Source organism: Rhamphochromis longiceps, linkage group LG12, assembly GCF_057381845.1.
Source record: "Rhamphochromis longiceps isolate RC_006_pf linkage group LG12, R_longiceps_female_GT1.1, whole genome shotgun sequence".
Lineage (NCBI taxonomy): Eukaryota > Metazoa > Chordata > Actinopteri > Cichliformes > Cichlidae > Rhamphochromis > Rhamphochromis longiceps.
The window spans coordinates 25,202,990-25,275,078 of NC_140568.1; the positions used below are offsets into that span (position 1 = coordinate 25,202,990).

Genomic DNA, 72,089 nt, shown 5'->3' on the forward strand with positions numbered 1-72,089 from the left:
ATTCAATTGAACCATTCTAACGGAAAATAAACGAGACTTTAAAAATATTTTAATACCATATATCGACGGAGGATATATTGCTCTTAGCTTAACGTGAAATAATTTAGTCATATTTACACAAAGACATGCATGACTTGATGTAATTGCTGAAGTTTTTTTAAACCCTCTTTCTCTCTCTAAGAAAGCTGAAAAACGAACACAGATCAATACTGAAGCATCACAGGGAAACTAATTGGTTGCAGGCTTTTACAGTTCGAGCGCAGTTCAGGGATGTCCCTTGCTATGAAGCACAATCGTCCGCTTTAAGTACAGTTATTGATTCAAAACCTCACTTTTGGCAATAGCAACACTTTATGCGACGGTTCTTCTTCTCAGGAACACCTGTTGCTTCTGGACACTCCACAGAAATTATGACATGGGTGGCATGGTCACTCCAATTTCTAACAACTGACTGCGGAGTAATCTCCAGTCCACAGACTCGTTTTTCTGAATTGTTTGTCTTACTCGTCAAGAAACATCTGCACATCGGTGCAGGTTATCTGAGGACAACATCGTGGCGCGTGTGTTTGTCTTAAACGACTTGTGTTCTTAAAAGTTGCATTCATTTGATTTAATATTTGTTTAATGTTATAGCAAAATACACATTGAAAAAGCAACAAACCAACAATAGGAAATCAGTTATTTTGCAAAGAATTGTCTCAATTCTTCCTTAATTCAAAGATAACTATCCAAACAGAAATAAACTTACCTTTAAATGATTTTTATTCCATAAAATGTACAAAAATAGATTTACGTCCTTATACGGAATTAGTCCCGGTCCGCAACATGCGTGCGTAAAAAAGTGCCTAAATAGGTCTGTTCCACATTGGAAGCAGCACTTATCTTCCCCTTGATGCTCCGCAGTTGTAGTGTCCTGCTCTGGAATGATGGGCACACAGCGACTGAGACCGTGAAATGCTGGCACGGAACAGCTTCAATTTTACCTAAATCACGCGGTTATTTCGTCAGTGTCAAGAGGTGGGGCCCATAAAAAAAGTGAATGAGACAGAGTGGAGGAGGGAAAAAAAACTCTAATTTGACCGTGTGCCTTAGAGGTGTACCCTCTGCTTCTTTATCAAGGATCTTTTTGGCTGGTAACAAGAGTCCCATATGAGCGTCAGATAGCATAAAAGTAATCAAAACTAAGAGAATAGCAAATTAAAAGATATGTCATAGCTTTTTCATCTAAATATCAAGAAACAGATAAATCATCTACTGTAGGGAGCGCACCAATCAAGGCTGGGCGATGGAAACGGGGCGGTCCACACATGGATGGTTGAGTTTGAGTCACAGAAGATACTTCAGTCAACACTGTGAGGGAGTTTTCCCATCCATCCCGCAGTCTCATCCGTCATGCGAGCATTTGGTGTGCTAGTATGAATGCAGTTTTTAAGGTGCTAAGACAAAAGTTCATGTGATCATCAAGAGAAACTGATGAGGTTGAATAAAAACGTGTCATTTCTGATCACTGTGCAAAACCGCCTAACTAAGAGTGAAACAATGGCGGTTAACCGAAGGCTTTGGTCTTGCTATTTTACATAAAGAGAGGGGGCAAGGCTTATAAAGTTGCCTGATGATCATCATTATTGGCTACTACAAAGCACACAGCAAAATCTCCAGTGTTAAATTAACACTAGAGAGTGTCTATATGGGTCCACACCTCTGAGTGTTAAATACAACACTGTTGAGTGTTAAATTAACACTTTTGACAGTGTTATATGTTTAAAAGTAACCGAGTCAGTTTTGAAGATTAAAATTTTCAAATTCAAATTCAAATTTTATTTGTCACATACACAGTCATACACAGTACGATATGCAGTGAAATGCTTAGACAACTGCTCGTGACCTAAAGAAAAAAAAAAGGAAAAAGCTATGAATAAGATAGGAAATAAATATGAAAAATTAAAAAATGTAAATTTAACTAGGAAGGAATAAAATATAAAAAAATTAAGGTTAAAAATGAAATAACTGTACAACACAAATTAGAATGAAGGGTAAATTTAACTGGGAAAGAATAAGATAAAATATACAAATTAAAGTTGAAAATAAAATAACTGTACAACAAAATACACAATACACAGTATAGAACTATATAAGAATGTATGAAGAAATATAAATAAATAAATATATATATATGCACAATAACAGCAGCTGTACAAGTATTAACTGGAAATGAAGAATATAGTGACCAGTGTTGTACAATCCACATTATGTCTTGTGCAGTGCAAATATGCTTAAAGTGATTTAAGTGATGAAGTGAAAACAATGTCCAGAATGTCCAGTGTGTGTGTAAGAACTATATGTGTGGGTCAGTACTGTGTGGTGGTGTGATTGAGAGATTGTATCGCCTGCGGGAAGAAGCTCCTCCTCAGTCTCTCTGAGCAGTGCTGATTTTCTAACACTGGAAAATAACTCAAAATGTTAGAAATATTCCAGTGTTAGAAAATCAGCACTGCTCAGTGTTAGCCATTGTTAATCTTCAAAACTGACTAGGTTACTTTTAAACATATAACACTGTCAAAAGTGTTAATTTAACACTCAACAGTGTTGTATTTAACACTCAGAGGTGTGGACCCATATAGACACTCTCTAGTGTTAATTTAACACTGGGGCAAAAGTGTGTTATGGATTCAAATATTGGGGATGGATACAAGAGGAAAAACCACAATAACAACACTGGTCCGGCCGGGTTGAGTCAAACGATGATTTTAATGATCACACGCGTGGGAGATGGACACCGTACGCAGACAGCATCAGATCTCAAAATGGTGGAGCATTGATCAAACTCTTATAGCCTCTAGTGGCCCCCACCTTATCATAAAAGCCTGAACATTCACATGCTTTCTCTCACTCAGCGCCTAAGCTACGACCTTGGCTCCCTGTTTATCTGCTCCTGCTGAGATGGGGCAGAAAACTCCAGTATGTTCTGTTCTCTTCTAATCAGACAAATAAGGCGATGACTTTCTGCGAACAGTATTTCTTATAACTCAGCAGTATAATGCATCATAAAACAATATCATTCATTCAAAATAAATCAGCAGTCTAATGTAATGCAAATCAGTTTAACAAAGGCAATAGTTATCACCTTCTAATTCAGGAGAATAATGCAAACTAAAACTACATAATAATTCACAATCTTTAATTAGGGGTCTAACATGGCATAAAATAATATTATAATCCAACACTCCCCCTGATGAGCTCTTTAGAATAAAGAGCTCACCTACACCCTGTAATCCAGTGTGGCCGGGTTCATTTCTTCTCACTCCTGAGGCCCTTTGTCCCCCTGTTGGGCGAACCATATGTGAGATGACCTCTGTGTTTGCGCAGTTCAGATGCAAGAAAAACTATTATTACAACAATAGCAGGTACAGATGACACTCCCCAGTTCTTCCACAGCTTTATTTTGGTGCTACCTTATACCCTTCAGACGTACTCAGACTAGAACCTCTGTCCGAGGAGCTTTTAGCCTTTATTTTATTGCTGCAGCCACCAGTGTCTTCCAGTTGGGTGATCCTCTGCTCTCCTTTCTTCAACCTCAGGGGTTAGACAACCCTTCAGCCGTGACACAGATCAGGGGATTATTCTGCCCCGATTTCCAACAACGATCTGTGTATCCTCGGGTCCTGTGTGTCCTGTGTATCCTCCAGAAAAAGGAACAGGAACGTGTCCCCCTTTTGCCCAAGAGCCTCTCGAACCTCGTTGGTCTGGTGTTCCTGGATTTCCGCCAACCCCTTCATGGTTATTGCTGTGTTTATGGGATCCATCCTTTTGAGGTGACTAATCAGAGCCCAAACGCCATGACACTTGAACCCAGTTGGTGTCTCGGCAGTCACTGTGTCTGTCTCTGCTGCGAAGGATCCTCGTATATCTGTGACCTCGTCTGGTGCCTGTTCCTTTCTCTGTAAGAGACAGAAAACCAAAACACCTCTCTTCCTAGCCCTAATAATCTAATGTTGTTATCTACTGATCTTCTGGTGATTCAGAATTGGTTTAGACTATTCAGAATGTCCCAGGGACTTATTCTAATCATATCCTATGTGTGTGTAAGCGTGTTTGCATTTAGCCCTCTGCACTCAAGGCATTTCCTACACTTTATCAGTCTGGACCATCACGCCGAACGAAGCTTATGACCTTCAAAAGACCGAGCGCCAACTCATTATAAGCACATTTGCAAGGTGTGTCTGGAAATTATTAAAACCACTCATTTTAACAAAAGACATCAAAAACAAATTAGCCATTTTTAATCCTAACATTTGCCCCCCCAAAAATCATGTGTTTGCTTCCGCCTACTGTCCCACGGTTTCCTCTCCAGTGTGGTACTCAGCTTCTCATGAACACAGGCATTTTATCTTCTAAACGCTATTCAGTTCACTTCAATGACTAATGCTTAAACATGGAAATAATGATTTATGCTTCTCACTGATTCTCTAAAAAAGTCCGGAAACCTCTTGGGTCACTATTAGCTTAAGCAACTAACCACTCTTATTGGATTGTATAGTGTCATCTCAATGAGAACAAATTGAGTTGTTGGATTTTGTACAGATCTTTAAAGCCTGAGGCAATTGTGTTAAATACACGCGAGATGCTTACGTAAACCCAAGGGCTGGCCCCTTTTTTCTTTTTTTTCTTTTTTCAGTGTGTTCCTCCTTCAATTAAATCTCAATCACAAAAATGTGGCGCTCCGAAATAAGGCTCACACCGTTAATTCATCATTTTCACTCTGTGCCACTGCTCCTTATCAGGCTATGTGAAGCACAGTAAACAATTCAGTGGAGGCCTTAAGCCATAAACAGGCATCACGCACAGACATTGTTTTCATAACCAAACTGCCTTAGACCTTGTCCCCTAAATCTACACAAATGCCCTCTGGGTGACATGAAATGCATTTAACCAATAAACAATCAATGGGTTCTTGTTGTTGTAACAGATTCTGGATTTGGATGTTTGTGTGCAGCATTTGTTAGTAAAGCGTTCTTCATTGCATCAGCGTGTGTGTGTATCACTCTTCATTGCACAAGCGTGTGCATGTGTGTGTGTGTTCATCACTTCTCAGTGAATTGAATCACCATTTCGATTTGTGTGCATGTGTGTGTCTCATTTCTCAGTGAATTGACTCAGCGTGTGTGTGTGTGTGTCAGTTCTCACTCAATCAACGAGTGCATATGTGTTCATATGTGTGTTTCTCTTCATTCTGAGTCAGTGTATGTAGATGTGTGTGTTTGTGTGTGTTTGTGTTCATTACTTTCCTGTTCTGGTGTTCTGGGTCCAACCGAAGAAAGTCCAACTTTTTTGTAATCAATTAACCAGTATCAGCCTCTAACTGTATCTGGCCTAATCTCTAAAGTCCCTAACTCAATTTAACAGTGTCCAAAAAAGCGCAGATACCGTTTAACACGGTAAGGAGCCTCTAACTCCTAGCTTATTCCAGGATTCCCTGTACCCCACAGTTAAGCCAAACTGAACTAACCCTGATCGTCGACAGGTCAAGGTCGCGCGTCCACGGCCAGGAGGGAGCGTAACCTCTGGGCTATGCGCTTCTTAGCAGCCTCTAACTGCCGTCCTATAATAATTTATAACACTTTGAAACAGCAGTCAACTCCTCGAAACAAGAGTATGACTGAGGCAGGTGCAACTTAGTGATCAATGGAGCCTCTAACTCACAAAATGACCAATTCCCTACCAAACTACTTGAGCCTCTAACTGCATTAATTTCTTAGCAGCCTCTAACTGCATTAACTCATGAGATTTTTTCATCAAAATCAAAACAGACATCTACCAGTAATTTCAGTGAGTAGACTTTAATTTTATCATGTCCAATTTGGCACACTTTGGAAATAGATTCAACAGGTAGTGCCTTACCTTTGTATAAGCTTGTGCCCACGCACGTCACACCACTGGCTCGTGCCTGTCCGTTCGACAACCTCGGACCGTCCAAACCTCCAACTTCCACCCCAATACCACAGGACGAGCCCCCAAACTGGAAGACACTGGTAGCTGCAGCAATAAAATAAAGGCTAAAAGCTCCTTGGACAGAGGTTCTAGTCTGAGTACGTCTGAAGGGTATAAGGTAGCACCAAAATAAAGCTGTGGGAGAATTGGGTAGTGTCATCTGTACCTGCTATTGTTGTAATAATAGTTTTTCTTGCATCTGAACTGCGCAAACACAGAGGTCATCTCACATATGGTTCGCTCAACAGGGGGACAAAGGGCCTCAGGAGTGAGAAGAAATGAACCCGGCCACACTGGATTACAGGGTGTAGGTGAGCTCTTTATTCTAAAGAGCTCATCAGGGGGAGTGTGAGATTATAATATTATTTTATGCCATGTTAGACCCCTAATTAAAGATTGTGAATTATTATGTAGTTTTAGTTTGCATTATTCTCCTGAATTAGAAGGTGATAACTATTGCCTTTGTTAAACTGATTTGCATTACATTAGACTGCTGATTTATTGTGAATGAATGATATTGTTTTATGATGCATTATACTGCTGAGTTATAAGAAATACTGTTCGCAGAAAGTCATCGCCTTATTTGTCTGATTAGAAGAGAACAGAACATACTGGAGTTTTCTGCCCCATCTCAGCAGGAGCAGATAAACAGGGAGCCAAGGTCGTAGCTTAGGCGCCGTGTGAGAGAAAGCATGTGAATGTTCAGGCTTTTATGATTAGGTGGGGGCCACTAGAGGCTATAAGAGTTTGATCAATGCTCCACCATTTTGAGATCTGATGCTGTCTGCGTACGGTGTCCATCTCCCACGCGTGTGATCATTAAAATCATCGTTTGACTCAACCCGGCCGGACCAGTGTTGTTATTGTGGTTTTTCCTCTTGTATCCATCCCCAATATTTGAATCCGTAACACAACACAACATCATTTTCCTGTTTGTCTGTTTTTGTTTTGTTTTTGTTTTGTTTTGTTTTTTCTCTTTATGCTTGATTACAGGCTGCTTTGTCGGCCCTGAAAGCCGAGGCTGACCTGGACTCCTGCTCGCCCCTCTACCATCTTTGCTCACTCCTCTACCATCTTTGATGTGACCCTGACCAAATGCTACAGCAGCTGGACCCACAACAACAACCTACAAATGTCAACAGTGCTGCAGGAAAATGATCTCATGCAGCAGAGATGGAGAGCGTTAAATCCAAGGCCCGTTTCACTACACGGGGGAGATTTCCAGACAGCTTCAGCTGACAGAGCTGTGACGAGACGGCCATTAAGCCCGGATGAAAAGTGAGGCAGAGCAAAAGAATGCTGACCTTAACAACTCTGCATTAAAACTGTGCAGGACAGTGACGGACCAACACGGATGATCGGGCAGCAAAAAGGGCGTGCCAGAGACAGGAGGAGTAACTGAGGTCAGGAGGCACCTCAGAATGGACAAAAGCACAAGAAGAAAATAAGCTGAAGGCACAGGTGTCGGGGCTCGGCCAGGAGCTGACCTCTGAGAAGAGCCGAACAGCAGAGCCGCAGAAGGCCGTGGAGCAAAGCAAGGAAAACATCAACAAACTTCAATCTGACATGTACAGAAAAGACTCTGAGGTTTCTGCCCTCAGTAAGAGCTCAAGGCATCAGAGCAGAAGCTGAGCATGGCTCAGGAGGAGCTGGCTGATAATCGAACCCATCAGTCAGGCTTGGAGTCACAGACACAGGACTTGAAATCAGGCCGGAGCTTGCTGGAGCAGGAGGTCGCCAAACCTGACGAAAAAGCTCCAACAGCAGGAGCAAGCCCTGAAGGAGCTACAGAAGCAAAAGGGTCAAGTTAAGGAGGAGCTGGACAAGGAGAAGATGCAGGACACTGGAGAAAAGGACTGCCTCAATTGGGGCCACAACCAGTATGGACAGAACTTTGAGCAGCAGCACCAATGGATGCAAACAGGCTGAAATGGAGGAGGGCAGGACCCCAGGGCACGCTTCAGGCCGTGGTTTACCCAGAACACCAGAACAGGAAAGTGATGAACACAAACACACACAAACGCACACATCTACATACACTGATTCAGAATGAAGAGAAACACACATATGAACACATATGCACTCGTTGATTGAGTGAGAACTGACACACACACACGCGCTGAGTCAATTCACTGAGAAATGACACACACATGCACACGCTTGTGCAATGAAGAGTGATCCACACACACACACACATGCACACGCTTGTGCAATGAAGAGTGATACACACACATGCACATGCACACGCTTGTGCAATGAAGAGTGATACACACACACGCTGATGCAATGAAGAACGCTTTACTAACAAATGCCGCACACAAACATCCAAATACAGAATCTGTTACAACAGCAAGAACCCATTGATTGTTTATTGGTTAAATGCATTTCATGTCACCCAGAGGGCATTTGTGTAGATTTAGGGGACAAGGTCTAAGGCAGTTTGGTTATGAAAACAATGTCTGTGTGTGATGCCTGTTTATGGCTTAAGGCCTCCACTGAATTGTTTACTGTGCTTCACACAGCCTGATAAGGAGCAGTGGTACAGAGTGAAAATGATGAATTAACGGTGTGAGCCTTATTTCGGAGCGCCACATTTTTGTGATCGAGATTTAATTGAAGGAGGAACACACTGAAAAAAGAAAAAAAAGAAAAAAGGGGCCAGCCCTTGGGTTTACGTAAGCATCTCGCGTGTATTTAACACAATTGCCTCAGGCTTTAAAGATCTGTACGAAATCCAACAACTCAATTTGTTCTCATTGAGATGACACTATACAATCCAATAAGAGTGGTTAGTTGCTGAACTCACGGAATTCACAACACCGCATAAGATTTCAAACTACAGGAAAATCACTGGAGTTATAAGAGGCAGACAACGACACACACACCCCATGCATGCTATTGCTATTTATTGTGGATTAACCTGTCAAGGGCAAGAATAAAAGAATTCTGCCTCAAATACAGGAAATCATAGCTTTTCTGTATTTCCTACATTGTTGGCATGCTGGTTAGTGCTGTTGCTTGACAGTAAGAAGCTCCTGGGTGCAAGTCCACAGTCTGGCTAGTTTGCAGTGGTTTCTCTTTGGGTATTCTGGTTTCCTGCCACAGTGAAAAGTCATGCAGTTATTAGAGCTAGGTTAATTGATGATTCTAAATTATCCATGAATGTAAGTGTAAACGGCTGTTTCTTTCTATCTGATAGACCGGTCAGCTGTCCGGGGTGTACCCTGCCTGGCAACCTATCACTTCAGGGTTATTTCCCAGCCCTGGTGCAACCAGGATAAAGATAGGAGGATGGTAGTTGTTGTAGACCCCTTCAATTTTTATGGTAACCAGAATCTAGACTTTGTTGAACCGCATGTAATATGAAGACAACATGTAGTATTTAAGTGACCAAGTAGTATTCGGATAAAAGTTATTGAATAGTGTTGAAATAAACTGACAGAATTGAAGGATTAAAATACTCCAGGAGCTCAACTTTCTCCATCTGAACATGTTTCAATCGTGTTTTATGAACACAAAATGCACAGGTTTACTGAATATGAAAAGGTTGTGTTGATTTAACTCAGTTGTTTAAGTTTCTGCCAAAGCAAAACATTTGTGTGCAACCAGTGTCCACTATTGAATTAAGTAAATCCAACATGTTTTTTGTCAGTGCAAAAAGGAGTTACAGTACCTGTATTCCTACACAATATTGTCCCAGGAGGGGGGAAAACTTTCTTGTGAAGTTTTGGTTGATTTTTGGGTTTTGCTTGACACTAGGTTGATTTTATCAGTGAGGTTTGGATTGTTTTCTTTCTCTAAGAGAGAGAAAGATGGTTTTATGCTTGGACATGTTTGCAATGGGCCTCAGTATTTGTTATTATATGAGTATTTTATTGGTTACGTTTGTTTTTGCTTTTGTTACAGTGCACTGAGATAAGAAAATCTGAGAGGTGTGATCCACCGGTGGTGATGTTTTGGTATTTTGTGAGTTCCTGATTTAACAAATCAGCTCTTTAATCCAGGCCTGAGAGATTGAACTTTAAAGCGCTATAAAATATTCTTACTGGAAACAGTTGCAAAGTATTTTTCTCCATGATTATAATGGGCTTGGGAGAAATTCACTTATATGGGACATTGATCACATGAGAAGTCCTGAGCCTAAAAGGATTGCAGCGAGTCAATCCAGTCCAAAAAACAAGGAACTGTTTTCCTTTAAAATGATGACGTCATCTTTTTAAAGGAAAACAGTTCCTTTTATATTATAAATATAATGTGCCAAACCACATGCGGATGGAGAGTTGGAATCGATAAGATGGTGAAATAACACGCAGTAAAATGTTGATCATGTTGATTATGTTTATTCCAGTGTGCAGAGCAAGGTTATTATTATTAACGAAAACAAATGAAATAACGAAAACTAGAAGTGAAAAAACATTTTCATAACAAGTGTCAATGTGTAACAGCTGTTAAAATGAACATGGAGTGCTCTGTGATAACATGAATGCTGTTTAAACATGCTAATTATCACTTTATTTATTGAGAAATTGGATATAAGCATCCTCTAACACCCAGAGATCACAGTCTGTAGAGTCAGTGTCCTTTCCGGAGAATTTTCTCTGAACCACTCAAACATTATCTGCCTTAAAACAAAATTATTAAAACTGCATTTAGGTGCCATCAGTACTGTAGTAATAGCATTCCTTGACATGATCCGAAAGAGAGAACTATATAAGGTGAGTTGATCTAGAGTGCGTTTGCTGAAGCTAGAGAGGTTCATTCATTGTTCAAAATGATGGTGATGTGTGTCTGAAACCAGCTGAAGAGAGAGCTAAGGTGAAAAACCTCTTGTGAAAAGTCAGCCCCTGAGGGACCTTGTAAAAAGCTGTAAAAAAGGTGTATGTTCCATACCTGAGTGGACTGGTATTATCTCAGGGGCATTCAAACAGTTCCCCATAGAACAAATCTCTCCTGCAAAGTAGCAAAAGAAGAACTGAGCGAGTTGTCGAAGGAAAGTTGGCGGTAATGTGTTTCAATTTTAACTGATTTCTCTATCACACATCGACAACCGTCTGTGGAATTCTAAACATGGGAAGTCTGATGTTTAAACAGACCTGTAAAATTAACAGTCTGATAGCATGAAGAGCAAACCAAAGCGAAATTGATATTCTGACAAAGACAAACTGAAATAACTTTGATAACTTTTTATAAACTTTGTTTAAAGAAAAACACTGAACAAAGGGGGGGGGGGGAAATGCAACTTTATCTAAGCAGAATTAACATCTACTCAGTTGTAGCTGCAGGATTCATTTTACAGCTGAGTCAATGCTAAACTAAAATCTGCAAGTCACATAACATTCAACATTTCTCCTGCATGAGGTGCAGCTTTTCACTGTGTAAAAACCAGCGGGTTAAAGAGGCAATCAAAGAGTGTTTGATCCTGGTGATCTGTAGTGCAGGCTTCTGGGTGACCCACGTATCACATTGCCCGTAAAGGCAGTCGCCATCTGGCCCCATGCCACCTCAGACCGCATAAAAGCAGCTCCAGCCTAAAGAGATCTGTCTTACCTGAACTCAGAAATATGAAGGTTATAGTGACTTCATTTAATGTATATTTAATACTGTTTTCCATTTAAGTGTGTCTGTGTGTCACCAGAAAATGTGATTCCAGAGACATTTATAGAAGGAGGAATCACTACAAAGGCAATTTTGAGGACAAATCCTTTAGTTTTTAACTATGAAAGATGCAGTCGCAAAGCTTGTGAGTTTAATTACGATATAAATAAAAAGGCTCAGTTTGGAAATGGGTGTGAGCTGACCTATTAGTACTGAGTAAAGATCACCATTAGTGTCAGTCCTCATGTCCCATTTAGGGTGGACCCAGGCTCCATCCCATTTTACACTCCTGTCATACATTAATTGGGATTTTTAATGCAGTATGTAACTCCCTTTGTCAAGAGTGATTTCATATGCAAACACACACTATTGCAGTTGATGTGGTCTCTAGGATTGATCTCTTTCAATAGAGTAGCTATTTTTTTTCTGTTTCTGTGGATTTGACAAAAATCGTTCAGTATGTACACGCGTAAGCCGATAACAGAAAATCTGCATTTCTGCATGTTCTCCCTGTGAGTGTGCCTCCCACACAAGTACAGGGAGAACATGCGCTCTGTCTTAGCCCTGTGTTGGACAGGCCTGGGTGTACACATGTCCTGTGATAGCTTGTATTGGCTCCACAGTGTGACCGTAACTTGGATAAGAAAATAGATGGATGGACGACTTCAACTGGCACACACAAAGGCAACCACATTATTCAAGAAAGCAAAAAAAAAAGAATAAAAAATGGCATGAAACTGGTTGTAATTTAGGTGTCAGATAAAAGTTAAACCTGTGACCAGGAGTGGAAAATGACAGAGTGTTGGTTTTTTGGTTGTGAACCCACTATTTAATGCAGAATGTGGGGTAAATGGAGTTGGCTCTGGACAAAAGTGAACCTTGATCCCTTGAAGTCCAGACAACCAAACCTTATCCCCACAGCTTTAGAGGCCATGTGATGTAAGTGGCAGTGCAAACATTGATTACAATGGCATTTCTTCAAATCAAAATAGTGTGAATGTAAAACAAAGTGTAAGAAGTAAGAAGAAAGTAAAGAAATAGGCTTCATTTCTTCTCTTGGATATCATTTGTAATAATATATGATATATAACTTCAAATATACGATATATTTGTAGTTCGATACTTCCCATCCTCTTTCAGCTCCACCTTCACCTTCCTGGTCTTGAACTGGTGCATTCAAGTCCAGGATGGTGAAGGTGGTGAAAGCGCACCAGCTTTCACATGTGTTAACCACCACAATATTCATGCTAAAAGCGGTTTTGTGTAATAAGCTTAACTTTTGCAAAAACTTTGTTGTGGTCACCTATCTTTTCATACTGCTAAACCAGAAGTGTAATAATATATTGTCTGATCCGGCTCAGAAGAAAGAAAATAGTTCCTGTGGTGATGCAGTGTTTAGCTCTGTTGCATCACAGCCTAATGGTTTGGACCTGTTGGCTGGCTGTGGCCTGTCTGCTTGGGGGTTGTATGTTCTCGCTGTGCCTGTATGAGTTGTCCCTGGGTGCTCCAGCTTCCTACCGCAGCCCAAATACATGCATGTTAGGTTAAGTAGTAATTCTAAATATGTTGTTGTAGGTGTGAATATGAGCATGAATAACAGTCGGTCGCGCTGCGTTAGCCCTGTTGGACTAGCAACTACTTGTTGTGTGACAGCTGGGATAGGTTCCAGCTCTGCATGGTCCTGTAACCGAGTAGGTATGTAAAAGGAATAATGTTCCCTGCTAACCACAAGTACTTCTTTCTATGACTTCTTAACATCTTTAAAAAATATAAAGGCAAAAAAATAAATAAAAGAAAGAGCTGCACAGTAACAGTGAGAATGCCCGAATAATGACAGTTGTTTGGAGTAATCTGTTGTCACTCAGCAAGTAGGGTGTCAGTCACGTTGGGACAGCTGACCAGCTGTCAGTCACTCAGAGAGAAAACACAGATTTCCTCTTCTGTGTAACATTTGTTGCCTCTGGGGAAAACCACTGATCTACACTGAGTTTTGTGTTTTTTTGTCTTGGCTCCAGCTTCTAAAAGAATGTCTTTACCTCAAGTCTTTACATAAAGTTCTTGTGGTGATATTTTAAGAAGCCCAGCAGACTGGAACTTTATGAATGGCTGCATCTGGCACGCTTTTTCTTACACTGAATGGATGGCAGTGGAACAAAGACATAAGAAGCGAGTTAAAACCAGAGAGGGGGATGATAATCGAACACAAACCATCCCCGCATCACAGATATTTGCCAATTGCAGTTCACATAATGCAGCAATCTGGAAACCTTTTAATCCCCCAACCCCATTCTTTCCCAGCCTATGCATGACCTCTGGGCACTTGAGATTGCAGTGTTTCAAAAAAATGTTGGTGTCATGCTGGACAACTCAGATCCTAAGTGTTTTAAAACTGTGTGATCCTAAATATTTTCACTAACTGTGTGAACAGTCATTGACTCCTTATGGTAAACTTCCAAGTAGAGTTATGTTTCTTACTCTTACTTTAGCCACTACACAGATGGGCGTGTGAGACAGTCGGTTATTAAGCCAGGCAGAAATTAAGCCTACACAAGAGAAGGCAGTATGGGCAGCTCAGCAATTCTTTGGTCTCTGACCAAGAGGAAGTTAAGATAATAACATAATGCATTCCCTGTCATGAGAGAAAATCAAGTCAACTGTAGAAAGTCATTTTGGTTTCCTTGGTTCCAATTACCGTTTTAAAGAATGGTTTGGTAAAACTGGAAAACAAATCTTTTTTGGCCGCCCATTAAAATGTTTGGGTGGTATAGATGACTTTTAAGATCGCTTGGCAGTCACTGTATACTTCTAAGTAGAATCAGGTCAGGCGAGAACATGAAGAAACTACAAGACAGTGATAGAAAACACTTGCAAACATTATAAAACATTTGAAATGAAACAAATCTTTAAGTTTGCATATGAAATTGTGTTGAAACATCACTGTTGCTGCTTTCTCATCTGATTTTACCTATGCATGAGTAACAGCAAAAAAAGAAAAAGAAAATATATTTAGAGGACCTTATATGGCACCTTTTGAGCAAAGTTTAAATATCTACTGCACAACGTGGGGAAAAGAAAAAAGGCTTCCCCAAAGCACACTCTGCAGCAGGTAGCCATTATCACACTTAATGTTCAACCACAGTCCTCTTCAAACCTGAAGAACATTTGGTTTAATTCAAATAATGAGGCCAATCAGTTCACACCAGCATCTCAAAGAGAAGGCCCTCATTATTCGTGATTATCAAAAAGCTGTTTTAATGACTGTTGAAACAAAGCGAGTACTCTTTGCCACTGGCTATACTGCTCTACTGCCGAAAAAACATCACGAATGAGAGACAACTCAACTCTAAATGTTGTATGGAAATTTGTATTTCAATAAAGTTAATTAAGCAATAAAGTAAAATAAAATAAAATAAAAATTTAACATTCATGGGAATAACACAAGCAAACATGTAAGTAACTGCCAGGGTAAAATTGTACTGTGTATTTCTATTATAATGGTGAGAAAATGAGAAGGAGAAGACCAGCACTGCAAAGCATCTTACACGTGTGAAAGATTTGGTGGAACTTCTGCAAATGCAGGGCAAAACTTTCCAAACAACACTGTGTGTTCAGCTGCTGAATGATTTTAAAGTTTAAGCTTAGATTGAATATACCGTTTGTTTTTCATATTTATGCTTTTTTTTAAAGATTTACTTTCTATGTTTATTTTAGATGACACTGAGACATGTCACTATGTACATTTCAGTTATTACCTGGAAAAGTAGGTGTTCAAAAATGCTGGTAGTCTGCGTAAGTCTGTCTTAAGCCATCAAAGGTGCAACTGCCCTCAACACAGTGTTCACATATTTCAATCAAACTCTAGAAAACGGTCGCATGAGATGACAGTGTCGGTGCGTTTAGATCAGGACATCGCCTGATGTGATGTTGCCTTTTCTCACGATGCGTTACTTTCATTCGCAGTCCTGGAAATATTCTATTAAGTCAATGCAAAGGGGTTGCCTGGGAACACGCAGGAGCCCAGACACATGATGCCCCCTCACTATGAACTCACCCGTCAACTTCCTTTTCTTATTCTCACATTGACCCAAATCGGCACAACTGGACACACGCAGACAGCAGGTAAACTGCTTAATGTCGACTGTGTTGGACGTGTGGACCTCCTTCAGAGGGGTGGGGGGCAGGGCTGCAAGTTTAGGGCTGCAGTGCATGTGTGAAAGCAGGCTTTCAAAGAGCATGGCCTCTGCTTTACTTTCATATGCCCCACCCCCACAGAAACATCAGCACTTCCCGCTGTGAGCAAAAACAGCAGCAGGTAATTGAGTCTGACGTGTCTCCCCCAATAAAGCTGACTACACTTTTTATTCAGGAAAAAAGGGGGAAAAAACAGGAGAAATTATTTATTGCACTAGCAATTTAATTCACTGTAAAAAGTATATAGAAATTTATATTACAGCCCCCCCCCCCCCCCCCCCCCCAAAAAAAAAATACACTGTGTAAAATGCAAATAAAAAACAGAATGAAACGTCAGAAACTCATATTTATTCACAATAGAACACAAAAAACAAATCAAGGTCACTTAGAGTTTGATGGCTGCAACATGTCCCAATAAAGTTGGTACAGGACCATGTTTATCAATCTGTAGCATACTGTCTTCTTTAAACAGCAGTCTGTAAACATCTGGCAACTGAGGAAACCAGCTGCTACACTTCTGGGAGAGGAGCGTTATCCCAATATCGTCTAATATAGCATTCTAGCTGCACAACACTCCCGGGTCGTCTTTATTTAAGTTTTTCCATTTTATGATACTCCAAATGTTTCCAGTTGGTGAAAGAGTTCTTCTATTATGAAGTCATGTTGTTAGAGTAGATGCATGCAGCTCTAAAATCTTTGTACATCTTTTAGCATTGATGGTACGTTTCAATAGGCACTAACAGAGATGCAACTTTTTGCACTGAGCGCTGAAAACAAGTTGGATGGTCCCTCTTTAGCCTGGAGACTAAGAGGGCACTGTTTCTGGATTGTGTTCACACATGGCCCCATTTTTTGTTTAATAGAGCATCATCATCTTACATTTGTGTATATCACAGTGAACTGTGTTCACGATTACATCTGGATGTGTTTCTGAGCCCATCCAATGATTTCCATGACAGAATCCTGCCCGTTTTCAAAATTAGTAAATATTTTTCATGAAAAAATAAAATGCCTCAGTTTAAACATGTGATATGTTTTCTGTGATCTATTGTAAATAAAATGTGGGTTTATAGGGTTTACACATTGTTACATTTTTACACAGCATCCTTGCCTTTTCAGAAATGGGGTTGTGCAAGAATCAGCTGGTGCAGCATGTCTGTATCATAAATAAAGTGTAAGCATTATTTTTTTTAGTTTATTCAGGGATAACGTTTTGCAAATTAGATATAATAGTAAGTTTATGCTTATGTAGTGTGAAGTTGTTTCATATATTATAGTGTAGGATGGTGAATAGTGAGAGCCCAGCACAGGCAGATGACGGACAAAGACCACTCTGTCTCCCTGAAGCTTTGTGGCGGGAAACCAGGAAGACTCCTGTCACTTCCCTGGATAATGGGAACTCTACAGGTGCACTCTAAGTGAATAACGATGATAAGCAAGTGACTAAAGACATCATTTCAGACTTGCATGGCCATCGTTTCTATCTCACAAACAGTGTTAACCCTTTTAACACCAGTCCACTGATGTACATAGTGAGAATCTCGTGAAGTTGAAACAATTTAATTCAAAAGTTATTCCTTCAGTAACACAAAACCATGCATTGAACAAGAAGTCGGTTGATCTCAGCAAGCCCTAAAAATAATATTAAAGATAAAAGGTTCCTTAATAATATTTTGTTTTTCAAAATTGAATTGAAGAAATTAGCAAGTTAGCCTGCAGTAAAGCCTGCAGTAATCGTATGGTTGGTTATTCTATGAAAACTGATTGGTTTGTGAATCCATCTAAATTATTTGTTAAATATGAACTTCTGTTACACACTGAAGTTGATGTGTTTATGTGTTTACCACTGTTTAGCAACATCATAGATCAACCTTTTTGCTCTCATAATTAAACTAGTTTTAATGTCCCTGCTATATATGTGAGTTATACATATATACATGTACCACTACTACCACATGTATGACGTGTATTCTAATAGAGTTCTTCATTTTTCATTAGTGATTGTACATCACTTTTTCCATGTTTTTTTTTTATCTTTTCCCTGCCAACTTATTCAAGACCTCCCAGAATATTTTTGTTCTATGAATATATATACATGACCAACGACCAGGAAGTTATGTTTTCAACACTACCGCATGATGTGAAAACACTGATTGCTGGAAAAGTTCGTCACTGGCGGGGATAATGTTAAGCAGAAATTTTCTGTTTTGACTTGCCAGATTAAATTACAAGGAAAAAGCTGATAACATGTAATACTATGCATTTGCTAATGACTGTTGTCATTTTGAAGAAAAGGTTTCATTACTAATCAGTCAGGCGTCATTCTGAGGGTGTTAAATGCTGCCTTTTTTTTTTAAAGTTTGTGTCATCTGTGTGATTTGAACAAAGTGTCATGATACCAGTCCTCACACCTAACACTGTGACAAATCACTTCTCATCAGACTTAAACACGCCAGGTAAACTTAAGCATATTTTTTTCTATGTAAAGTGTCCAAACCACAATCTTTACTTAACCAAGTAATTTGTGTCAGATGCCTTAATCAAATAAAAGTGCTTTAAGTGTCTAAACTGACCCATTGGTGGTGACTAAACCTAATCAGGTAGTTTTAGATGCCTAAATCTAAGAAAATCGTCTTCAGTACCTCAAACTAACCTGTTGGTGAAATGATGATTTAGACCACAGACACACCAGTGCAGACAACCCACCTGCCTGCTTATCCTCTCTTTAAACAAATAATACAATCATCAGTTTTAACTTTATAATAGCCTTATAGACCAAACCAAACCTATTATGAAACCAGCTAATGATAAATAACAAGCAGCATTTATTATTCTATTTGAATTATATCAATTTATTAAAGAAAGTTATAAAGCGGGAATGTGCAAATAATTTTCCCAAGGGGCAACATGAGAAGCTGGTCCGCGTTTTTGTTTCTCTCCCTTGTCTCCTGGCTCCTCCCCGCCTGGGCATTACTTGGTTCCAGGTTTCGACCTTGGCCAACACGCCTGGTTGCAAATTGACTCACCAGCTGCCCATCATCCTTGATTAACCTGCTACTACTTAAGGCGGCGCCTGGGTGATGTTCTTCGCTGGATCGTTTTACTTCAGTTAGTGTAGTCCCGGCTCTCTTTGTGGTTCCTGTTTTCTCTGAATGTGTTTCCCTGGTTTCCTAACGTGTGTTTGCTGTCTGTGTACAGACCTTCCTGGACCCCTTCCTGTTTTCCTTCGGACCCTGTCGAGAAACTGTGAGTGAGAGTCGACCACAGCGAGTTGTGAGCTTCGGATGAGTGAATCACTGATCGTGTGAAGAGGAGTGTTGGATGTGTTTCCCTTCGCCTGGACTTCCCTGGAGCCCCTCTAACTCTCTTCACTGTATATATGTATATATCTGACCTGGTGTCGACATGTAAATAAACTTCCCTTTCATTGTACGATTCAGTTCTGCACTTGGGTCCTGCCTGTTTGACCGTGACACTGGGACTGTTGTGGAGGGCTCAATTCACAACAACAGTCCCAGTTATTCATGTGGCTCACTGGGAAAATAAACTGTCTAACCCTGTTATAAAGTATTAACCACACAATCAAATAAAACATGCTTATTTGTGTCCTATTCAATGATATATAAGTCAGAAAATACAAAAAGACAATCACGTTGAAATGCAAAATTTTTAATAATGATGTTAACATACATTTTCTTCAGAGGTATTTTACATACATTTTTAACATTTGAAAAATAAATCTCCTTTATGTGTTTAAATTACAGTAAATATTTAAAATCAAATAAAAAAAACCACATATTTAGACATTAAATGTGCACATTTACAGCAGGTTTTACCAAATTAAAAACGAATTATCAGCTTTTATTCCAAAAACAGAACGAGATCTTGCTTTGGAGCATTTTGAATCAAACAACTACCGGTACGCATTGTAATAAAGGAAATCCCTTAAATATTCAGCACTGTCTCCTTTTCAGCGTAAGCTCATTGTCCATCGCACGTTGTCATGCATTCATCTGTAAATTAACCTTTGATACTCTTCTTTGTTTTGCTTTCAGAATACTTTATTGATGAGATGTAAACAGACAGTGTGACATTCCAGTGGGGATTACTAAAACCACCAAGAACATATAGCGGGATAATCCCGGTGGCCACCTGTGGTTTTCAACAGACATAAAGGTATCATCAAAAGCAGCAGCAAGAAGGTCCAGGATTCAGATGTAAAGGGTCAAATAATCCAAAGCTTCATTACTGTCTCATTGAAAACACACGGCGATGAACTAAGAACCTAAAGCTGATAGCAGATGTTAAGGACAATGCGGGCAAGTGAAGAAGCTTAAAGACAACATAACCTCATTAACCTGAAAATCAACCCTCAGGTAGTTTGGGCCACATAATATCTACACCATAGGTGTCAAACTCTGGCCCGCGGGCCAAATTTGGCCCGCAGCCTAATTACATTTGGCCCGCGAAGCCATACCAAATTATTATTAGAGCTGGCCTACTGGTATTATACAGCTAATATATATATTGTTTAGTATTAAGCTTTGCTCGTTCCATATTCAGTTTTTCAGCAAAACTTGTTTGAGTCCATAAGAAGAGATTCATTCTTAAATCTGGAGGAAGATTTTTTTTCAATAAATATTAATGTTAGCCCGCGACCTTGTTCCAGTTTTGAATTTTGGCCCACTGTGTATTTGAGTTTGACACCCCTGATCTACACAATAAAAGGCTGCGTGAAAAAGAGGGAAAAAAAGATTAAGGGCCAAATTATCTTTTGCAAAATGCTAGTTTTGAAAGTTAAAATGAAAGAGACGGTTTCGAGTTTGTTTTCATAATAGAAAGAGGGAGGAAAACATCAGCAGGACATTAAGCATTAAGAAAGCAGTTATAGTTCCCTGGTTGTGACACCCTTTTTTTCTGGGTGTAGCATGTTGACCCCCTTTTTCTTCACTCTCACACTGAGCTGAGATCTGACTACAGCTGGAGTCAAATTCAAGCTAAGGGAAAAGTGAGACTCTTCGTAAATTGCTTCCGTAGTCGTGCTCCAGATTCTCTACCGAGTTCTTCAGCTTATTAGCAGAAACACTTTTAGTTCCTGACATAGTCCCAGACAGTGTTAAGTGGCTGTTATCGCATGGCCACTGACACATCTGGGAAAAATCTTTACAGCAACACAGAATGGAGAGAATTTGGGAAATGATTGTATCAGTAACTGCTTTTCACCCCTTTACTGTAAAGCAACTAGTCTCTTAGGAGATGTGGTAGGTAATTGTCACAGTTAAAGCAATCCAGATGCTGTGATGTGCTCTGGCTTTCTGAATTCACTTTCACAATCTAGGAGAGACCCTTGCATCATAATCTGGAGACACTTCCAGGACACTGCTGCCCGGCTGTCGCTGTTTTGGTCGTGTGTGGCTGGAACTAGCCTGCCACATAGCAAGATAGCAAGCAGAGAAAACCTGCTCATTAAAATGTTCGTGAATAGTCCCGGGCGCCATCTATTTCTTGAAAAGGAGGCTGAGAACAAGAGATGGAGAAAAAGAAGCAAATATTGTTTGAACCAGTAAAACATGCATCACATTTATATTTTATAGCTTTCCGTGTAATATTTAGCTGTACTAGAGAAATACAGTTCGATATAGTGTGATGACGCAGAATGAAATACATTAACTTTATATTCAACCCAACAAGTGAGAGGAGGAGGAGTGAAGCATGAAGCTCAAATGCTAGCCAACACACAAATATAAGCAGTTGTCAGATACTATTAATGTTTGTAGAGTTAAAGAAGTGCTGCTACCACAGAGGCATCATATATTAAATTAACTATATTTTATGATTTATAAAAACACAGAGAAGTTGATGTTATTATGACAACGCAATCCAAAACACCAACAGTAATCAGGTGACATTTTATTTCACTTATCTGCACCTCTTCTCACTGTGGACAAAGTCTGGAGAAGGTTGCTTTTCTCACTGCTGTTTTACATTAGTAGCATACAGGATGTAATATAAATCTGAGCCTCTTTATAGGCAGCAGTCCAACAACCTCAGCTCTTTCTACTGCAGCACATCAGCCAGAGAAACCACAAAAGATATGCTAGATTTCACTTTTTCAAATGTTTAGAGACAATGTTAAAAACCATTAAAAATCATTTTCCACAACTGATGAGTGCAAATAAAATGATGCCTCTTAATTAATCCTATTTATTAGGTGGAGACAGCAGCTACTCTATAGCATGTGTGGCCCAGGGCCACTTCTAAGACCGCTGCTGTCAGTGGCTGGACTCCTTTATACCTCTGTGGATTAATATAACCAGCAATATAAGAATACATATTTCATCTAAAAAATGTTCAGGCCTCAGTAGACAGACAGTTAGATGCTGGGAATTACACATAAGTGTTTTTTTTTTTTTTAAAACAGATGATGACGACAAGACGATGATTTAATCCTCCTTAATTGGGTGAAATGGAAATAACGGGGAATAAAAAAAAATCAGTAGATCGACCCACATCTGTCACTGTAGTGGTTTTACAGAACCTACAAATGGGGGGAAAAAACTGCTGAATAAAACTTGAGGCTAAGAGGTTTCAAAGTGCAATAAAACTTTAATCCTGAAATGATTTCCATGCATCGATGTTAAACTTTGATTTGGGGTCACATGAAACAACTTATTTATTAACCGACACAGGACCGGAGACATTGTGTGTCATGTTGGCACCATCTTTACATGGTACTACTTGAAAATCTGCAACATATAACTGCACATTTTCTTAAAATTTAAGATCCAAATTCTTACAATTACACTTTTTTTCCCCTTTTACTACAACTATATGTAAAGAGCGGTTCCACACAAAATTAACTTTAAGCAACTATGATATAAAATATGCTGCTCCATTAACTGCATTATTTCTCTGACAAACCTACAATTTAAAGTTGTTCAGAAGATCGTGGGCTCGAGGTGTGAAGCAACCTACGCTTCCATTTTGGTTGCTCATCTTCATCATCATCAGAAAAAGTCCGGTCAACGGGGATCCCTTCCCAGACCAGATTACGTCCTGCAAAGAGCACAAACTGTTGATACTTCACGTACAGAGAAACATACAGGCTATTAGAGTCTAATTTCATTTCTTTTTAGAATTACATGGGTGGCTACATTGCAAAAGCCTAAATTCTTCAGCTTTATGGCTTACACTCATACTCTGTCAGTGTCACTTTTGGTGCATTTTTGGCAGTTCCAGGGCAAATTACCCCAGATTACCACTGTTAACCCCAGAGGACTCCACACCTTCAGAGGTGTGATCTTTATCGGTAATTAAGATCTGGCATTCCTAACAATCTTGGTCACGCTACAATAGTTTATATACAGAAGGAAAAACACACCTGTTTGCCCTTCAACACTGCTGCTAGCCCATTCAAACGCAAAGATCGACAGATTGAGGCACCACGTAAGAACAAAGACATACTTGGGCTGAACTGATTAAGAGCTAAAACTCAGTACTGTAATGGTAATGTTACTGCAGATTCAGTATTTACAGTTACCTTAATGAAGGAGGTGTGGAGGCTGGTATTAGAGACCCATTATTCCTTTCCCTCACAGGAGTCACATGTGTGCCCCTCAGGTGACATGCTTTTCTTTAACGTCCCTTTATTCTCCCACTGTCTCTATCGCTCTTATCTTCAAGTTATCTCATTGTGAGCGATTCTTCCTATGGTGTCAGATGCTAAAACTCGAGGTCAAAGAGAGCCTCCAGCTCTGCTCAACATGGAAACACAGCCTGAGGCACAGAGGTCAACAGGGGAAATGTTTGATCTGATGCCACGTGTGTGTGGACTCACCTGGAGTAATATCAGTGAGGTGTTTCATTATGTGTATGTTTCATGTTCATGGATCGGCGTAAAGGTGTCTATGAATTAATCGGTTGTTGTGGTTACGAATCTAATGCTAGCAGAGAGTGACACGAGCATACGGCTTTTTTCCACCACTGTGCTTTCGGCCAAGAAAAAAAACGCCCAAAGACTTTGGAAACACACCCATAATGTTAAAATGCTGAGAATAGAGACAGATTCATATGTAGGTAAAAGCCTGGAGATGTCACTGACAAGCTGAAAATACAAGAAAGCATTATAAGACTCTTTTGGGCCGCAAACAACCGACTGTGTGAGCCAAGCCCCACACGGGCTAATCTACCTCCTCCATCCATCTTCACTGAAGCCAAGACGGGACACAGAGCACAGAGCAGAGGGTGCATGTGCATGTGTTTGCGATTGAGAGCACAGAAAATAAGAGCCAAGCAACACAATCTGCTGAACGACATCAATGTGTTTTTCAACTGTATTCTCTCGGGGTGGTTTGAGTTTGGCTGCAACCACAAACAAAACCATTGATACAGTGATCTAGGTTTTCTCAGTAGATTGCAGCACTACAGTACAGGGGGGTATGACTCAGATGTGACGTTACTCCAGCACTGCGAGACGCAGGAAGGTGAAGACCACCTAATGGCCAGCAGTGCTGAAGCAATCTCAACAGACTTGTGTGGGTTTATGACTCAAGTGTTTCCCAGAACCCTTCGACCAGAGGGTATGCGCTCTGCTTATGTGTGCTTTTAAGTTTATGTTCAACCCCTCACCCCCTTGCTTACGTACTCACTTACATTCAACTGTCAACTTTATTGGACAGTAAAATCGGCGAGAGGAAAGCGAAAACTCAAGGGCTTCACTTTGGTCCGCATCATTAGAAAATAAGAGCGTGACCTATTACGTCAGAATACTGGGAAAGGGTGTAAATTTGCCATGTTCAATACTTGCACAACCTGCTCCAAGACATGCTGCATGTGTTTTTGAGCAGCTACTGGAACACAAGGTTGTTTTGAGAAAAGCTGAAACAGCTTGTTTATACTTGTTGGAATACTGAAAAACCATTGCATTGGGCAAGATGGATTTGGGCTATGGATCATTCCCCCATGTTGTTACATACCCCATTAACCTCCCTGTGAGTAGGAAAGGTTGGTGGTTGTCTGGTGACTGTATTACATTTTTATGCATTCTGTGTCAGTAGTTGTGGCGAATAACTGGTCACTCAGAGGTTGAGCGTACAGCAGTCTCATCCTCGGGGAAACCACTTTTGATTGGGACTGTTGTTCCCTCTGACACAAGCAAACACACCCATAAACACAGACACACACACCTGTAATGAGGATAGTTGGCTCCAGAGAGGGTTGGATGCTCTGACTGGTCTCCTCTCCTCTGTCTGGACTGCCTTCACCTTGAGTTGTGAGATTGTCACTGAAAGAATTTACAGAAGACGAAGTGTTTCCTGTAACGCCCACAAACTGAATCCTGAGTCAGACAAGTGGATATGCTTTAGAAACTACAGCAGAGTATCTCATTTTACTCTGCTTTTGAGTACTCGTCTTTCACTGTTAAATATTACTGACCACAAAGGACAGTGTGAGCAGAAACTATGAGTAAAATCTTCCATGCTCTGCACCCTGTAGTGGCCTGTAATGATGAAAGCTATTTAACAAGCCTGACTAAAAACAAGTCAGCCAAAGCCAGAGGTGTGGCAAGCACACATGTGGCTCTGACAGCATTTTGTTGAGTTTCTTAGAAAACAAAACTTGCAATGTGGATGTAAAACAAAAGACAGGAACGTTTTGATTGATTCTATGTTTGGCCAAAATCTAAATACATAATTCCACGTATTTACAACCAGTGTTGGTCAAGTTACTTGAAAAAAGTAATCAGTAACTAATTACTGATTACTCCCCCCAAAAAGTAATCCCGTTACTTTACTGATTACTTATTTTCAAAAGTAATTAATTACTTAGTTACTTAGTTACTTAGTTACTTTTTAAAAACACGATTTACAACCTGAAGAGGTGATAAAGTGATAGATCTTTCAGCCCAATTCTACTTTTTCTACATAATCCATCATACAAAATGTAATCAAATGGAAAAGTCTCTTTTTTTAACTTGTTTTATCAGTTTTAATCTTTTAACTTTATGCATCAAGCAAAACATTTAATTATATGCAACATTCTCTGACTTGAATAAATTAGTTTAACATTTAAACCTATTTTCTACACATTCCAGCACATAAAATAAAATATTTTTTGTGTTTTCACTCACTCTTTCAAACAGATGCAAGTAAAACACAGCAGAAAATAAATAAAATCAAAGACTCAGCGGTCCTTTTGCTCTATTTTCACCTGTAAAGCAGGAGCAGGGTATGCGGAGGGTTACCCTGGTGTAGGTGTGCTGCGGTCAGTTGAAGAATCCGCGCGAGTGTCTCTGTGAGTTTCCCATCACGTCGTAGCTACTCGGTGCTTGCTCGGAAGTTTAGGGGTTTTTTTCGCTGTAAAAAGAAGTTTTCTTCCCACGCACGATGGACGCTAATGTGTTTGTCACTTTTTATGGAATCAAACTCAAAGTAAGGTCAGTACTTCCACACTTTAAACGCTGCACGCTCATACTCTCTCCCGCACTCGATATATTATCCATTGTTGATCTGCAGACAGCTGCTGTCACCAACGTTGCACTTGCTTACGTCACTGTCATGAGACATTCTCGCAAAAAAAATCACGGTTTTAGTAACGCAGTAACGCAGCGTTCCTACGGGAAAGTAACGGTAATCTAATTACCGATTTTGCAATAGTAATCCCTTACTTTACTCGTTACTTGAAAAAAGTAATCAGATTACAGTAACGCGTTACAAGTAACGCGTTACTGCCCATCTCTGTTTACAACACAGCGCACAGGGAGAGTACCCCTTTCAGGTGAAGGCTGCTCCACTGAAAATCAAAGGGTGAAATCATTTTAAACTGACTGAAAACTTTACTGGACATTACCAGACTAGGACCTACTTGTTACTGGTTAACGTGTAACTACAGAAATTGACTGAATGTACAAAAACCTGTCAATCAATAGAAAATTAACATTTTGTTTTAGAATGAATGATTATTATTTTAAACAATCACCTGATGATACTGGTTTCTGAAATTTAAAAAAGGATGTCTGTTTTTGTCCATCTTAGATTAAAAGTTAAATGAACTGTGGCTTATTCAAAACCAATCGTCAAAATTCTACGAATAGCTTTTTAGTTGCCTCTATTCAAATGTGCATTTTAGGACATTAGTTGATACACAGGTAAAACCCTTCTATGGACATAACATACAACATTCAGTTGTTTCTGTCCTTAAATTGGACTTTTAAGGCAGATAACACTATAACAGCACTCGAAGCAGACCTTTGTACACCCTCCTCGTCGCTCGGATGGTCGTCCGAGTTTCGAAGCCTTTTGACAGCCTCCTGCAGACCTCTGATCTTGGCCTTCTTCTCGTTCAGCACCATGACAAAACGTGAGTACATTTCCCTCTCTAACGCTTCCTTTTTCTGAACCTGATGCTTGAGCCTGGTGAGAAAAACACATTCATATGACAACAATATTCTGCGTGGAGGTTTCATGCTCTTGTCGGCTATCTGATAGTAATTTGCAAAGGTGAATGACGCTAATCCCAAAAGTTCTGTGTGAACCTCATGCTGTACTCTGGAGAGAAATCAACAAGCGAATAAACAACAGCACATTTTATTTTAATTTTACATGCCAGGCATTAATAAAATTGAAGACATGTGAATCACTTGAAGTAATTTCCGAGAAATTACAAACCCAGCTCGCAATAATGGGTGGATCCCACAATATTCTCAGATGGGCGACCAGTGATGATGTCATACTGGGTGATTTTTGTGGATATAAACAAGCTGGCAACTTAAAGAGAAAAAGGAGTGTGCATGCAGACGAAGCAATCAACAATAAATACCAGCCCAGAACATCTTAAGAAAATTATGAGATTCTGTTGAATTATTTCTCTCATTATCCTTACTGTCCGAGTATTCGCTGGTGATCCTGCTTCAATTTACAGTTTTGCTCCAACAATCGCGAGTTTTCTGTCTCCAGATCTGTGCTGCGCTTTAGGGACTGTCCAATCATCTCACAGGTCAGCTCCAGAGGGTCTGGAGATGGCTGGAGCTCCACAGAGCCCAAGTGCACCTGAAACAAGGAGGAAAAGAAGCTCAGCGACAGAAAGTGAAATGAGACAGCAAGACAAAGTTTGGTTTGCAAGGCATTGGAGAAGATAGACTCAGTCTTTCTTCCTCTGCACTGAGAAGTAACTTCCACTTGCCTCCCTTTGAGGGCAACCAACAAACAGGACAGGTTTACAACTACCTCTGAAGTACCTGGGGATCCTCTGCTAGAAGTTAGGAGTGACCTGAGAAAGTCGCATCTGGCATCAAAATCATGACTACGAAAATGATCCATCACTAGCTTCCAGAATCAGTTCACTGTGAAAAATGAGTAAGCTTCACACTTCTATCATTACAATGAGTCTACAGTACAACGTACCACAAATATTACATAAGATTTTCTCTGAAGCAGGAGAGTTTTTTTCAGGTGATGAGGAGTGTCCTTCTGTCTGGGAGAAACAGAAGATGAATTCACTGGTCACCTGCAAAGTATGCGAGGGGAGAGCAAAGTTTCCTCTCTGTTGGTTTTTGTCGGTGAGTCTTTGGAATCGCAGGCAGGCTTCATATGTAATAAAACATTCTTCATTTGGATTGCATCTTGGCTCTTAGTCACAGGCCAGGGCTGAGGCAAAAAGCAGTGAGCAAAGAAATCGAGAAATTCTAACTTTTAGGTGATGTGTCGTTTTTTTAAAGAGGAAAATGTTATCCTAATTAACAATAGAAACCATGTTTAATACGGTTCATATCATATAGCTGTATTATCTTTGCTTGTTACCTTGGAGATGTTTCCATTTACACACCAACACATAAGTACTCCTCATAAAGAACTGAAAAACCAGAAGGTAATGAGGTGTTAAATCTTCACTTAGCTGCGTGAGGTCGCAGACCCACTGCAATAAAGCCACCATCTTCAAAAGCTCTCATAAAATACTTGTCATTTTTGTCCTGGGCTGATTCTGTCCTGGCAGGCTACACACCTGTTTTCTCCTTTTCTGTTGAACCTGAACATGTGTTACTGAGCAGACAGTGGCTTCATATTGCCCCCAGTTTTATATCCTAAGCACTACTGTGCCCTGGTGCCTTTCGTTCAGTTTCAAAACTTTCCGTCTTCTCTTTTCTCTTCTTCCATGGAAGTATTTCACACTCCCATCAGCACCAGCTGTACTCTGTGTTCAGTAGTGGTTGAATGTGGTCTCTTAGGGCCTTGAACACTAACTGTTAATGGCTGTTACAAAACTCTGACAATAACAAAGACATTTTATAGGAACAGGGCAAACTAGGCGTGTTCTACAAAGCATGTTCGGCTAGCTTGAGAAAACCTAAGATCCCAGTCAGAAGAAAGTGCCATCAAGATGGTAGTTATCAGCTTTCTTTGCTAACCTGGAGTTTCTTTGTTAGGCTCCATGTGCACTCACATTAATTATAACGCATTGTTTGACTGGTGCTGCAAATAAGGCGAGCAACCAGGCCTAATGCGGCAGAAAAACATTGATTTATAATAATAATAATAAACGCTTAATAGCACGCAGTGTGATGAGCTTTGACTCTGTCCCATTGTTACATGTTCCAAGAACACGTAGGAATTGCTTTAGTTTGTTGCCAAACCAAAGTGAAATGAATTCTGTTGCTTGATTTAATTCTGGGTGGTAAATTGCTTACAAATGAAACTGATCAGTTTTCCGATCCGTGACCTAGTAGCTGTAATTCCAGCAGTGTAAAAAAAAAACTGCAGCTGTTTATGACTAACCACTAAAACTCTTACATTTTCTGCTTGACCATCTGAACATGAATGCATGCAAACAAGAGTGTACTCAACTTTCCTCGCTGACCCATCTCACTTTGTAGTCAAACCCTCTGGACTACTTTTTAAAGCAGGAAGTACAACATCAAAGCAGAGGCCCTTTCATAAAATGACCAAAACACAGACGTTATACATTAAACATGACAGGAACATCAGTGAGTACACCCCAGTGAAATATCACTTAAATATAAATCGGCTCCAGCGTGTATCGCCTATCAATAACAACAGTAGAATATTTCCTTATTCAAAGACAAACAGAACATCATTTAATGTTATGCAAAATTATGCTTCATATAGTCTAACATAACACTGACATAAAATGGCCCCAAAACACTACATTTTTCTCAGTTTTGGGCCTTGGACTTGGAAGGGTGTTTGTCTCTGTACATCCATATCAAGGCTCCATCAGTGTGCAAAACTTCACAAATATGGAAAAGACTACAGGGAGATTGATGACTACCAAAAAATCCGTGGCAGCAGTAATCAAGCCATGTAAGCCAGCTGAGTGTAGGCATGGAGTTCCATTTACCCCGCCTGCGTCTTATTTGGTAATTTGTTCGGATTGTTATAAGCTTTGCCAGTTTACACTTGGCACACTGCTCTCCTCTGGTGTCTGCATGGTCTGGTAGATGCTGATTTCCAGACCATGTTAACGCACAGCTGTTTTCTGCCTGCGATGGCCTGACGACAGTTCTCCAGGGTGGACCCTCCCTCTTGTGCTGCGATGGCTGGCATAAACTCAAGCACTGTCAAACCATCTGGTTCTGTGACTGCACTATTAAATTAAAGCATTATTAAATGATTAGATTTCAAAATCTTGTTCAACTTTACACTTGTATTCTGTATTACTGGTGACTGTCACACACAAGGAGCTCTTTTAATATCATTTGGCAATACATTTATTATACAGTGATAATTATTTAACTTGCACAAGTTTTGGGAGTGAAACTGTAATGCTTAAGTTCAGCTTCGTCAGCGTCCATGTCGACAGTGCTCAGGCTGATCACAACAAATGGAATCAGGACTCAGAGAAGACCACCCGGATACTATTCCCAAGAACTCATAAAAAAGTGGAGCAACACCGGTGATCCAGTGCAGCCTCTTCTAGCAGGGGGAACTTGTGTGAGCATTAGAATTTATCAACAAGTTGACATAGCTGTGATTCAGTTATTGTGCAAGTTAAAGTCCACTGTTAAGATCAAACAGTGAGATGTGTGTAGATAGAGTAAGAATGGGAATTTTTCTGCAAAATGTGAATGTTAACAGAGGGAAGTGATAAAGAGCCACTGTGACGATGTACCAACTTGTATAGTATGACAAGGTACATGCAGACGTGGTCAAAATTTTACACTAATGGGCATCATGGGAATAAATGTCATGGTAATTTGGGGCTTTTCATGATTTATTGGTTCCTTTTTCAGGGTAGAATGAATGTACAGGATACATTTTCAATGCTTTTGGTAGCCATCAACAAGTTTCTGGCATAATTCTGGCTGGATGTTTGATCACTATTCTTGGCAGAATTAGTAAACTTCAGTTAAATGGGTTTGTTTCCTGGCATTGGCCCAGTCTTTAAGCCTAGTACACACATTTTCAATAAACATACAGTCGGGGCTTTGGTAGGCGATTCCAGAAGCTTACAAGAGTTGATCTTTAACAACTGCAGATTCCAAGATCATCAGTTCAAACAATTGTACGTGCATATTATTGATTGTGATGTGGAAAAAGAAGAGTTTGAAAACATCATTCAAAGCCCAGATAACTGACAGCAAGTAAAGACAGAAGGGAAGTTTGAGAAAAGATCAAACTCCTCCTTGACTTGCACTCTAGAGGAAAGGCTCCCGCAATACATCAGCTCCATGATAACAGATAATATAAAGGCTCTGTTGAGTAATCTAATATTTTTATGTTGTGTTATGTTATGCTGAAGAATGTTGTCCCCTAGATTTTCTCTCAATCTATAATAATGCTGAACTTTATCTTCGATGTTTTAGACACGGACTCACAAATCTTCCTAACCAACATGTCAACATTGTATTACCCTAATAAGACACTAGACAGAGACATCTAAAGTGCTGGAAGAACAACCTTTATTTACAGGATTAACTTTAGAAATGGAACTCAGCTGCTGTTTATTTATTCTCCTCCTTTTTTTAAATACCAAAGGTAGTGTTTTTTCACTGTCTTTAGTCAAAGGTTATCTGAGAAGACCCACTGCAGTAAACACATCACCAAATATTTAACATTACTCTATGGAAGTCATAAGAAGTATTGTACACTAAACAGAGGTATAAATATGAAAATGCAGTGAAGCAAGATACAAATATCTACATATCAGTGACAGACAGAAAGAAATATTTCTGTAAGTGATCAACGTTAAAACACAGCAATGGACAAGAAGTGCTTTTTTTTCTTATTTTCTTGAGCTTGGGCTCCTCTCCTGGGAAACAGAGATAAAGTTAAAGGTCAGTCTGCACACTGCTGCCAGCCACTGCAAAGATGTGGGAGGTCAGACTGTTTGTCTGTGATGCACAACCCACTACCACATTTTTGTTGCCGAACTGAAACAACACTAAAATAAGCAAACTGCTCACAGCAGTAGTTTCAGCCTCTAACAATATTCAATATATGTCTTATAACACTTAACTTTCTGGACAGAGAGACACGGATAAATTCACTCAAATTAAATGAGATGCTTCATACAGCTAGTTTTTTCTGACATTGCAAGCGATGAATAATCTATATACTGTGGATGTACAATCTTCTTCTATGTATGCAAATTTGTCCAACATTTCAATGTGGTCCAGTGTGTGTGGTCTAGGTGTTTGTTTATGTTAGTCTGTGTGAGTGTGTGTATGTCTCCAGCTTGCAAACCAGACCATAAGGTCAAATGTTGACATAGGTGTGGAGGACAAAGCCAGAAGAACACAGTCCCACTGGAAATGATACCATAACACACTGTGGCCACAGAGGACTGAAAGCTTTCCATGTCACTCCATCTGGCACACCGCTGGAGATCTAAAAGGTAATATGGCCCTAAGGATAAAAAAATACCTTGGTTTAACAACTGGTGACCAATGATACGAAGAAATGCAATGCAAGGCAAATGCGCTCATGTTTATCTAAATCCTAATAAAAACACCGTGAACATGTCCCTGATAAAAGTTTTTTTTTAATTCTTTATCTGGAAATAACTATTGTGTCTTAGGGACCAGGGAAGTGAGTGGGTGATCACTGAGCACACGATACAAAGAGACAGTGTACAAGAGTGGGCACGGACACTGACGTCTGGGCATCGAAGCAGAGATCCGTTTGTCCCATCGGTTCCCTTATCCGCTCTGCAGAGGCGTAAGGCCAGATAGAGTCCAGGAAGTGGAGGGCGAAAGCAATGAGTCCATCCCGATAAGACACACTTTCACATACGCGGCAAGGACGATGTGGCGCGGAACTAACTGGAGTGCAGATACCGTAGGAAAATACTTAATGGTCACTTTGGGTTGCAGCAGAACAGGAACAGTCGTTCTAAGCACTGATTGTCATTCAAATTGTAGAGGGTACAACTACAAACCTGACTACGATTGCAGAAAGCTGCAGGTGGCACCGGCAGGAGAAACGTGTTGGTGGATCAGACTCTTCTGTGTGGTCGGTGTTCAAATCTGGCTTCCAGCTGTGCCACAATTTCCCAGACTTCAATGGGACTGCAAAAGCTAAAGATGCAACCAATTTGTCCTCATTTTTGCTATTTGGTGTTTGAGTCAGTGCACTTTTTGTTTGTTTTTTTGTGTGTTTGTTTTTAAACTCAAACCACAATAAAAGCATTTGGCCAACTTCGTGGCAATGAAAAATTTGCAATTACAAAAATGAATTTAGGGAATTCTCTGCTCTAGCCAAACAATTCTATTGTTAACGTTGTATACAATAATGCAGCGCTATGACAAACCCATTATGTACACACACATACAAAAAACTATCAGTTATCCAGGGGCTTCCTGTGATTTTCTAAAACCTGTCACTTTCACTTTAGGTCGTATTTCAGCGCCAGCCTCGAAGCACCGGGATTTGGACCGTAATTTTTGACAGCTGACAGAAGATGATTGAAGCCACAAGTGAACGAATGGGACACAGATGTGTCCATGTTTTCTGTTTGTCAAATAAAAGTTATCGAGTATTTCACTGGGGACTCAAGCAGTGCAGCTTGACACCAACCACAAATTTCACTGGAGGAGCCTAAGTTCTGTTATTCTTTAGTATAAATTTATCCATTATGTACTTGAACATGACAGATTAAAATTGTCAGCAAATCATGTACATGATCATTTTTTAAGAGATGGGTACTTGGAATGAAAATCTGAATTCCAAATTAGAAAGACGAGCCTGTAAATGACCAAAAGTGAAAGCTTCATAGATAAAAAAGATAACAATCCGGTTGTTCAGTCTGACGTCACTAGCCGTGTCTGGGTCTAAACTCCGCTGCAGGTCCATATATCAAACGATCACTATGGCATTACTGAGAGTTGAAAAACTGTCTAAAGTCTTTCATCTTTAATAAAATGATCAGCGTTCTGCTCTACCAGGTGTAACAATTGAGTTTAGCATCCAGGCATCCATGAAAACGGAATTTATGACATTTAACGGAGTTAGAAGTTAGCAGGGAGTTAGCTCGCTAGCTTCTATCTAAATACAATATAGCATGTCCTGACTGCGGGGTTTTGGAAACAAATTAAAACGTACAGCTCTGCTATCACTTCCAGCATAAATGAAGACAGAAAACTAAACAGCAGTGACGTTTGTAGGGTTACTGAAGTTGGGCTAGCTGGTATATAATGATGTGCTACGGGACCGCTAGCGACACAGCTACGTTAGCATAATATAAACAAGCTAACTTTTTTCCCACTCGATAAAAGTTACCGTGAGTGTTCTCGGTGGTCAGGAACAAATGTAATCGCATGGCAGGATGCTGTAAAAGGACCAAACTTCAGTCAGGAGAACAACTGATCCATCCACAATACGAGGTTAGTCATTCATATACTGCTGCATGGGCTGGGCTGTAGTTACATCCCAAGGTTTTAAAAACTGAGCTTAAATAAATGATTAGCGGTAATAAAAGCCGACGGAGGTCAACAGTGATCACTGACTGTTTTAGGAGCTTTTTGAGATCAAATAGAAGAAAATATATAACATTAAACATGTTAACAACACAAAAGCCATATTAAACGCAGACTACTTTAGACCCGGAAGTAGGATTCGTCGCGTCATCACTGAACAACCGGATAAGTTAACCATAGTAATTCTTCCATAGTTAATCAGCCATTCATTAGCAATTTTTACACAGCTGTTTGTGTGCTTGACTTAAGTTGTCCTTGGCTTTATGTTCAAAGATTTTTAGCATTTTTTTTATTATTATGTATCTTTTGTCATTGAGAAGCTTACAGCTATATCTGAAGAAGAAGCAGCAGGCCTAAAAAACTATCTAGACTAGATTAGAAGTATTGGAAATTTATGTCCTTAAGAATCATTTTAAAAAATATCCAGTGGAGATCTGACACAGGGCCTGAAAGATGCATTTACCAATTGCCAAAACACCAATATATAAAGAGGAGATCATGAGAGAGGTACAACAGTGAGTGCCCACAGCGATCTGTAAAACATGTTGGAGGCTCTGTCGTGGTTTGGGGCAACATTTCAGCCAGTGCAGTGGTGTCGAGGAACACTGAAAAATACTGTGAGATTTTGATTCACTGCGCAATAACATTTGTAAACCACCTGATTAGCAACAGCTTCATTTTTCCAGCATGAGAATGATCCCAAACACACTGCCACAGTGGAGGACCATCAGTAATTGATTGGCCTCCCCAGAGCCTGGACCTCAAGATTATTGAATCAGTGTGACATCATTTCGGCAGAGAACAGAGAAAAAGGCAGCCAACATCCAAAGAAGAGCTTTGCATTTCCTTCAAGAAGCCTCTCTACTTCAAGATTAGGTTTCAAATTTTCCTTTTTGATAAAGCATGTGGTTAGGGCTGGATCAAGTGACCCTGAATTCTCCCTTAGTCGTGGTGCAGCTTGCTGGGGACTTCCCATGATAGACTGAGCGCTTCTTCTTCACACACCTCTTTTCGTTCACTACGTGTTTATGCACCATTTTGCATTTAACCATTAGTTATTATTAATCTCTGGCTCTCTTCCACAGTGTATATTCTATCCTGTCTCTTGAAATGGAATTGAATTAAAAACTACTACACTACCACTACTACTAGTACATGTAACACACACTCCTATTTGTAAACGTTCACTGCATGTACAAGCTTAGCGTGAGAAAATGTCTTTGCGTGGAGAACTTTTAAATGAAGTTGTTAAAAAAGGTAGTTTCTTATGATATAAAATAGAGGCTATGAAGAGATCAATCTAATAAAAATGGAAACAACTTACTGTAGCACAGAAATGCAGCTGACTCAGGCAGGTATAAAATACACTAAAATTGTAAAAACAAAAATCACACTCTTAGATGACAGTAAATTAACAAGTGACCTATCCAAAATCTTAGGTTTGTGGATTTAACACATTTGCAGAAGACTTAAGTTAGAGTTCAGTGCTGGATTTTTGACAGATGTGTACTTAAACAGACATTAAGGAGGAGATTATGTCTAATTTATGTGTGTAAAACACCTGCTTAGCTGTAGTTTAACATGAAACAGCCGACTGTATTCATCATTACATCGTCTGAGGTCATAATCATAAAATATTAACGTCATGTCAAATCTACCACCTGTTGAGTCTCCACCTTCTTTTCTTCTCTTTCTAAAGGAAACTTGCACCCTCAAATTAGCCGCGAGAAATATGTTAAACTTTTTAACCTCTGACATATAAATAATGGGGGCAGTACGAAGGCAAATTAGGAAAAAATACTATGAATAGAAGGCGTAAGAATAAAATGTGAATTTGCACGTTATATAAAATTTGGTCATGATGGGTTTTCTTCTGCACATCGTGAAGATAACTGCAACCATGGAGAATTGATTTTTTTTTTTTTAAGTATACAGAGGACTGCGCAATTTTAGGCAACTGCCAATCATTTTCTGTGGTCCTGCAAGAATCCTGCATGAATTAATTCCAGTAGCCATTTTCACACCTGGAATCCAGCACTGAATTTTTCTCTACAGACGCAGGTACATGTAGGAACGCAAATGTCTGATGTAGATCATACACAGCAGCTCCCTCACCTCCATCTCTAAACAACGTCCCGAACTGATTTACCCAAAAGATCACGTTTGAAAACAGCTGGTGACTTAATGAAGTGTAATGAGGCATTTTTAATGGAGAGCATAAGGTGTTACAATAATCGAGGCATCTTAAAGTATGTGTAAATTACTGTTAACATCAGTAATGTACTGTAGGATGTTCTCAGTCATCCAGGTCATGGTAAAGAAAAGCGACTTGACTTCTTTAAGTTTCTTGAAGAGGTGAAAGGTTATTGTAGGACCTAGTATCCTTACTACATCCACAATAATAATAAGCAAGACATTGTTAATTATGTTTTGGTTTTTGATTTTAAAACTGAGCTACATGTGTATTTCTGTGTCTGAATGAGCAACCACTTGCTCAACAGCTTTGTCAAGTGTGGTACGCAAAGGCTGATGGCCTCAGAGCCTTTTTTTTTAACCAACAGTATGTCTGTACATGTTTGGACATGGACACATGCATGCAAATGGCCTTGTTGCCCACAATAATAGAGATAAAGAAAGCCAAGAGGATCTGAAGAGAGAAAAGGGGTCTAATCAACTGTCTTTTAAAATGGCTGGATGAGGATGGCCCTCTCCATAAATCTGGGTTTTATGGTTACTACAGTGTTCCTAACCTCCTGGGGTTCTTCATCTGCCAGCACAGCATTACAAGATCCCAAAGTAACCTCCTCAGAGGCAGAATCTCACAGTTTGAAAAAAATAACATCAAAATCAACCGCCATGGCCTGCGCTTCATCGAGCGTGTCATTCCTGCCTGCCTGAGCAAAGCATACAACATGTGTTTCTAAACTTTTTCAGTATTTGTCAGTGACTGTTGCATAAATTTAACATTGCAACAGTGTGAGCCATAATTATCTTTCCTTGTAACAAACCTTTAGTGAGAAGCCTTTTTCTCGTTTTCCAGCTACAGCCATTACACCACTAACTAATAACACTACCTTTGGATGACTGGTAACAAACTGCACTGAGTACTTCCTGTCTGTAGCCTGAAGGCCACCAAGCCTTTCTGATTCTCCTTTAATGTGGGGAAACTATAAACCTTATCTTTTCAACGGTCCCTTGTAAAAACCAAAAAGAAAGAAAAAAAGGAAAATCAAGAAAACTTCCTTTCGATTTTGTTGTGTGTTGTTAGATGTCCTCAGGGAACAGTGACAAGAGGGGAGTCCATGGTGCTGTGGAAGATGGAGTACTGATAATACATCGTGTTTTACTCCATAAGATTGGGGTCTATCGTTGAGCCCCATCACTGAGGCCTGTGCTTCAAAGCTACAGGCAAGGAAAATTACAACTGCTGCACTTTTTACACTTGTGCCACATCCATTCAATGCATGAAACAGCAGCATTTTCTCTTCATTTGTTAAGGACATTTACGCTGAAAACAACCCTGCATTAAAATATTTATCCCCGTGTCAGGAGGACTACATAAAAGACTGACATCTCATCAACCGTCATTCAAAACAAACTCTCTTTTTACTTGCTTTCACAGAACGAAGGGTAGTTTAGTGCAGCACTTGCTCAAGTTAAGCAATTAGTTCCTGCCTCACTATGAAAGATATATTGATTCCAAGATTTCCAGACCATAGTCAATGTAAAAGATGGATATAGCTTTTGTGTCTTTAAAAAGTGAAGCCAACATCGAAAGGTCTTAAACAAACCAGCATGCATGTGATCGGCCACCAGGGGGTGTTTCCTGTGGTTGCAAAAAGTTTTTCAATTCCACAGAAGCTTATATTTAAGGATGAGGGTATGCTCTTTGGTTCTTAGCCAACAAATATCCTGTTCATTCCTCCCATGTCTGTCTTTTCTATTTGCCAAAAATCCGGCTGCTTCATCATTAGTCTCTTAATAGGTGGAGACACAACCTTGAAAAAGCTTTCTGTGAGTTTTAGCATTCATCTTTTAAAACCTATCATTTATGTAAGGCAAGACCCAAGGGCTAATGTAAAGACAGGCTAGGAACCTTCTCTTATGTAACATCCAAAGCATCAGCTGTCTTTTCAAAAACCTATTGTCCATATTGCTTGACATTGCTTGAGTGTTTACTGTAACCATCTGCAAACTAGTCAACTTGCAGTTTACATTATTGTCTTCAATACTGCCAGAAACAGGTTTTGTAAAGGTCACTGCAACCTTGACCACTAAATTCTTATTAGTTTATCGGTGACTCAAGATTCATTTTAATACATACTTTTTACAAAAACCTTATCCTGATTTATCTCTAACCTGGTTACGTACTCATTTTCTATGCTTAGCACTTTGCACCATAAAATGCTAAACATAATGAATGATTATTGTAGCAAACACTGTACAAATCCACACAAAACCTTTGCTTACCGAAATATCATTACAAGTCTTCTCATACAAGAGATAACGGCGATCAGGAGAGAGGCCAAAGGTATACATCTCCTTGTCTTCGCTTCTTCCTCCTCCACTTTTTGTTAGGGCTTGAAGAAGATCCTCAACATATCTCTCTCTTGGGACTCCTATGTCATTGGCTTCCCTTGTCATATCATCCTCTGAAACTGACAAAAAAAAAAAGCATTGCTCAAACATCTTATTGTCTTTTAAAAGGCATTTTTCTCATATTTAAAATTTTTTTTCAAAGCTGTACACCTGACAGAAACTGGATAGAGGGGAAGGAGCAGATTACAGAACAAGAAGTGTAAACATTTATTATGTAGTAACCCATGAATGCACGTGAAAGCGGATTTGAAAGGAAGCATGCAGAGAAACCAAGGGGACTGTCATCAGCTGCTGCACAGCTGCTAACGTTGGCTTGAAAGTCCCAATTAGCACATGAAACAGAGAAATACTGACGAGCTACAAGCCTGCACGTAGCTGTCACAAACTCATCTCCACCTGTCATCTCTCCAGATGGACAGCAATGGAAAACTAGAGAGCAGTTATGTTCCAGATGTCCTTCCAGAGTATGGGCATTCATGTACAGAAACACACAGGCACACACAGACACTCACTAGTGGCTTACTATATACAAAGACAAGCCTTGTAGATTTTAATCTGCTTTATACACCTGTAAGCTGCAGCGTAGGAGTGAAGAAGGATGATGAAACGAGGTCACGTCTGTCCCTCTTGTTAAAAGACCAACAGTTATAACACTATGATAATATGATAAGGGGGTCGGCCAGGTGCCTAGACAGCTTGGATTAATGGTTGCCTGATGAATAGCAGCCCTGCTAACCACTCAGACTAGGTAATTAGAAAAAAATGAAAGTCTTTCTATTACACTTAAGCCTAAATTTAAGGTAATTTTCATCTATTCTAAACTATTCTTCTTACATCTCAAATATTTACCTTCTCCAATCCATGCTGAGCTGCCATTTGTAAGAGCTAATGTGAAACCAGCACCCAGGTCTATGGCCCAGTCCACTCGCAGGAAGTACGGAGTATCTGGATCATCACTTAGTCTAATTTGACAAACTGTACCGCTCATGTTTCTCACATATCCGAGACCTGCAGAACACCAAAAACAGAAATTCAGACACTCTAAACAAGAAGAAATTAAAATGCAATTTTCCGGCAACAATTCCTATGAGTGTTTATAACATTTTGTAGGTTTGTTAGTTTTGAGTCCTAAGACCTCCTTCGAAGACAGTGCTCTAATCAATCTGTTTTCGTGGTGTAAGATTGTGTTAATCTTCCCTTTGCATCAATGTGGTTCATTGTTTCACTGCTTGGATTTGGTAATAAAAAAACATTCCTGTGTATGCCTTCAGTGGGGGTCTCTCTGAGTCAGTGGGACCACACGGAGATTAACATGTTTTGGCAGGTTTTTGTGTCTGCCTTGAAACCACCAGGAAAGTAATTACATGCTGTTAAAGATAAATAGAGGAATATTACTGAAACAAACCAGTTGTTTCACTGGTTTTATACAATTAGTACATTATCAAATTTATACAGTAGCGTGCAAATGCATCCAGCCAGCCCTCATTTTTTTACATTTTGCTTCCAAGGACCCAGACTCACATTTTCAAAGTGATCTTGAGCAGTAGTTCTCCAGGCTTTCAGAAGATCTTTCAAAGTTATTTTTTATTTTTGTTTGACATTGGCTGCTTTTTCACTCATTTTCAGTCCAGTCTTTATATGCCAACTCTACACATAATATGCAAGTTAGGAAAGAAGTGATTTTAAATTGCATGTTTGGGCATTTTGGTACTCGTAATCTGTTGCAAAACTCATAATACATCCGCACTTATTTAGATGAATTTACAGAAAATGTCAAAGACGACAGGCATAAAATAATATTTTTTATACCAGAAAAAAAAGTGATTCCCAAAGAGCTATACAGGAAAAAAACTGTATCTGAAAGTCATGTCCATAAAAAATAGGGGGAAAAAATCAGCAAAGAGATGCATCTGACCCTTCACTTGATTCATCTACTATTGAAACGGCCCCAAGTCTCAAGGACAGCTTTCAAGAAGTTATACTTAAGGAAGGGAAACAGTGAGAAAATGCTGAGATATGCCAAATTACACAAGAACTGGACTGAAAATCAGTGGCAAAAGGTCTTTTAAACAATGATGCAAATTTTGGTTCAAATCATCATCAGTTTGTACGAAGGAGATCAGGAAAGAGGTACAGCAGTGAGTGTCAGTATCCATCAGTAAAACACAGTCTAGACTCTTTCACGGTTTGGGTCGTTTCAGCCAGTAGTGTTGGAGATCTTGACAAAATGAATGTAATTATGGATGCAGATAAGTTGGTCGTTGGTCGTACCAGAGTTACTTTTAAGCTTGTTATAGTTGTTTTTGCTTTTTACGCTGTAATTCATACATGTTTGCTAATGTTTCAATAAATCACTACATCCATTTCCCACTTTTTAAGCACAATATGAAATAAGGGATGCTTTTACACAGTTCTGTATTTCTTAATGGGAGCTTAAACTATCCTACTAATGCCAGAAACAGCCTGTTATTAGTTGTGAAAAAGTTGGTCTAACGATTACAATAACTTTAACGTAATTAACTCAAAAAAGGGGGTGGGGGTGTCTTTGATTGCTAGTAAACTTTTACTTGATTATGCATATCTAGGTCAGAACATATGATTACTGCTTCCACATCGAGTGAGAGGTGAGCTGGACAGTTTCCCTGCTTAAATACAGGGCAAAGTGAGTGGAGACGGAGGAAAAAGCAAGACAGCTTAATTGGCAGTTAGCCAAGCTGAACATGTCTGAAAAAATGAAAATGAGTGCCTTTGGACATTGTGCTTTTAGTTATGATGTGACATGTATCCCCCACCACATATGCTGACAGAGCAGGTGGTCAAGGTTATTCAAAATGAGACATGCTCTGCGCAGGGGGTACGCACACACCCTATTCACACACACAAACACATGCATGCACAAAGAACTGTGCAAAAAGATTAAAGTTGACCCTTTGTGCCTTACGAAGGGGTGTGGTTAGGCAAAGGGGCCAACCAAGACTAGGGAGCTGAAGGCATCAACTTTAACCTCATAAAGTGAGCCCGGCTACTCATTAGTTACTGTAACATCTGTTGTTCAGGGACGGTGACCCTGTGGTAATGACAGAAGGACTTCAATTAAATAAACAGCACTGCCTGTGAGGAATGGAGAGATACTCAGAATCATCAAAGCCAATACTGATTTCTCACTGTTAGCATCTGTTCAGTAACACAGCCAGCAGAGGCAATCATCTGAATTGCTTAAATCATCAACTAAAACTACCCTAGAGATTCGACACATAGCTTTTACGTTCTTTTTCTACTCCTTCTGTAATTTTTTGCTCAACCTTTTCATTGTCACTTCTTCTGGATTGCCTCATTCGCAAACAGCAAGACTTAATTCTGTTTAGAGGAAGTACCAGGCCAATGAGTCACAAAGAGGGCCTGTAATTATGCATCTTGTGCCTTAAACAAGGAGTTCATAAGGAGTAAAGAAAAAGCCAAGATAGCTGACTCTCTCCCTTGTGAGCCTTGACAATTAGACCCATCCTCTCACTGTACTTTCACTGGACTTCTCCTCCTGTTTTCTCCAACACAATAGGCTCAAGACGAAAAGGACAACTCTTTGGCAAATCCACTGCTTTTATGACCAGTTATGGATTAAAGCAATGCTGCCCTAAACAACAGTAAGTGGGGCTGGGGCCTTTTGTTCGTTATTCTTTCCAGGTATTGGCTTCAGCCACTGGGCACAGTTACAGAAAATATAATATTTACTATAGTAAATCACGGCCTTAAAGCTAAAACATCTGTCTGAACTGGGCTACACCCTGATCATGTCAGAGGCAGACTTTGTGAAATGTCCCCATAAGCTAGCTGATAGATGCCTCTGCATTAGAACCAGGGTTTTAAAAAGTACTGTAATTTACCAAGATGCTTCGAACATATATTATTGCTGTCTGAAGGGGAAAATGTGATGCAGTGGTAATGGGAAACAACAAAAAAGTAGGACATGTTGCACAACATGACACGCCTTCACTTACATGCAGAAATGTATTCTGAACTTTATTATAGATTATAGATGGAAAACTTTCTTTTCACCACTGGGTAGGAAAACAAGCTGAGATTGGTCACAAAATAATGAGTACCTACAGTACTCCTATTGCCTGATAGGAGGGAAACCTGCAGTCGTAGTCTGACTTGGACAGACTGCAATCACTCTCAGAGAGATTGTTGAAGGTTTGCAAATTATTGCTGTCTAATTTATAAATGCAGACAGACTGCCATAAGTTTGAATGAGTTTTTGTCAGAAAGCACAACTCAAGGGGACTCAACTCAACTGGCTGCCAGCTGGTTGTATTCTGGTTATATTCCTGTAACACAGGAAGGTTACTGAGTGCAAATGTAATAGCTAAATGCAAATTTCTGTCTATATCGACAGCAACAGATTTGTGATTTTTGACAACTTATCGCAGCTAGTTGCTGTATTATCAGAAACACATTGCATGCAATTGCCAACTTGACTCCATTCGACCGCAGACTGATAGCAGACTGCCTCTGTCTTATGGCAGTGACAGTGTCTCATTTTGCAGCTGAAAAATAACTGAACTAATAACTTTATCTTATGAGATAAAACAGATGAGTACATAATTAGCAGTTTTAAAAAGGGGATTGCAATATATGTTATTATAATACTGCATATTGCAAAATGTTAAAAATCGCAATAGTATATCGTGAGTGAAGTATTGGGAAAATATCGTATGGCAGTGTGTCCGGTAAGTACCACTTATATTCAGTACTGTACAATAGTTTTCCTATACCAATAGCCCAAACTCTACTGATCTCTAATTCATTTTGCACTGTGAAAATAACCCTAAACCCCAAAGAATCATAAAGAACAACTATTTCTTCACTAACAAGAATTTAAAAAAAGTCCTGCAACAAAAAGTATGGTCCCAATGGAGCCCTGATCTCTACATCAATCAGCCACTTCAAGATAAAATGAAGAGACAGAAGAAACTAAAAAATCACAGATCCACTAAAGAATAGTAACTAGGGCCATAATGTATGTTAATGCATTTACTTCTCTTTCAAGTGAACATACTCACTTGAAAGAACCTGGACTAAGAACTGTGCTCCTACTGCTGGTTTTGATGACACTAAAACCATGGGAAGAATAATGAAGGCATGACAGATTCTTCATAACAGAAACCACTACTGCAAGCAGACATTATATGTTCAAAGCAAGCCAGCCTCCATTATCACAGAAAACGAGTGCAGTGGAGTTTTTCAAATTTTCTTTTGTTCATTTTCTGCTAACTTAATAATATGGTTACAGAAAAAATAAGTACTATTACAGTAAACCACTTGTTTTATAACAGAAACCTCAACACAAGTGGTTTGCAAAAGAAAGGTACTTTGTATTCTGGTGAAATTAGCCGGATCAGGTCGGAGCAGACATCAAGCACGCTGATGTCAGCTTGCTGTAACACTTCCAGTATCCCGTTTCAAAATAACCAAAAGTCAAAAACATCTTTAAAAAAATAAAGCTTGAGGACTGTTTCACTCTTGCAAATGTAAATATGGCCTGATTTTAGATCTCACAAACAGAAGGCCACACCAAGTCTTGATTTAACTTCAGTAATCAAATGTGCATGTATTGTACTGTAGCCAAAATGGATCACTGTAAACTATATAAAAGAAAATAAATTTGACCACATTAAGAGGAATGTAAGCCTACATGTAAGCCCGGCCCATCTCTTTGTCTTAGGAACACATCTGAAGGCAGACATTGTCTTAGACAGCTAAATAATTAGCAGTCTAAGACAATGAGCAAACAAATTTATTCTTCTAATTTCTAGGAGTGCTGAGGAGGGAAATGTCTGGGGGGAAATTTATGAAACACTGTTTGAATGCAATTAAGATGCTGCCATGGCTGGTTAGAGAGGGAGGGAACATCATTGTGAAAACTTTGAGAGAAAAGTGGACCACAAAAATTTCTCTCTTACATCACCAAGAGAGAAATATGAGCTATATAATGTAATTTTTTGCACATTAAACTTTAAAAACAAAGACAAGCACACCACGAATGATACCAATTAGCAAAGTATAGTTTTAACACATTTGTCTGTAGACAGTCTACACTACTGTCTACAGACTTGAACAACTCTCAAGTATTTTCAAGCTAGTACTCAAGTTTGAGGGTATAATATCTAAATATTGTATAATAATGTTCATTTCTATTTTTCCTTTATATGTTCAGAATAGATTTTATCATTAGCAACGAGCTGGCTCTGCAGGTGCCGACGTCTTAGACTTCAAATAACTTTATGTGTGCATTATTATAGAACAAAGCACAGTGGCATAGGCGCTATGGCAAGGCGCCGAGTCATTAGCGTGTTATAGACGACTCGAATTTTCCTCTAGTTCTTACAAATGAAGTACAAATTCTTCTTCGAAAACTTAGCACTATGTGGACCAACAACTGCGATGTGAAAATGAAGCAATTATTTTATGAAACTGATATCATTGAAGCACTCACTCTTGACAGCTTCGACAGTAGTTTCAACCTTCAACTCTTGTGCTTTGAGCCAATCAGCGACAGCGCAGTGCGTCCTTACGTCACGCAAACCGTGCTTCGCTTTCGTTACGTAAGTTCCAGGGAGGCGGAAGTGTGATGTGGCTTTGATTCCCATTTACAAAAATGGTAAGTTTGTTTTGATAAAGCAGATCTTTTTGATCTTTTGCAGCGACGTTTAAGCGTTATTTATCGCACGTATTGGAGATATGACCTGTATCAGTGATAAACTGTGATGGCAGCTTGTGCTTGTAGAACATACAGTAAATGTTAAACTACCGAGCTAATAGTGGTTAGCTGAGTTAGGCTAAAAGTTTAGCAAATCTAGCCACAATGTCACGTTTCCGTTCATGCTATTAAACTTTTATTTCATCGAGTGCGCGCACTAATGTGTCATTGGGAGTCGTTTGCTAAAAAAGTCAAGTTATCTCTGATTTTTTAAATACGACGAGTGCCAGCATCGTAGTGTTTTGAGGCGTATGCCACGTAGCTAGACAAGGAGCATGGACTACTGCCTGCATGCGTGGGTATTTCGAATTAAAACTCGTAAATGAATATGTAACCAGTGAAATTAATTGTTTCCATAAAGTAGAATTTTAAAGACGAGCGTTTATTAAGAGGGCCTAAATGATGAATAATGATGAAATGATGAACCAACAGAAACAGGGAACGTGGTTAATTATATAACATTTCATTTTTAAAAGTTAAACATTACGTGTACGACACCAGTTAAGTCGTTGTAAAATGATGCTTATTTTCTGTAACAGCATTACAGTTTGAGTTATTGAGGGATATTATAAATTCAGCAATAGAAGCAGTTCATAATCTCGAAGTTATTTTAAGGTATAGACTTTAAATACCCCTGTTTAAATCCTATGTTAGTTCTTAAATGTACTTGTAAACTCATCATGCTCACTACTTGAGCAATGGAGTTGGATTAGACTCTATTGCAGAGTCCCTTGGTTGCTTTGGCGTGCCATAAGATTAAGACAGTTATAAATTAATAACAAAGTCCTTCCTTTAGATTTACCTTTGATTTGATCATAAGTGCACATGCATTGTAAAATGAGGTGCACATGGTAAATATTGCCATTCACATTGCGAAAGACTGGCCAATATGATCAGCAGTTTTTCCATTTAGTTTCTCATCCTGCAGATGAACGCAAATTCCGGTCTTGGTTCTTGCAGCTGCACTACCAATCTGGTCTGTGAGCTAGCTAATACGAAAGGCTTGGACTAGCTGGTTAGCACCAACTGAACAAAAGAGTGAGCTGTTGTTCTCTTGTAACTCAGTGGTAGATAAAGTTCTTTCAAATGGTTGAATACAAAGATCAAAATTACTGGCAATATATAAGGTGAAGATTACTGGATAATTACTGTGTGGGTGTTTAATAAACCAGATTCAATTCCAAAACACCTTGTTTCTTAGATTAGGATGTGGACATGAGTTGCAGTTTGCTGGTGAGTTATGAACAAATACATAAATATTGATCGACCTTGCTTTTTTTTTTCCAGGGAAAAATAATCAGGATTGCTTCCACTAGTTAACCTTTCTAATCTATCTAGGCCAATCTCCAAGGTACATTGTTCTGTAGAAGGCTAAAGGCTCTTTTGCAGTAGCAAATAAAATCACTTAGTATCTGAAACTAAGTTTGATTCATAACTCGACCGTCTTTCAATTCTTACATCGGTGCAACGATCTGTGCAGACATCTGAGTGCCTTTCAATTTGTTGTGACAGTGTGGATTTTTCAACTATGTCTACAAGTGCACCAACTGTAAATGTTCCCTCCAAGCAGACTAAAAAAATGGTAGGATAAGAGCACTCATGTGTCCCTGGTGTCCACAGCTGTCCAAAGTACTGTCTGTGTGGTCTACAAGGTTTCATGTATTGACTGCCAATTCTTTAACATGTTTGACAAAAAGTGTGATCAGCAAGAAGAAGTGGGTTGGCTCACAGGTTGTGTGTGAGAAAAATACAGTCTCTGGGGAGCTAATTTTGTTTTCTCCCCATTTATGTTGGACTGTGGGCTCGGTATATTCACTGACTGTTCGATCTATATATGTGGTAGAACACTGTAGTAGCTATTGTTTTAATGCAACAGTTAATTATTCTCATAAGTGGCATGTCTGTTTCTAGTTTTGTTATTCATCTTTTTAATGTCTAAAACAGTTTTGAAGTGAAAATCTTAAGTGTTGCACCTTTTGATGATAAGGACTAACTGAGTCCATTTGGACTTTGGTCTTCATTTTGGCAAATCAGAGTACTGTATAAGATATTGATTGTGAGGGAGGTCATAATACCTTCTAGGCACGTAGTTGATTTTGTAAGTAAGTTTACATATGCACTTTCACTGTGTAATTCTGAATATGAGATTATAAAAAAACAGATTTTAAGTTGAGTTTTTGACAATATAATAACTCTAAAGCGTTCTGCACAGTCAGTCAGCACCAAAGTGAACAACTGGCACAACAGCTATCTTCTCTGCACGTAGCTGAAGATCAGTATTACAGAAAACTGTCACGAGTTCACTTTTTTTAAATTGTTATGACATATTGTATTATGTCTGTACTAAATGTATCATTCTCTTTCATCTTGCAGTCAGCCATTTTCAACTTCCAGTCACTGCTAACTGTGATTCTCCTCCTGATCTGTACCTGTGCCTACATCAGAGCAATGGCCCCCAGCCTGCTGGACAAGAATAAGACTGGGTAAGATGGGCTACTTAAAAATCACCACTGACATGATTAATTGGCTTCCCATCTTTGTCTTTTTGAGCAGTATAAATGATCAAAATGACTAAATCATTCATCTTTTCTAAGTTCATTATCAGCAATAATGGCAAATTGCTTGATCACTCTTCATTTCACTATGTAATAATTCAGAATGGTAATCTGTATGTAAAGTATATTATTGTGGTTCTATAACATTATAGATCATCTTACAAGAAATTAAAGGTAAGGTTAAAACAGTAAATTTCAGTCTAATGCTTTCAGAATAGATGGAGACATTCACATGCATATGACAACAGTTAAATGTGGAGCCTTGGAGCAGTGTAGAAGAGTGAAAATTCAAATCTAATGATTCTGCAAGTTTAATCAGTGCTTGCTGAAATATTTCTACACAGCAGTCACTTACAGTGTTTCTGCTGGTAAAAACAGGAAAATTGTGGCTGGAGACAACAGTTATTGCGACCAAATGCCATGAATTTGCAAACTCATTATCTTTGAAATCAGAGTCAGTCTGCTATCAGCTTGCAATTAAATGAGATCAAGTTGCCTATTTACATGCTGTGTCTGTGATAATACAGCAATGAACAGTGATACATACAGGGAGTGCAGAATTATTAGGCAAGTTGTATTTTTGAGGAATAATGTTATTATTGAACAACAACCATGTTCTCAATGAACCCAAAAAACTCATTAATATCAAAGCTGAATGTTTTTGGAAGTAGTTTTTAGTTTGTTTTTAGTTTTAGCTATTTTAGGAGGATATCTGTGTGTGCAGGTGACTATTACTGTGCATAATTATTAGGCAACTTAACAAAAAACAAATATATACCCATTTCAATTATTTCTTTTTACCAGTGAAACCAATATAACATCTCCACATTCACAAATATACATTTCTGACATTCAAAAACAAAACAAAAACAAATCAGCGACCAATATAGCCACCTTTCTTTGCAAGGACACTCAAAAGCCTGCCATCCATGGATTCTGTCAGTGTTTTGATCTGTTCACCATCAACATTGCGTGCAGCAGCAACCACAGCCTCCCAGACACTGTTCAGAGAGGTGTACTGTTTTCCCTCCTTGTAAATCTCACATTTGATGATGGACCACAGGTTCTCAATGGGGTTCAGATCAGGTGAACAAGGTGGCCATGTCATTAGTTTTTCTTCTTTTATACCCTTTCTTGCCAGCCACGCTGTGGAGTACTTGGACGCGTGTGATGGAGCATTGTCCTGCATGAAAATCATGTTTTTCTTGAAGGATGCAGACTTCTTCCTGTACCACTGCTTGAAGAAGGTGTCTTCCAGAAACTGGCAGTAGGACTGGGAGTTGAGCTTGACTCCATCCTCAACCCGAAAAGGCCCCACAAGCTCATCTTTGATGATACCAGCCCAAACCAGTACTCCACCTCCACCTTGCTGGCGTCTGAGTCTGACTGGAGCTCTCTGCCCTTTACCAATCCAGCCACGGGCCCATCCATCTGGCCCATCAAGACTCACTCTCATTTCATCAGTCCATAAAACCTTAGAAAAACCAGTCTTGAGATATTTCTTGGCCCAGTCTTGACGTTTCAGCTTGTGTGTCTTTTTCAGTGGTGGTCGTCTTTCAGCCTTTCTTACCTTGGCCATGTCTCTGGGTATTGCACACCTTGTGCTTTTGGGCACTCCAGTGATGTTGCAGCTCTGAAATATGACCAAACTGGTGGCAAGTGGCATCTTGGCAGCTGCACGCTTGACTTTTCTCAGTTCATGGGCAGTTATTTTGCGCCTTGGTTTTTCCACACGCTTCTTGCAACCCTGTTGACTATTTTGAATGAAACGCTTGATTGTTCGATGATCACGCTTCAGAAGCTTTGCAATTTTGAGACTGCTGCATCCCTCTGCAAGATATCTCACTATTTTTGACTTTTCTGAGCCTGTCAAGTCCTTCTTTTGACCCATTTTGCCAAAGGAAAGGACGTTGCCTAATAATTATGCACACCTGATCTAGGGTGTTGATGTCATTAGACCACACCCCTTCTCATTACAGAGATGCACATCACCTAATATGCTTAGTTGGTAGTAGGCTTTCGAGCCTATACAGCTTGGAGTAGGACAACATGCATGAAGAGGATGATGTGGACAAAATACTCATTTGCCTAATAATTCTGCACTCCCTGTAGTTGTAAATTGCAAATCTGTGATCTACACACATATAAATTCACATTTTCTTCTTGGATTCAGATTCTAGCCTGAAACCCATTAACAAAAATTCAGAAATTCTTCCACAAATACTGATGTAGTTGCAGCAGGTCTGCAATTAAACTGCAGATTGCCATAGGTGATCAGCAACCATGCTATTATATATAACTGAGGGCGTTTTCACAACTATTGTTCATTTACTCTGATCCGATCAGTTGATGAGTTTGTAAACTTGTAGCTTTTCCCCGTGGTTTTGGTTTACAGAGAAAAGTCCAAGAGAACTCCAGGCGAAGTGCAAACTGTGAAAATATTCAGTCCATTCATTGGCCAGATGTGTCTGGGGCAGGAGAGGAGCAACAAATTAAATATAGGAGGAAGATGCAGTGTGAGAAAACTGAGAATTTACATTGATTTCTTGGCTAGTTGCTAGACCGTACAGACCTGCACATATATAAAACCTCCCCACATTAAGAATACAAAGAATGCATTGCAAACTAATGTTTTTTAGTTCAAACTTGCAGCATACAGCTGGTGGTTGGTCCAGTTTGGGGTCAGATCACGCTCGCACCATAAACAAACCGCTCTGGTGCTTGTTTGGAAATGCACCGAGACCACCTCCTCCTCCTCCGGTGTGGTTGTTTTGAATGGCACCCAAGTGCGGTTACTGTCTTCACAACTGCACAAACAAATCTTACCAAGGGGGAAAATGAACCTGAGCTCAATTTAAACAGACTAAACAGCGCAGGTGTGAAAACACCCTAAGACGACCAATTGAGTCAAGCAGCCCATTGCAAAAAGATGTTTCACAGATGAGTTTGCTCATTGCTACAGACTGCGATTGTTTGGAAACAAGTTGCCTCCTACCAGGTGAGCTTTGCAATAGACTTGGAATCAAAAGGTCGGTGGGGTGACCACTTGGATACCACAACTACTTGCAATCAGTTCCAGATTTTTCCTAGTCGCAAGGGGATTGCTGTCCTCGTCTTACTCTGTCCACACTGAGCAATGGCAATTGTTGATAGACACACACCACCAATGATAAGTGAACATCCTTTAAGGTTCTGACGCCGTCAGTTTTCATAATAGAAATGGTGCACTTCAAGTAATTTACGCCTGTATTTTTGCTCATATTAAAGTCGTTCCTTTATCAAGTAAGGCTTGTCTGTCCAAAACACTTGGTTAATAAGAAGCTGCTTATTAAGGCCAGTAAAGTAGCAGAAGTAAAGCAGATTTTTATAATTTCAGGATCAACATTATTCTTGGCTGTATAAGTTCTGTAATTCATTTCTAATAAATCTGGCAAATCCCAGAAACAGTTTCACTCACATACACACAGCATTGGAAAAGGGAGGGACATCCTGTTCAGACAAGCGCTTGAGACTGAGAATGTCATATGGGATGATTTAATAGTTTTCCCCCTTGATTGATTTGTTGACTGAGGCATGAGACATTATTTGTGTTGATTTGATGCCACACATTTCGCAGATAATTCTTGTGTGGTAGGGAAAGGCACAAAATCTAAGGGGAATACCATCTCCAAGAAAATATGTGTTTTATAAAGAAAAATAGCAGTACACTCAAAAACAAATCTTAGCTTCAAGTGTACAAAATGTAACTGTTATACAGAGACAACTTTGAGGAAAAAATTGTACAATGGGATGCTGACACCATCTGGTGAGAATGAAAGTTTAAAAAGTTTGCTTTAAATGCAGAGACACACAGAGCTCTCAAAAGAAGTGAAAATGTCTCATTTGCCTCAGTGCTCAATCCATATGAGATGTCCTGCTGTTCGTCTTTTCCCTCTACGTTGTAAATTCCTCACATGGAACTTGACATCCGATGGCTGCTTGGGTTTTGTGGAGTACCTCTGTTGCTGTATGTGCACATATCATCACAGGTCTTTGAGCTTTTAATATCAGAGTTCCTGTTTGTAATGTTTGTAATTCCTTTACTTTTTAGGCTTCTAGGAATTTTTTGGAAGTGTGCCAGAATAGGTAAGCCTATGACTGCCCCATATAGTTTTTTTTTTACTTTGTCATATTGTTATTCATACATGCATGCAGAAATGTTTCCTGACAAAGCCTAAACACTGCACTATTGCATTTCTCCAGGTGAGCGGAAGAGTCCGTGGGTGGCCTGCTGCTGTGTCATCATGGCTTTTAGTATACTGTTCCTACAGTAGCAATCTAAAGAAACCCACTAATGGAAACATTGGAGAAATGGAGAGACACGAAGACATGGACAGGATGATCCTAGAAGCACAATAAGACCTCCTTTGCTTATCAGTTAGATAATGTAAAAAGAGAGACCTGACATCACGTACTGAGTCACGGAGAGCCCGTGTATGGAGGAGGGGGTTAGCTGATAGCATTTGTGTGAATCCCTCCACAGACTTCCAGGTCTGTACGTTTAAGTGTGTGTGTGGGAGGAACAAGTGTACCGCTTTTCTGTTATCTGCTATTTGTGGGATCAAATGATACAGTTTGTCTAAACATTTCAAACAGATTTTTTCCATCATTTTGTGTCACTATAAGGAGCTGATTAATCTGTTTGAAATTCTTCACAAAGAGGACCCCAATAAATGTTTAATCTGTTTACATGCTGACTTATATTTGTTACCTTCCTGTTTGTTGAGTTGAAAATGGTGGGTACAGCAAACAAAATGGTATTAAAGCTCTTCAGGTGTCTAGTTGTCCTACATTTTTGCCTCAAAGAGCTACTGATGTTTTTAATGTCAGTTGGTTTGCAGCTATTTATTAAAGTCCCTTTTTTTTGGAAGTGTGGTTTTAAGTTTTTCTTTTTTAACAAAGCTTATGATTCATGTTTTCTGCCACATTGTACAAAGTGTCAGTAATTATGACTTCAAACATGGTAAATACGTGTTGATGATAGATTTGTGTCATTCTTTACTATTTAAGTACTTATTTATAAACATGCAAGAATCTTTTTAGAGCTGTTTAGAGGGTCAAGAGTTTGTGATAACCTCTTAAACTTTGCAGTGAACACCTATCTTGGCAAGGTTTTGTGCAAAAAAAGCTGGAAAGCTTTGGTTTCATTCATACTAAGAAAACCTTAAAAAGTTCTGCTTTAAAAATCTGGAGAAAATTTAGTAGCCTCTGAAACAGATCCAGAATATGTTAGAAAAGTTACAACTATGTGTGATTGCTTATTTAGACAAATTCTGGTAATTTCATCTTTGAACTGTGTACAAGATAAATTGCATGAAACCAAAATTCCACATGTGACCACATCATAAAACTGCCTGCAACAGGCTTAAATTATAAAGTCCTTATGAAAAAGCCTTGACAAGTTTTGTCAGCCACAGAATTTGACCAATTGGTGAAATCCTAAGAAATGCTGGCCTGGTATTGTTTCAGGAAATAGTACAACTGCATTGTGGGTTTCTCATGAAAATATGAAGGGGGGGGTTAAAGTTATTCACACATTTTCTCCCTGTTTATGGGTACAGAGGATGAGACTAAAGAAGAACACTTGTAGTCACACACCCCCTTGATGAGTATCCAGATCCAGACTCCCTGTTAGAGAACATAGATCCTATATTGGTGTGCAACCGTTTTAGCTCTCCTCGGTTGAGATAAAGCATCAAGCCTTCTGGTAAATTTGTGATTATCAGGCCATGACGCAGATAGAGCAGACACAGCGGAGCAGTCCTCCATTTCTATTTGGGGGAACAGAGATACTGGTACGAAGGATATCACTGGGTCAATGAACTGAGCTAATGTCTTGGGTGATGAAAGGAAGACACTATGGAAGAACTGATGCTCCTTGCTTCAGCTGATGATAGGAGCTGTTATCACTGGTTCAATTACATGTAGGAAAGATGGAAGAAATAACTCGTAAACTGGCGGTAGGCAGCTGTATACTGCTCTGGTAGGGTAATTTGGGGACAAAAATCAAACTAAACATATAATTGTTCTTTTCTTTTTGGGTCAAGATCATTATTCCTAATCTCCCATAAGCTATGGAAACATTTGCCAAGCAATGAGCAATGAACATCTGGCAGAAGTGCAGTGAATTGATGCCTAAAAAAACTTTAGGACTTCGCTCACTTAATGCATGCTCTGATTTTTCTGTTTGAATTGGCTGATCAGGATTGATTAAAGGGGATGCCAAATGGCAAAGGGCACAAAAATAGTCCTGTTTCTTATGTCAGAATTCTGCTTTAAATGTCATCTGCTGAGCATCATTGCCTCTGTCCTTAAAAGTTATGTTTATTTCTCGGCTCCACCAGCCGCGGCATGGCAACCAAACAGTCTAAACTAACTGTGCTTAACAATGTGAAGCAAACTCATTTAACTGACTGCTAAATAAAATGTGATGTTATGGTGACATCATAAAGCGTCTCTGTCTGCCATGTGAACAGAAGAAGAAAAAAAAGATCCAAGTATTGATTCCCTCATGATTTGATGTATCGCTGTTCTAATTAGAAAAAATAAAGCTTTTACTATAAAAGGCCAGGATAGTGAATTCAAAGTGAGACTGTAAATGTCAGACATCTTTTTTTAGCATTTAAACAATAACAATTTTTGGGAGCTGATTCTACTTTTCAAAAGGCACCTTGTATCTATTTACAGTGTCAGAACTGAACGGATAAACTTTTAACTCGTGCCCTCAGTATTTAAACAATCCTAGTTACAGACTTGCTATTTCTGTATATCCTATACAAAGTTACAGTTGTGGTCAGAAGTTTACATTCACTCTTCATGGGCATGAATGTCGTGGTAATTTCGGGGTTGTAATGATTTCTTTGAACTGCTCTTTTTTCTAGGGTGCAATGATTGTAATCACACATCTTTCATGACTTTAAAAAACAAGAATTTGGTATACAAGTTTGGATTTACATTAGATTTTCTCTAATTCACACAGGGTCAAAAGTTTAGATACAGACTCACTCACTTAAATCTTTTAATAAATGATGCTGAAGGTTCTATTAAGAGTGTTATTTTGACAAAGCCAAGGCATATTAACTTCACATTGGTGATCATGATTTATTACAACTGGTGCTTTCTGTTTGCCAGCACAAAAGTGATTTGTTTTGACGGTACTAAGAACAATGGGAAAGTCCAAGGAAGTTGATATAAGAAGAAGAACTGTGTATTTTACAAGTTTGGAAGATCTCTTGGCGCCATTTGTTAATGACAGGGTATTTCAAGATCATCAGTTTAAACAATGATGTGTAAGTATAAGTTATTCAGACCTAAACTGTCACCCTCCCATGACAAGAAATGTGTTAGGATGTCCAAAAACAGCCCAGGAACCACCAAGGCTCAAACATGCTGTAAACTGCTGGAACACCAGCGTCACTGTCTACAGTCACTATGGACTGAGAGGGCGCTGACCAACAAAGAACTTTTTACTGGTCAGATGAGATTGAGCTATTTGGCCACAATAACAAAAAGTATGCTCAGAGGAGTAACAGGAAGGCTTTCAGAACACTATACAAGCTTTAAAGCACAGTGGTGGTAGCATCATGCTCTGTGGCTGTTTTGCTGCCACTGATGCTGGTACATTGCAAAAAGTGGATAGAATAGTGAAGAACGAAGACTACCACCAAATTCTTCAACTTCATTTCAAATCAACAGCTAGACAGTTGAAACTTGGACACAATTGGATGTTCCAGTAAGACAGTGACCCAAGACACATATCAAAACTGGTCATAGAATGGATAAAGCAGGCTAACATTAAGCTTCTGGAATGGCCTTCCCAAAGCCCTGAGCTCAGCACTATTGAGAATTTGTGGACTATGCTTAAAAGTGGGGTCTGTGTCAGAAAACCAACCAATTTAAATGAACTGTATCAATGCTTTCATAAACAGTGGTCAAATATCCTACCAGACTTATGCCAGAAGTTTGTTGATAGCATCTGGTTACTGTGCAGTTTACTAAGTGACGTTTATCCAAATATTAGTCTGGGTGTATGTATATATTTGAGCCTGTGTGGATTACAGAAAAACCCCATTCAACCTTTTTGGACCCAATTCTTGCTTTTTAAAGTCATCTAAGATGTATCCTGTACAATCAGTCCACTCCAAAAAAAAAAAAGAACAGTTCAAAGAAATCATTGCAAGCCTAAATTTACCATAACATTCATACCTATGATTATCGTATCTTAACTACACTTGCATATTAACTTTTAAAAATATATTTAACCTTTGTAAACCGGCAAAGTTAGAGGAGTAGCCAGAGACATGTATTGAAAGGCCATTAAATTTAGACATCTATTCCAAAATCCCCCTTCTACCTTTCAATGGAAATGAAGTTAAAATGACTGAAAATAGAACTCACTGATTTCTGGTTTTGCTTGTTTGTTTGATTGGTGAGGTATTTTTTTCATTATAATGTTTCTGGGCAATGTAAAATTCATATTAATATACTATTGTGTTTTCCAGAATTTTCCCTCAAGAGAATTTTGTAATAGTTCACATCATAAGTACTTTTTTGACATCATTAGTCAACAAGGAGAATATTCAAAGCACATTACTCTAATTGTGTTGCCTCTGTCCTCCTTTGATCATATTGGAGAGGTTGCTGTCATTTTGTGGACTTCAAAGGCAATCAGGCCGTTAAAGTCTTTGCCATCTCCTGCTGAGCAAACCAGAAGTGTCCAAACAGACCTTGACCCTTAAAATCTTCAGTGGAGCCTGTTTGAATCAGTTCTGTAAAGGAAGGTAAAGATGAATGGAGAGAAAGAAAGCTGCACAGGAGATGGCCGGAGGGTGAGAATGTCAGCAAGATAATGACAGGGAGTAAAGGAGGGAAACATTCACGAGTAGTGGATTATTCCTTATTGGTGTATCTCTGTGATCAGTCTCCCTTTGGCCCTATATTTTCTTTCTTGATTATATATCTAAAAACCTGAGGCTTCTTGGTTTACTGATACCTACGGGGGTAATTTCTCTCTTGTGGCTGCTTCTAGCTTGAGACACACAACCAAACTTTTAGACATAAAGGATTACAAAGGCTTCATTATTATGATTAAAAATGCTTGACATCACATTCTTTTTATAAACCCTTTGTTCTGTCCTCACTTCTTCATTAGAAAGATCCAAACTGTTTTCTGCCCACGAGAGCACAAATGACAAGTAAACGACTTTGGTAGCTAAAGGACACCAATATCCTCTAAGTAGGGCAAGTCTGGGTCAGTCACCTGCCTGATGACAATTTGTGTGAATGATCCCATTGTGGACGCTGGATGTTTTAATCAGGTATGTACTTGAAACTTTATTTTATGTAGAGTCAATATTTTTAATCACTCTAACGTCTTCCACATGCAGTCATTTTTACCAGCAATGCTATAAGGAAAATTTTTAACTCACTCCTGTGGCCACTGTGGCCAATATGTGTCTCCTTTGAAGGTGGCACAGTTTCTTCATTGGGACATCTCAGCCTGGCTTGTTAACCTGCAGCAGGAGGAGTCTCTGCACGCCAAGGCAGTTCCACAGATCTGGAAAGCCCAACATCTTTGGCTGAGTTAATAATGACATGAAGTAAACATTCACTGAAAAGTGACTTCATAACCAGCCAAATTAAACAACAGGAGTTTGAAGGTTTACAGTGTGGTTTTGACCACTTGTGTCCACATTTTGATTAAAGTGTTCCCATTTGCAGTGATACTGGCTCACTTGCGTGAGTCTTTGCATATTAATATAAAGTGGAAACACTGGAAATTATATGTAGCCATTTGGACCAGTTATTTACACCGTTATATATACATACCTATACATTACTTTTACACTGTATGTGTAAGTACCTAACACAACTTGGTAGTGACCAAGGCTCAATTTTTCTTGTTCAGAAAAAAATGGTTTTGCTCTACATATTCTGGTTATCAACAATGAATCAGTTCACTTCATCAAAGTCACCCTTTTTTGTACTTTGCTATAAGCACAGTAAACGTTTTATGCTAACTGTTCAATTAATATTTTGCCCATAAATCTATGTGCAAATGTGGCAATCTCAAGGCTTTAGTCACTGTATTTTTATGAAGTATGATGCATTTTATTTTGCAGTGAAGGTGTATTCAAAATCACAAAACCATGAAAGCATCTGAAAAATGTCCTGTTCATTCCCACCGTGACTGTTTTTTTTTTTCAACATTCTTGTATTTACATTTTAAACTGAATATTGAGCATATAACTCCAGTTTATAGTACCACCATTTCCCCCGTGGATAATGACCAAACTGTCTGAAAACATGTAAATATGCTATGCTTCAGAAACACGTGAATGTGTAGTGCAAAGTGGTTGAAGAGTTTGAGTTCCTCTATCACTTCTAGGAAAACCAAACAGTTTTTCCACTTTGGCAGATGAGACGGTCACAGAAGTCCAGCAGGCATGTTTCCAGTAATGAGTGGGGATGTGAGCTCTTCCACTTCAACCCTCAAAGCTGCCATAGGAACCGTGTGGAGGATGGAACAACACAGATACTGTAACAGCTTGCACTTGTACAGCTGAGTGAACCCTGGTGATAAAGAAGAATATCAGACATAAGTACAGCAGATCTGAACAAATGTTAGCGCTCTTATGATATACAGGTGTGGGGTCAGCGCATACATCCACATGTAGCTGTTTCATGAGCACTTGATGACGCCTCGCTCCAACCAATATTTATTCCAGCATTGTTTGTAGGAAACAAATCACAAATGGAGGCAATTGTACTTAATTACTTGTGATTACACAGCAAGTCATGCCTGAGTTCACCTGATTATTCATATTTCTCTGGCAGTGCAGAGAATCAGGTTTATACAGCTGTAAAGCTTTGTGACTGTATTTTGCAGGGTTAGTGTTGAAAAATTGGTTCTCTGACAGATGGGCTTATGAACACCTACCAAACTGCATAAAACTACCATTGGTTAAATTCCCATTAGAGTAGATGTCATAAGGACCACATCTGGCCATCTGTCACAAACACACAGTTTCACGAGGTGAAAATAATACTAGCTGTGCTGCCTGTAGTAAACAAGATTTTCAAGACACACAAGACACATAATAAATCCTGGTGTGCAGAACTCAGAAATAAGTTGATTCTTGTATATTTACTGAGTTTTAAATATTAGGGGTTGCACAGTGCTATGTGGAAAGCAGCTGAATATCTTGTGCACGGTACAATTAAGATTCTCCTACATCCACAAGAAGACTCTGTAAACATCTTTGATTTATCACGACTCTCCCACATAACCATAACTCACTTTATTGGTCTATAATCCTCTTTGCAGGGACATTTCCCTCAGCCTTCAACTGGTCTGACTTTAAGTGACTCTTAGTGTTTCATCTGTTTTATTGGTTTTCTTTAAAAAGGAGGCTGTACAATATTATATTTGTTGTTGGACTGTAGTCCTGTACTAATGTTGGCATTATGCATAGTGTATCCACACTCATTGAAACCACAAGGCCCTTCCTGGCAAAGTAACATGTATCACAGAAGTGTAACTCATAGAACTGTGGTGAGACACAGCTGGTCAACGTAAACATTGACAAAAAAACATTTTAAAAAACCCAAAAACTGTCAGATGCCCATCTTAGAGTGACACTCATGGGTGTAGCCACAAATTGAGAAATAATAACATGAATAATCTCCAGCTGTATCAGAAATTGTACCCCGTGGAGTACGGCTGTGGGAATTTAGAACACAAGCATCTTCATAAGACTGATGAAAAGTCTAACAGATAAGAACTGTTTCTAATTAGTATACAAGCCTATGATTTGATTTATTTACTGGCCTGCAACACTTTGGCACTCCAGCTGAATTTACAGTAAAATCAACAAAACACTGGCGTAGAGGGCTGCAATCACACAATTTTCACACTCAGTTAACCAAAGGATTTGGTGTTGCGCAATGAAAACAACAGTTATGCTATGCTCAGAGTATTGTTTTCTTCTAAAGAACTGAGAAATAGTAAAAAGCTAGAGGGACAGTATAGACATGCTCATTGCCAGGTTGGGTTTTCTACCGTAGACTGTATTGAAAAGCATTTCAAGGGCAGTCATGTTAGTTTTTTGGGGGGGTTTTCTTTGGAGTCTTTTGAAGTTTGGGAGTTTTTAGTTAGCAAGATTAGCAGGTTTAGTTAGCAAGTTGTAACCACGAAATGTACAGTTGCAATGCACAGACACACATTTGTGCCATTTGGTGCTAAAAAAAACAGTCTGCACCACACAGTAGAACATGTTATTTTTCACATAATACCATGAAAAGGCTCAAACAGCTCAAACAGGTCCAATTAGCAGAGGGAAGGCCAAGCAGGCAGTAAATGGCTAAAGCTGTCATCACGTCTGTCAGTCAAAGGTTTGGAGAGAAATTATCTGAATATCAGGAGCGGGACCACGCCTCTAAAACATTATCATTGTTATTATTAGTGGTAATAGTTGCCTAACAAACATAAGATCCCTGTTTTGATGTTGAAAGGAAACACAAATCCCTCTGGGGTTGTGTCAGGAAGAGTATCCGGCATAAAAATCAGATAAATCAAACATGCTGATAACTTTGTGTGTTTGATTTGGCAGACCCCTTGTGGATAAAAATAAATAAATAAATAAAGCTTTTATTAGTATAACAGTAGTAGTAGCAGAAGTATTCCATAAAAATTTCAGTTGCTGTAACAAAAGTAAATTTCATTCTCATGAAACTGTAGTCTGTCTGACCTCTTTCCCTGGTGCAAGTTGGAAGAATCAGCATGTCATGCGCGTCATGTTTAAATGAACCTTCAATACACAGAACAGAAATCTTGTCGTGGGAAGCTCAAAACCATGCGTACGAAGAGTTTCCAAATATCACTTGCACTCTGATAGCTTTATTTCCTCAAACTGTTTGTTAAGAAAACGTATCCATGAAACAAATCTTTTTCTCTGGGACTTTTTAACACAAGCTTGTCAGATCACAGAAGTAAAAGGGTGAGTAATAATCCAAAGTGTAAACTGTGTTCCCTTTTTATTTATCTATTTTCATAACAGGATCATTTAGCACATACATTGCAGGATGACCTCGCCTTATTCCCCAAACAAACTCAGTGCCCGGATAGCTTAAGCATCAAATCAGTCACGCATACTGGGGTCATGGCACTGATTTTTAAATATTACTTTGAGTTGAAACCAAGCAGGAAAGGCCACCACTTCTGAAACGTGCCCGTGCTGAGGTAGATGGCAAAGAAAATGGAGCATCTGATACACAAAGTGATTCACAAAGAAAACAATGGGATCCTCGATTCATCCGCTTCTTAAGAAGCACTTAATAGTGCTAAAAATACCTTTAGCCACAGATGCAACAAGGATAACTGAATGAATGAAGATAACTGAACCCTATCAGTTTCAGAAACATGTTTTATACATTATTACTGTTCAGACTGACACTTAAAAAACTGTTTATTAAATCAGGAAGTCTGACTTGACAAGTTAACCCTGCTGACGTCTACAATCATTCTTAGATTAAAGCTGTAAAGAAAAGTAGCGAATACTACTTAATACTACCTAATAACCCTACTATTTATACTTACAGAGTTCAACCATGGAAGGGCTATCCTGACCCCCACCAGTAACAACCTACAACTGGGCAACAGGCAGCCTTCTATGCCAACCATGGCAAATTAGCCAAAACAAACTAGAGAAGATAACAGTCAAAACAGGTGAGAGACTTTTACACCCTCAAATCAACTTTGTACTGAAGTTAACACTCATACATGCGATTGATTGCACAAAATATGGACCAAAGTACCTAAACATGGAAACCCGTGGCCTGAAGATGTTGATTCCATAATAGGTCAATTCATAGATTAAGAGTGTTTCCCAATACTTTTGTCCATATAGTGTACATTTACACTTTCTTTTTAACCCCGTGGTGATCAGTTACATTCATGCGACTAACAATATCTCTTCATCTTACAGGATGAGCAGCAGATCAAGCCCCTGGAGGTCAGAATCACACGCAAATCATTAAAATATTCACGAAATAACAGAATAGTTAAGTTAAATAGTTAGTTGTCATGTGCAGGTTTATGCTTTTTAATGTGCAAAGATTTTCTTAAAGTACGGAGCCCAACTAAATGTGCGTGGAAAACATATCCACTGTTCTCTAAAACAGGATACAGTTTATTCTGAATCACTAACAAATACCTCTTTGTTACAGAGAACTATGGAGATCTTATATTCCAAAATGTCCTTTGTCTATGAGATTATTTTGTTCCATATTGTTTGGAAATGTTTTTCTCTTTTATTCCAGTTGCTGCTGAGTCTCCTCATCGTCATTATTTTTCTCTGTCCATGGGTGTGACTGGTATGTGATGCAATGACGAAAGTGCTGTGCGAAGAGCAAAATTTGCAGTAAGATGGTTGATCACAACAAGCCGCAGTGGCCTTTAAGATATATAATATTTTGCAAGACTGCACATGTCAAACATATGCTCAGTGTTTTGTCTTTTCTAGTCAGATAACAAAGATTCCCTCATTTTTGTGATCATTGAGAGATCAGTTCATATCCAGGAACATTTTTCTTTTTAAACTTGCGTGTTCTCTCAAATAGAAATAGACAGGACAAAAAGACAAGCTTTCTCATGTGGGAACGGAGACTGGGAGAGCTACACAGGCTCCTCTGTCCCCTCCTGTTCTCAGACATGAGTCAGGCTGAGAGAGGGTTGTCTCATAGTAACAGGCCTCCCTGCACTTAGCTTTGACTCCACAACAGCAACAACAAGCGGATAAATATGAGTCTTTATTTTACTCATACATGTTTAAAGACCAGAAACGTCTTTTCTGGGTTAATCTGTGGTTAACAATCAATTTCTTTCAAGTGTATGCTCTCCTCTTAGTCATCTTAGCTGAAGAAAGGTGATCAAAACAAACTGATAACAGATGTTTGAACTGGGCCCGCTTGATTCACCAACTCAGTTTCTAAGAATGACTTGAAAAGCAACATATATCATGGTGTTATCTCTCTGTTATAGAGGCAGTGCTCAACAGTGCCACTGATATTTATCCATTGACTGTTTTTACATTTAATTCTCAAAGTACATGGTGAAAAATGTCACTTATGCTTTACAGATCGCACAGGTGTTTAACCCAAACACGTGCAGAGGGGTGATAGCTCGCTCACTGTGAAATATTTTCTTTTTCCTTTTTTTGTTTGGAGAAGTCATGAGAATGTTTGGACTGACATTCACGAGTCTGTTTATAGGTCATTTCCTTTCAGAGAACCAGGTCCTCTTCATCTTAAGGCACCGGTCTTCAAAAGTCCGGCTGTATACCCTGCCAACCTTTTTTCACAGTGTTACCTCACTTTATCAGACTCAACTCATCATTCTCAGCCACTTAGGACCACTGCTAGTACAATTATTATGTATTAAGAATGATACACATGGCTCTTTATCATCAAGTACAGCAGCTGTGGTCAAACTAAGGATTTGGCAACACTGATGAGTACCTAAAGATATGACTTGAGGGAAGACGTTGTGGTTGTACAGCAGGATTACAGACTTTTGTAGACTTTGGAGTGTCCTTTTCTTGCACACTCATCGCCCCATGCGGCCCCTTGTTTTGTGACCCGAAGTCTTCATCAAGGGCTGGTAACAAGGTCCATATGTGGTCACTTCCTCCCTCTGCTCCCCGAATGTGAGAAGTCTGTATTAACGAGGGACCAGGCTCCATTGAGTAACTCCTAAAAGGAAGAAGAAAAGCACAAGCAGAGAAGTTAAGGTGTCCAATAACTTTCTCTGACGCTGAGATGCACACGAAGCAGCTGATCTGGAACTTTTTTGCTCCCCGTCAGAGACTGTGCAAGCAATCACTGGCGTCTGTTGAGGCTGAACACAACCAGGGATGTAAAGCTGAAAGAAACAAGTTATCCACATCTCTGTAACAATTGAAATTTTAATGGCTTTTAAAAGCGATAACAGTTTGAGACTGCACCTACACCAAGTGAAGTCTTGAACCTCTTTAGTTTCTGTGAAATATTAGTGTCTCAAATGACAGATCTCAACCTGAAATCATAGGACTTTGCATAACTGTAGATCAATATACTCATGGCAGTTGTTAACCTTGCCGGCTTTCAAAATCATATAGGGCTGCACTCAAGCTTCTAGTGAAGTCTTTTTTTTTTTTTTGCTATGCAGAAATGCTCTTTGCAAAAGATGTGACACAAAGGCCCCCGATGCACATTGATTGTGTCATGTGGATCCAGCGGTGAGAAATGAATTTGTCATAGGGATGAATGTGCTGCTACTAAATTAAAGGTGAACGCTTTCCTTCGAAAGCATTCGCCAGATTTTAACAGCTTTTTTGAATTGCTCGCCATCTGTTTATTACTTACTGCATGAGACCTCATATGATTTTGCAATACAGGCCAGACGGGAGAGATATATGAAAAATATGGAAAAGGAGGCAAGAAAAAAACAGCCAGTTGAGACCAACTTATCCAAGAGCCTTGACTTTGTGTTGCTTTGCATTGTGAATGATGTGAGCAGCAATCTGACAGTGATATCAATCCATTATTTGTTACTTACAGGACTGAAAAATAATGGTGTACAACACACATCATGCATTTGTTTGTATTTTTTCCCATCGAGACCATTTGGATCTAATTAAAAACAACATGAAAACCGTTCTTTTCATCTGGGAGACTTGGATGCAAGAGAATGATTTACTGCTAATAATAAAATCAGAGGAGAGTATCCCACTGAAAGGGATAAGCCAATGATCATTCATACAGAACATTAATTACAAATCAGATCAATAGTGATGTTCACTTTCCCATGAATGCAGACAAAGGACGCTGTGAGTTATTGACATATGTTAGAGGATTAACAACACATTCTTCAAAAGCATTGTTTGTTTATTACAGTGTGAAACGTTTTCCGGTCATTCTCTGCATGTAGCAGACAAAACACTTCCACAATCCCCAAATGTGCCATATTTTGTGGTCTCTGGTGCGTCACTGTGGCAATCTGTCCCCACGTGTTTTGTCACATGACAGTAACACAACGACACCCATATGCAAGGCCAATGGTGGACGGCAAAGGGGATTCCCTTAATACTAGACCATGCTTTGAAACTTTGAAACACTTAAAAAGGATACAATTATTCTACACAGTTCGGTAATTACCAAAAGAGGACAACTGATGGCTATTAAAGTAATAATCATGAGAATAAAAGTTAAAATTCAAGTTTTCCTCACTAGACATCACATATTCTGCAGTCTGTTGAAGAAATTATTAGGAATTCCTTATTTTGCTAAAGTGCAGTGCATATGACATCTGTTGACAACGCTCATTTGTCCCATAGGCAGTATAAAAGATGGGCGTAGCCTCTGTGATTTCACCCACTGGTGAACAAAGCTCCGTTATGAAGCCTTGAGTTGAGTTTTTGCCATAGCCATCTTGGTGTTTTGAAACTGGTGAGGGGTGGATCTGACTGAGAAAACAAGGACACCACATACTCACATTGCCTATTGACTTGTGATTGACAAATTGTTAGACAATGAGCATATTCTGGATAAACTCTTAGAATGATCATCCATCTGTCCATTTATTCAATTCAATTCAATTCAACTCAGTTTTATTTATATAGCGCCAAATCACAGCAACTGTCAACTGTGATTTATCAGTCCAGGCTGGGTCACTGGGGCAGCAGTATAAGCAGAGAGGCCCTGTCTCTTTCTACCAACTCATCTGGGGGAATACTGAGGCATAATCTCTCCAGCATGTCCTATAAGTGGGCGTTCCCAGAACACCTCACCCAGGAGGCATCCTAATCAAATGTCAGATGAGCAATGTCACTCCACCCTTTTCCTGCTGAGAACACTAGCTTTGGACAAACCCTGGTGCTCATTTTCGCTGCAGACTGCTCAGGTGCAAGCTGGAGTTCACTAACTGATGAAGCCAAGAAAACTACGTCATCCACAAAAAGCAGAGACAAGATCCTGAGTCCATCAAGGTGGAAGCCTTCCACCACTTGTCTCCGCCTTGAAATCAGTGACAAACCTGTGGCAGCTAAATACCTCATAAACACAGGTCAGACACCCCATACTCCCAAAGCACCTCAAACAGGATCCCCTAAAGAACACAGTCAAATACCTTCTTCAAGTCCATAAAGCACATGTAGACTGGTTGATAAATGGCAAATGAACTGGTTTTTATGTAGTGCTTTTCTACTTTTCTTGAGCATTCAAAGCGATTTATACAACACGCCTCATTAACCCATTTGTACACATTCATGCATTCTTGAGTTTAAACATTGAAAACAGTGCTTGTATGAATGTGTGTGATAATGAGAGTTAGTACCTTCAAACTCTGCTTTCTATCTAACATTCACACATATTTACACTCTGATGGACGCATCAGAGAGCAACTTGGGGTTTGGTATCTTGCTTAAGGATACACTGGCATGCAAAGTGGAGCAGTCAGAGATCGAACCACCAGCCTACTGATTAGTAAATGACCTGATCTACTTCCTGAACTAGAGTCACCCCAAACTCTCACACTTTGGGCAAACATCCATACACACGAACAAGATAAAGAGCTGGTCCAGTGTTCCATGACCAGGATGAAAACCTCACACCTCATTATTCCTCCTGAATATTAGGTACAAATAATAGATTTGTGAAAGATCAAAACTTATTAAAAGAACTTCAAGTACTCAATATGACAGTTATGACCTGAAACTAGTGTCTAAACTGATTAAGTCATCAGGGGACACATTTAATGAGGTCACAGAGCAAGAAAATCAAGAACCAGATTACTATACAACTGGAAGTCTTTGTGCAGCCAGAGTAGTAGCCCACTGCTGGCCATAAAAAAGAATGCAGGTTCATGGCACTTTCATTTGTGAAACATGAAAGCTGGAAGTCTATCCTTTATACCAGGTATGGGCAATTAATTTTTCCAAAGGCCTAAATGAGAACCTGAGGCTGCTGTCGAGGTTCTGCACTAATAAGCTGAACTCAGTTCTGCTCAATATTCTTTTAATTTCTTCAAAAGCTAGTTAGTATGGACATCCACAACAGTCCCAGTTTCTTGTGTGGCCCCTTGGGAACATTAATTGCCCACGTCTGTTTTATCCTGCCTGTTCTTTCTTCTGACCGGCTGTGTGCAGCCCTGATTTTTGTGGGTTGGCCTATACTTATGAGCAGCTGCCTAAACTAAAAGGTTGGTATAAACCCAATAAAGATGTGCTTAACAGTGGTGTCTGATATTTAACTGTGCGTCCATCCATGATACAGAGAAGATTGACTCATAGAAGTAGGGTCTGGTATTTAAAACATTTTACATTTGCAGTCATCAGGAAATTAAGCTTAGCTAAATTGCCTCAGCTTCCTACAGAACACACTGTGGTTCCCCTTTTAAAATGAAGGTCAGTAAAATGGTGACCATAACACACAAAGAATGAATTATGGGAGTAAATGAATGAATTTAAGGAATAAGTAAGACACAGATTTTTTTTTTCCTAAGACCTGAACTTGCAGAAGCGCTAACTGTGCAAAAGGCAGAGCCAAGGCCTCAACGATGAGGTCTGTGAGTCCTACTCGAGTACAAAAGGCATAATGAGGAACACATGGTGTATGCACTAAGAGCCAAGTGAGAACTTAGGTGAGTAATACACAGAGACTTCTTATTCCACTGGTCTGTTAAGAGAGCTTTGCACACAAAGAGAGCATAAAACATGATGCTGAGTATAATTACGTTTGTTTCATTTCCCTCAGTATTCTGTCTGTTTCCTCCATCTAGTGGCCAAAGCATATAAAGTTCTCCAGTAGCTTTAACTACTTTGTAAAATAACCTGTTGCCCAACTTGGAGATTTTTTCATCTGTTTTGAAGAGCAAGATAACATGTTATTGTTTTTTTTGTTTTTTTGCATTGATATTTTTGTATATGCACAAAAACTTATCTGTAATAGAGCAGTGTGCCAGTTTTTTCACTGTCATAATTTAATTACTCCTCATTATAATTGCTATATTCATTCTGAGATCCAGTATCAATGCAAGTATATCTAAGAGGAAAGTCACGTGAAGACTGTTGGGCTCAAAGCACACTGGATTTTTCACATTACTGCACTCTGACTAGACCAAAATAAAGCCTCTGTGTGCTTCACCGCAAAGATTTGCTCGGCCATAATAAGATAAATATAATAAAATTAACATTTGATCGTGAAATTATTATTATTATTATTTTAAAGACTTTAACTTTGTCAGACTGCTCATGTGATCACTGCTCTCTATCCAACACAAGAGGGCAGTGTTTTCCCTTTGCCTAAAGGGAGGGGACAATCAGGTGAATATTTCTCAAGGTCAAAATTACACATCATGGAGCGTTTGGGCAGGTAACTGGGTCATCTAAAGGTTCAGCAAAACGCTAAAAACCATTTCATTATGTAGCAACACTTTAGTAAAGAGTCCATAATATAGCAAAGCTGTCCTAAAAAGACAGCTTAGCTTACATTAATAGCACTACAGCTCATCAGTTTCCCCAGTTATGTCAAACATCAGCTCATCAAATCATCTGATAGTCTGCTTACTAAAAAATCCACTGTTTATGATTTGCTTTCGTAATTCTAATCACATCAGCTGAGACTGAGGGTGCTTCTGGCAGTGCAAGGAGATGTGTGATTAACAAGCCCCTCAGTGACAAGCATTACATACACATAAGCAAAGCAGACACTATACCAAAATGACAGAGAAAAAAGGCCGCCTGTCTAAAGCGGGAGCTGCAGTGGTTGCACCATTTGCTCACATGCAACCAGATGCATGCACACACACAGACACACACACTCAAAAACCATCTCTGAACTCATCCACAGGAAATGGATCTGAGCAGTGGAGGAGCTGAGTTTGCCGCACAGGCACACACGCGCATACACACACACACAGAACGCCTGCACCCCCATTGGTTGACGTCTCTCCACCCCACCGCAGGAGTCTCTGAGGGGTCTGCTGCAGTACTCTGCTCCAGGGGCCTGGAAACGCTGGAGTGAGCCATTTTTTCCCCCTCTCTACTTCTATTTTTGGGCTGGATATCGAAGGTCCACAGCCTCCCTCATTTTCCACTGTTTTCCAGAATACTGGTTCCCAGTGTGCACTGTTCGTATGGCATTCAGTTCCTTCTCTGCAGATAAAAACAGCAGGCCTCTAGCTCAGAGAGGCAATATGATACCACTGAGACAACAATAATTTGTGCAATAAGCTAGTGAGGAAGGACGCATAAATCGTGCCTCTGCTGCAGGGCCCAGGGGCAGCAACCCAGTGCTCAGCCAGCCATGTAGACTCAGGCCACAGCTAAAAGAATTTGGGAAGGACCCTTCCTGCAGCCCACACCCTCCCCCACCCTAACAAAAAGAAAGGATTTAACCAGTCCTCAGTCAAACGAAAAAGAAACAAGTTTTATTATTTCAAGTCAAAGCCAAATGTCTTATTTTACATTTTCTGCTGTCTGTTGTGGGAAAGTGACCCTCAGTAATATGCTGTTTATGTGTAATTAATATAACTATATAACTAGTACAATGTAGCGAATACTTTATTTAATGCAGAGTAGCATACAGAAATGTCAAAAGCATCCTTGTTTAACCCTAGATCACATATTACAATGGCCATTTTGAGCTTCCAAGTGTTACACCAATGAAGGAAAACCCCATAAAACATAAACAACAACAGTAATCATAAAAGGGTTGTTTATTCTGATAATAATAACTGCAAGTATAGCTGCAGTTCACGACTAGAGCTCAGCTGTTGCACTGATCTGTTCATAATGGGACTGAAGAGTTAACTTATACTGGCAAATGTCACAGGCTCTTAGAAAGTGCTTGGCAGAGTCATGAGTGTATAGTGTGTAAACACGGGAAATCCTAATTGAAATGGCACAGTTAAAGGAAAATAAAAGGGCCAGCATCTCACGGGTTTGCAGCCACTACCTGCAGGGGGAATCAATCTCATCAAGCAAAGATCTCCAACCTCAGTCTGAGAGTAAAACACAAGAGTATCTGCCCACATTCATAAAATAGAGGGAGGTCCCTAATTCCACAATAGCCTATAGGGCTTCAGATTCATGTAAGAACCTGTCAGAGGGAAGAAGCATGTTTATGAATGAACAAACTGCTTCTCTGCCCGAGTTCATTGTGGTGTCTGTTTGGCATGGGGATGGATAAGAAGTCCTGCACTTTAAAACTGCTGTGTGTGGTTTTTTTATGCATTTAGTTGTCACAGTTGCAAACATTAGGGAAAAAAACTAAACTTAATAAACTTGTGAAAAAACAAAGGTAGAAATGTTTGGGGGGAAATTCAGAGTTTGTAATCTGTTTGCAGGATCCACAATGTTTTACAGCTGTTTGGTGTGACAGCTGATTGACAGCGTGTGATTTTGATGTTGTTGTTGTTTTTTGTTTTTTAAAGCAGTGGTTTCTGTTATCTCCGCGGCCTCAGAAATGGGTATCCGGCTTATTGATGGTGGGGAATGCCAGCGGGCATTAGAACAGCAAGCGGCCATCTGCCAGCCTAGCGAACTAGCAACCCCACCAGCTGCAGTCGCAAAACGCCCTACAAAGCAGGACATGCATGCAGCTTCTGACGTCTGCGGCCACACTGCGCTACAAAGCCCAGAAAAACCAGGAGCGGAAACAATGAGAATCAAGCTTATAGACGCCGCATAGGTCCACCGCTGGCAAGTTTTTTTTGAGGGAAGAGGCTGCTGTTAAGTGCACATCAGTTCATTTCGGATGGCCGGTTTGCGCGAATATTTTTCCACAGTGAAAAAATCTACATAAAAAGACTCATGCAGGGGCACTTTAATACCCCGACATGGCGACGGCAAGAAAAGGGAGAGAGCTTTTTACTATTTTGGAAACTAGCGCGGACACAGAAAGTACAGCGGCGTGCGACAGCCAAGACTCTCCGCTTAACCTTTCGGCCGATGTGAAGTGGTTTGAGATTCCGTACAGAAAGCCAGACTCGGACGAGGAAGACGAACTGCGGGAGGAAGAGGAAGAGGAGGACGGCGGCGGCGAGGGGGAGAATGGATTCACGAGCACAGCAGCAGCCGCGGCGGCGGAGACTGCAGACGCGGCCAGCTTCATCGCAGGAGGAGGCTGCAACATAATTTTAGTCACAGGCAGCAATGGGCTCAAGCACGACGAGGAGGAGTATGCAGAGGACTGCTATTATTCTACCTCCACTAACTGCTCTGACACCACCTCGAACGATTCGGATATTGATTTCTCCGATTTGGAGGAGGAGGAGGAGCGCAGGAGTTTTTTCAGCTTTGAAGATGATTTGGATGAAGACTGCACTTCTCCCGACTTCTGGGGCGAGCCTGACCAGGTAATTTCAATCGAGCCCTTCTCCGCTGTCAGTGGCCCTCAGCAC

At 39.6% G+C, this 72,089-nt stretch overlaps 2 protein-coding genes across 3 annotated transcripts; one reads left to right on the top strand and one right to left on the bottom strand.

The window, feature by feature from the left end:
• Nucleotides 1-19,459: 19,459 nt before the first annotated feature.
• On the bottom strand, nucleotides 19,460-45,852 carry LOC146657314 (DNA repair protein XRCC4-like). 2 transcript variants are annotated; one of them, XM_085425314.1, is made up of 8 exons: nucleotides 45,795-45,852; nucleotides 40,151-40,309; nucleotides 39,173-39,360; nucleotides 27,655-27,821; nucleotides 27,021-27,185; nucleotides 24,960-25,057; nucleotides 22,700-22,830; nucleotides 19,460-21,291 (listed from the first exon to the last, which is right to left on the bottom strand). In XM_085425314.1, the coding sequence occupies exons 2-7, from the start codon at nucleotides 40,287-40,289 to the stop codon at nucleotides 22,703-22,705; spliced, it is 885 nt and encodes a 294-aa protein (XP_085281440.1). In that variant the 5' UTR covers nucleotides 40,290-40,309; nucleotides 45,795-45,852; the 3' UTR covers nucleotides 19,460-21,291; nucleotides 22,700-22,702. The 2 variants fall into 2 exon arrangements, 1 of the variants encoding a protein (XP_085281440.1); XR_014914054.1 differs by lacking the exons at nucleotides 19,460-21,291; nucleotides 22,700-22,830 and having other exon boundaries at nucleotides 25,984-27,185.
• On the top strand, nucleotides 45,852-53,522 carry tmem167a (transmembrane protein 167A). Its single transcript, XM_085425315.1, has 4 exons — nucleotides 45,852-45,959; nucleotides 48,432-48,541; nucleotides 52,704-52,738; nucleotides 52,856-53,522. Exons 1-4 carry the CDS (start codon nucleotides 45,957-45,959, stop codon nucleotides 52,924-52,926), a joined length of 219 nt encoding a protein of 72 aa, XP_085281441.1. The 5' UTR covers nucleotides 45,852-45,956; the 3' UTR covers nucleotides 52,927-53,522.
• Nucleotides 53,523-72,089: the final 18,567 nt, after the last annotated feature.

Bases quoted from the DNA above. Each gene is read 5' to 3' on its own strand.
- LOC146657314 (XM_085425314.1), bottom strand. From the start codon at position 40,289: ATGAGCGGTACAGTTTGTCAAATTAGACTAAGTGATGATCCAGATACT. The intron at 39,361-40,150 runs GTAAATATTTGA...TTTTTTTGTCAG, and splicing joins CTCAGCATGGATTGGAGAAG to TTTCAGAGGATGATATGACA. The intron at 25,058-27,020 runs GTCTGCTTCGAG...AAATTCTTTCAG, and splicing joins GACGAGGAGGGTGTACAAAG to TGACAATCTCACAACTCAAG.
- tmem167a (XM_085425315.1), top strand. The intron at 48,542-52,703 runs GTAAGATGGGCT...TTTACTTTTTAG, and splicing joins CTGGACAAGAATAAGACTGG to GCTTCTAGGAATTTTTTGGA. The intron at 52,739-52,855 runs GTAAGCCTATGA...GCATTTCTCCAG, and splicing joins TTGGAAGTGTGCCAGAATAG to GTGAGCGGAAGAGTCCGTGG.